Raw genomic sequence first — 72,089 nt, 5'->3', positions numbered from 1 at the left:
AATCCAGGGCTCTGTAGGGTGAAGGGTGCATATCAGGACTCTCCCCAGTGAGCGGTGTGGGGCCTCCTGTTTCTTACCTTTTCCTGATAAGTTTATGACCTGCGTGGAGCTAGGCCTAACTTGGTCTCTGTCTTGCACCGGCTGACCTGGTGGTAGGGCCTTCTGTTGGAGATCACACTCCCTGGTCTCTTGGGCCTCAGTGACTCCTGACCCTGGTATATCAGTCAGCTTTTGGTGTTCCTGGGACATGTAGTTCGCCAGGGGTTCCGGTTGTTTCTGCTGGTCCTAGAGATCCTTGCAGACACGGACCCGGTGTCCGGTAAATGGTTGTGGGGTGAGCTGGTTATGTAGCTCGCTTACTCCACTTGCCTTAGGCCTTGCTCGGGGCCCTCACTAGGCTTCACACTGGCAGTAGGCCTCGTTACTCTTCACTGCTCTTATGGCGTCGGCATGCCTTAGGCTCACTAACCTGAGCTCCCTGAGTCTGAGCTGGACTGACTTCCTCACAGACTTCATTCTCTGTGGACTCCAGACTAGAGATGAGCGTTGTTCGACTCGAACTGTTCGCCAATCTCAAATTCGAGCTGTTTTGGGCGGTGTTCGAGCCGTTCGGCGAACACGAACGATTTGAGAAAAATTCGGCTGTTCGAGGTTATGTTCGATAACTGTTCGTGCACCAAAATCATAACTGGATTTTTTCTCAGTAATGATGAAAATTAATGTTAATATGCAGTTTCAGTGTACAGCGGGGTGGGGGGAGGGGCAGGGGATGGATCTCTGCAGGAATAATGAAGATCTCCATTTTTTTTTCTCTTTCCCACATTTACAGTGGGGAGGTGCAATCTGTCAGCGTATCAGCAGCGCGCACACGGAGCGAAGTGCTTTTTTTTCACACAAGCAATAGCATGTGTCATTGGCAGTGTATATCACATGTCCTTGCCCTATAAGACCAAGCCATTTTCCCCATCGCCACCATTTTCTCACTGCCGCAGCTGCGTGTTAGACGGCACCGCTGTTGCTGTGTGCGCTATACCTTGTTAATTTCAAGCCAATTTTCTCACAAATCTACAGATAGCTTGGGAGTAGGGAATAGTTGTGATTGCAGTCCTTTTAAGGACTAGGTTACAGCATTTCCTACGACTTTTATCAGGCAGGTCTGTGCTCTTAAATAGATAGATTGTGGGAGTAAAGACTAATTGTAATTGCAGTCCTTTTCAGGACTAGGTTACATCAGTTCCTATCAGTTTTTGCCAGGCAGGTCTGTGCCAGTGCTGTGCAAGTTTTTTTCACAGCATTTGGCTGAATCTAGCAAAGCTAATCCTTTTTGGCCTATTGCAGAGTGTGTTAGTCAGTGGAGTAGCCTATCTGTGTTGCAAGATATACCACCTGTGTATAGAATACCAATTTTTTTACTGCACCTAGTGAAGTAAAATCTTTTGGGCATAGCATCATTCTATTAGTCCATCTATACTGACCTCCATCAGGTTGCAAATTGAATATAATTTTTTTCTGCATCTAGCTCTGAAAAAATATTTGGGCTTCTAGCAGTGTGTGGGACTTGTTCTATTAGTCCATCTATACTGACCTCCATCAGGTTGCAAACTGAATATAATTTTTTTCTGCATCTAGCTCTGAAAAAATATTTGGCCTTCTAGCAGTGTGTGGGACTTGTTCTATTAGTCCATCTATACTGACCTCCATCACGCTGCAAATTCAAAATAATTTTTTGTCTGCATCTAGCTCTGAAAAAATATTTGGCCTTCTAGCAGTGTGTGGGACTTTCTCTATTAGTCCATCTATACTGACCTCCATCAGGTTGCAAATTAAAAATAATTTTTATCTGCATCTACCTCTGAAAAAATATTTGGGCTTCTAGCTGTGTGTGGGACTTGTTCTATTAGTCCATCTATACTGACCTCCATCAGGTTGCAAACTGAATATAATTTTTTTCTGCATCTAGCTCTGAAAAAATATTTGGCCTTCTAGCAGTGTGTGGGACTTTCTCTATTAGTCCATCTATACTGACCTCCATCAGGTTGCAAATTAAAAATAATTTTTATCTGCATCTAGCTCTGAAAAAATATTTGGCCTTCTAGCAGTGTGTGGGACTTTCTCTATTAGTCCATCTATACTGACCTCCATCAGGTTGCAAATTAAAAATAATTTTTTGTCTGCATCTAGCTCTGAAAAAATATTTGGCCTTCTAGCAGTGTGTGGGACTTTCTCTATTAGTCCATCTATACTGACCTCCATCAGGTTGCAAATTCAAAATAATTTTTTGTCTGCATCTAGCTCTGAAATAATATTTGACCTTCTAGCAGTGTGTGGGACTTTCTCTATTAGTCCATCTATACTGACCTCCATCAGGCTGCAAATTAAAAATAATTTTTATCTGCATCTACCTCTGAAAAAATATTTGGCCTTCTAGCTGTGTGTGGGACTTGTTCTATTAGTCCATCTATACTGACCTCCATCAGGTTGCAAACTGAATATAATTTTTTTCTGCATCTAGCTCTGAAAAAATATTTGGCCTTCTAGCAGTGTGTGGGACTTTCTCTATTAGTCCATCTATACTGAGCTCCATCAGGTTGCAAATTAAAAATAATTTATATCTGCATCTAGCTCTGAAAAAATATTTGGCCTTCTAGCAGTGTGTGGGACTTTCGCTATTAGTCCATCTATACTGACCTCCATCAGGTTGCAAATTAAAAATAATTTTTTGTCTGCATCTAGCTCTGAAAAAATATTTGGCCTTCTAGCAGTGTGTGGGACTTTCTCTATTAGTCCATCTATACTGACCTCCATCGGGTTGCAAACTGAATATATTTTTTTTCTGCATCTACCTCTGAAAAAATATTGGGCTTCTAGCTGTGTGTGGGACTTGTTCTATTAATCCATCTATACAGACCTCCATCAGGTTGCAAACTGAATATAATTTTTTTCTGCATCTACCTCTGAAAAAATATTTGGGCTTCTAGCTGTGTGTGGGACTTGTTCTATTAGTCCATCTATACTGACCTCCATCAGGTTGCAAACTGAATATAATTTTTTTCTGCATCTAGCTCTGAAAAAATATTTGGCCTTCTAGCAGTGTGTGGGACTTTCTCTATTAGTCCATCTATACTGACCTCCATCAGGTTGCAAATTAAAAATAATTTATATCCGCATCTAGCTCTGAAAAAATATTTGGCCATCTAGCAGTGTGTGGGACTTTCTCTATTAGTCCATCTATACTGACCTCCATCAGGTTGCAAATTAAAAATAATTTTTTGTCTGCATCTAGCTCTGAAAAAATATTTGGCCTTCTAGCAGTGTGTGGGACTTTCTCTATTTGTTCATCTATACTGACCTCCATCAGGTTGCAAACTGAATATATTTTTTTTCTGCATCGACCTCTGAAAAAATATTTGGGCTTCTAGCTGTGTGTGGGACTTGTTCTATTAATCCATCTATACAGACCTCCATCAGGTTGCAAACTGAATATAATTTTTTTCTGCATCTACCTCTGAAAAAATATTTGGGCTTCTAGCAGTGTGTGGGACTTTCTCTATTAGTCCATCTATACTGACCTCCATCAGGTTGCAAACTGAATATATTTTTTTTCTGCATCTACCTCTGAAAAAATATTGGGCTTCTAGCTGTGTGTGGGACTTGTTCTATTAATCCATCTATACAGACCTCCATCAGGTTGCAAACTGAATATAATTTTTTTCTGCATCTACCTCTGAAAAAATATTTGGGCTTCTAGCTGTGTGTGGGACTTGTTATATTAATCCATCTATACAGACCTCCATCAGGTTGCAAACTGAATATAATTTTTTTCTGCATCTACCTCTGAAAAAATATTTGGGCTTCTAGCAGTGTGTGGGACTTTCTCTATTAGTCCATCTATACTGACCTCCATCAGGTTGCAAACTGAATATATATTTTTTCTGCATCTACCTCTGAAAAAATATTGGGCTTCTAGCTGTGTGTGGGACTTGTTCTATTAATCCATCTATACAGACCTCCATCAGGTTGCAAACTGAATATAATTTTTTTCTGCATCTACCTCTGAAAAAATATTTGGGCTTCTAGCTGTGTGTGGGACTTGTTCTATTAATCCATCTATACAGACCTCCATCAGGTTGCAAACTGAATATAATTTTTTTCTGCATCTACCGCTGAAAAAATATTTGGGCTTCTAGCTGTGTGTGGGACTTGTTCTATTAGTCCATCTATACTGACCTCCATCAGGTTGCAAACTGAATATAATTTTTTTCTGCATCTAGCTCTGAAAAAATATTTGGGCTTCTAGCAGTGTGTGGGACTTTCTCTATTAGTCCATCTATACTGACCTCCATCAGGTTGCAAATTAAAAATAATTTTTATCTGCATCTATCTCTGAAAAAATATTTGGCCTTCTAGCAGTGTGTGGGACTTTCTCTATTAGTCCATCTATACTGACCTCCATCAGGTTGCAAACTGAATATATTTTTTTTCTGCATCTACCTCTGAAAAAATATTGGGCTTCTAGCTGTGTGTGGGATTTGTTCTATTAATCCATCTATACAGACCTCCATCAGGTTGCAAACTGAATATAATTTTTTTCTGCATCTACCTCTGAAAAAATATTTGGGCTTCTAGCTGTGTGTGGGACTTGTTCTATTAATCCATCTATACAGACCTCCATCAGGTTGCAAACTGAATATAATTTTTTTCTGCATCTACCTCTGAAAAAATATTTGGGCTTCTAGCTGTGTGTGGGACCTGTTCTATTAGTCCATCTATACTAACCTCCATCAGGTTGCAAACTGAATCTAATTTTTTTCTGCATCTAGCTTTGAAAAAATATTTGGCCTTCTAGCAGTGTGTGGGACTTTCTCTATTAGTCCATCTATACTGACCTCCATCACGTTGCAAATTAAAAATAATTTTTATCTGCATCTATCTCTGAAAAAATATTTGGCCTTCTAGCAGTGTGTGGGACTTTCTCTATTAGTCCATCTATACTGACCTCCATCAGGTTGCAAACTGAATATATTTTTTTTCTGCATCTACCTCTGAAAAAATATTTGGGCTTCTAGCTGTGTGTGGGACTTGTTCTATTAGTCCATCTATACTGACCTCCATCAGGTTGCAAACTGAATATAATTTTTTTCTGCATCTAGCTCTGAAAAAATATTTGGCCTTCTAGCAGTGTGTGGGACTTTCTCTATTAGTCCATCTATACTGACCTCCATCAGGTTGCAAATTAAAAATAATTTTTTTCTGCATCTAGCTCTGAAAAAATATTTGGCCTTCTAGCAGTGTGTGGGCCTTTCTCTATTAGTCCATCTATACTGACCTCCATCAGGTTGCAAATTAAAAATAATTTTTTGTCTGCATCTAGCTCTGAAAAAATATTTGGCCTTCTAGCAGTGTGTGGGACTTTCTCTATTAGTCCATCTATACTGACCTCCATCAGGTTGCAAATTCAAAATTATTTTTTTCTGCATCTAGCTCTGAAAAAATATTTGGCCTTCTAGCAGTGTGTGGGACTTTCTCTATTAGTCCATCTATACTGACCTCCATCAGGTTGCAAATTAAAAATAATTTATATCTGCATCTAGCTCTGAAAAAATATTTGGCCTTCTAGCAGTGTGTGGGACTTTCTCTATTAGTCCATCTATACTGACCTCCATCAGGTTGCAAACTGAATATATATTTTTTCTGCATCTACCTCTGAAAAAATATTGGGCTTCTAGCTGTGTGTGGGACTTGTTCTATTAATCCATCTATACAGACCTCCATCAGGTTGCAAACTGAATATAATTTTTTTCTGCATCTACCTCTGAAAAAATATTTGGGCTTCTAGCTGTGTGTGGGACTTGTTCTATTAATCCATCTATACAGACCTCCATCAGGTTGCAAACTGAATATAATTTTTTTCTGCATCTACCGCTGAAAAAATATTTGGGCTTCTAGCTGTGTGTGGGACTTGTTCTATTAGTCCATCTATACTGACCTCCATCAGGTTGCAAACTGAATATAATTTTTTTCTGCATCTAGCTCTGAAAAAATATTTGGGCTTCTAGCAGTGTGTGGGACTTTCTCTATTAGTCCATCTATACTGACCTCCATCAGGTTGCAAATTAAAAATAATTTTTATCTGCATCTATCTCTGAAAAAATATTTGGCCTTCTAGCAGTGTGTGGGACTTTCTCTATTAGTCCATCTATACTGACCTCCATCAGGTTGCAAACTGAATATATTTTTTTTCTGAATCTACCTCTGAAAAAATATTGGGCTTCTAGCAGTGTGTGGGACTTTCTCTATTAGTCCATCTATACTGACCTCCATCAGGTTGCAAATTAAAAATAATTTTTTGTCTGCATCTAGCTCTGAAAAAATATTTGGCCTTCTAGCAGTGTGTGGGACTTTCTCTATTAGTCCATCTATACTGACCTCCATCAGGTTGCAAATTCAAAATTATTTTTTTCTGCATCTAGCTCTGAAAAAATATTTGGCCTTCTAGCAGTGTGTGGGACTTTCTCTATTAGTCCATCTATACTGACCTCCATCAGGCTGCAAATTAAAAATAATTTTTATCTGCATCTACCTCTGAAAAAATATTTGGCCTTCTAGCTGTGTGTGGGACTTGTTCTATTAGTCCATCTATACTGAACTCCATCAGGTTGCAAACTGAATATAATTTTTTTCTGCATCTAGCTCTGAAAAAATATTTGGCCTTCTAGCAGTGTGTGGGACTTTCTCTATTAGTCCATCTATACTGACCTCCATCAGGTTGCAAATTAAAAATAATTTATATCTGCATCTAGCTCTGAAAAAATATTTGGCCTTCTAGCAGTGTGTGGGACTTTCTCTATTAGTCCATCTATACTGACCTCCATCATGTTGCAAATTAAAAATAATTTTTTGTCTGCATCTAGCTCTGAAAAAATATTTGGCCTTCTAGCAGTGTGTGGGACTTTCTCTATTAGTCCATCTATACTGACCTCCATCAGGTTGTAAACTGAATATATTTTTTTTCTGCATCTACCTCTGAAAAAATATTGGGCTTCTAGCTGTGTGTGGGACTTGTTCTATTAATCCATCTATACAGACCTCCATCAGGTTGCAAATTGAATATATTTTTTTTCTGCATCTAACCCAGCCAATAGTTTTGGCCTAATGCCACAGTTTGGCCACTCAGCTCTGCTCGGTTCCCATCCATTGTTTTTTTGTGCAAACAACTCCAGAGTTGTGAATTAGTTAATCACCAAAATGAGTGGAAAAAGGCCTGCTGCTGGTGGAAAGGGGAATAGGCGTGTTGGGAAGGGGAAAAAAGGTTGTGTCCGTGGGGTAGGTGTTAAAGCAACAGTAACATCTGCAGAAGAAAGACCATCTTCCAGCCAAACTAAAATGTCTACTTGTTTTAGCGGACAATGTGATAAGATCCCTTTCTTACGGCCACGCCAATCGCTACAAATTCCAGATGAGGCACAAAAACAGCAAGTGCTTCAACGGATATCAAGTGCTCCTTTAAGTGGGCTCTCCTCCACATCAACTTCAACATCACAAATACTCCAGTCCTCAAAGGTGTCACCCCAATCGCACTTGCTTCCTCACAGCTCCCAAATCTCCAGCTGCCCGTCTGAGTATGAGGTAGAACAGATGGTTGAGTCTGCAGAGCTGTTTACTCATACTATAGCCTGGGAATCAGAGGTCGACTCCAGCGCTTCTGTGAATCCAGACGAGGAAATGATCTGCACTGATGCCCAGAATCTTTATGAGTCGGATCCAGGACCAGACGCAGAAGGTTCTGACCATAATGTAGACCCTCATTCCCAAACTGTAACTCCTGTTGGTGGAGACAATGAGGAAGACGATGATAAGACTCAAATACCTGATTGGAGCGACAACTTTAGTTTTTTGTCAGGGCAGGAACAGGTTGGCTCTGAGGACGACGGGTGTGATAACGCACAGGGTGATGATGATGAGGTCGGAGATCCCACTTACTGTCAACCCACAGTCAGCCAAGAGATGAGGTCAGCAGAGGAGGTGGAGGAAGATGCTAGTGACGACGAGGTCAGGTTGCGCCTTCCTGGACAGAGACGTAGTACTGGAAGCACGTCAACAACTGCATCCTCAAACACAACTCTGCCTCTCACCACAAGTCGTGGTGGCTCTTCAGGTCGCATGGGTGCTAAGCCTTGCATAGCCTGGGCATTTTTTCAGATCGATAAAGATGACCCAGCTTGTGTTATCTGTAACATTTGTCAGCAAAAGCTAAGTAGAGGCCAAAAAATACATAGTTTGAGTACTTCATGCATGAACCGGCACATGGACATGAAGCATAAGTTGCAGTGGGAAGCTCAGTGTGCTACAATGCGGCCTAGCCGGCCGGGCCAACCACCGTCTGCCATATCTTGTGCATCCGCGGCCTCTTCATCCTCTGTGACTGGGGGGACAGCAGTCACACCTGTTTTGGGGCGCAGACCTGCCACCTCTTTACCCGCAACAGAAAGCGTGATTGGCAGGTCATCATTTTCTTTGGAGGTGGTAACACCAGCTGGTGTTGAGCGCTGTCCGACATTGATAGCACCACCTTTGGATCAAGGCAACCTAACATGTCCGCCTGCATCTTCCTCACAGACCGGCAGTTTGCCGGGGACACCCTTATCAACCCCGTCTAAGCACAATAGCCAGCCCTCGGTCCCTCAGATGTGGACAAGTAAAAGACCATTTCCTCCTAGCCATGAGAAAGCTAAGAGGTTGAATTTCACCATCTGCAAGCTCTTGGATACAGAAATACTGCCTTTCCGCCTGGTGGACACAGAGGATTTTCGAGACCTTATGTCCGTCGCAGTGCCCCAGTACCAGATGCCCAGTCGGCACTACTTCTCAAAGAAAGGTGTGCCTGCGCTCCACCAGCATGTCGCACACAACATCACCGCTTCTTTGAGAAACTCTGTGTGTGACAGGGTGCATTTCACCACAGACACTTGGACGAGTAGGCATGGACAGGGGCGTTACATGTCGCTGACTGGGCACTGGGTAACTATGGTGACAGCAGGACAAGGGGCTGCTGTCCAAGTCTTGCCGTCCCCACGAGTTGTGCGTCAATCCTCTTTATGTCAAAGTTCCTCCACTGCTTCTGCCTCCTCAACCTCCTCTCGGTCTTCCACCTGCACCCAAAGCCTGTCTGGTCATGCCACAAGCTTTCTAACTGCGCAGAAGGGATCCTGCACACCTCCTTACTATGCTGGCAGTAGGGCTCAACGTCATCAGGCGGTTTTTACTTTGAAATGTCTGGGAAATGTGAGTCACACAGCTGAGGAGTTGTGGTCAGCTCTGGAGAACCAATTTCATGAATGGTTGTCTCCACTGGACCTGAAACCAGGGAAGGCCGTGTGCGACAATGCTGCAAACCTGGGTGCGGCCCTTCGCCGGGGCAATGTCACACACGTGCCTTGTATGGCTCACGTGTTGAACCTGGTTGTCCAGCAATTTTTAGCCCACTATCCCAGACTAGATGGCCTTCTGCAGAGGGCACAGTGGCTGTGTGCTCACTTCCGCCGTTCGCATCCCGCAGCTCAGCGACTTACATCTCTACAGAAGTCGTTGGGCCTGCCACTTCACCGGCTAAAATGCGATGTGCCTACCCGGTGGAATTCAACTCTGCACATGTTGCAGCGACTGTGGCAGCACCGACAAGCCCTGGTGCAATACGTTCTGCCGTATAGCCTGGGCCAACGAGATCCAGAGGTGGGGCAAATCACGCTGGAGGAGTGGTCTCAGATCAGGGACCTATGCACCCTTCTGCACAGTTTTGAAATGGCGACGAAGATGTTTAGTGCTGACGATGCCATTATCAGCATGACTATTCCGGTGATTTACATGCTGGAGCACATGTTAAACAGAATTCGGAGTCAGGTGGTGGCACAAGAGGAGGTGGAGGAAGTAGAGGAGGAGGAGTTGTATGCGGAAGGGCTAACATCTGCAAGGTCCAGACGGTCGGCAGCACCAAGGCGGCAGGCATGTGAGGGTGGGGGAGATGGTTTTACCAGGGCGCATGGTAGCAGCCAAACTAGTGAGGAAGGTGCAGGAGCCCAGGAAGAAGTGGAGGACGAACTGATGGAAGACTCATCAGATGAGGGAGACCTTGATCACATTTCTGTTGTGCGAGGTTGGGGGGAGAGGACAGAGGAAGGAAGCATGATTGTTACCTCGCCACCAACAAAACAGGGACTTGGTGCTCCTGGATGCGCAACACACATGAGTGCCTTCTTGCTGCACTACCTGCAACATGACCCTCGAATTGTGAGAATTAGAAATAATCCTGATTACTGGGTTGCCACACTGTTAGATCCCCGGTACAAAAGTAAATTTGCAGAAATTATTCCTGCCATAGAAAGGGATGCACGCATGCAGGAGTATCAGCAGAGACTGTTGCAGAATCTTACATGTGCTTTTCCACAAAACACCAGTGGTGCACGTAGTGAATCTCACAGTTCCAACTTGCCAACCGTGGGACCGTCAAGTGTTCAGCACTCAAACCGTAACAGAACCACAGTATCTGCTGGTAACATCAATTTTGCGGAATCATTTCACCACTTTTTTAGCCCATCCTTTGCAAGGCCCCAGGAGACAAGAAGTCTGACACATAGTCAACGCCTAGAGACGATGGTACAGGAGTATCTCCAAGTAAACATTGAAGCCATGACTGTGTCACTGGACCCTTGCTCTTTTTGGGCTTCCAATCTGGAGAAATGGCCGGAGCTAGCCACTTACGCCTTGGAGATCTTGTCATGCCCCGCAGCCAGCGTTCTGTCTGAACGTGTGTTCAGCGCTGCTGGTGGTGTGCTGACAGATAAGCGCACGCGGCTCTCCACTGATAATGTAGACAGACTCACGTTCATAAAGATGAACAAATCATGGATCCGAAACGACTTTTCTACCCCTGTGTCATCCTGGGGAGAGTAAAAGCTTGATGATTGGTTAAAATCACCCTACCAACCGTTTTAAGCTTTCAAATTACTAATCATGTTTATCTGTATCTTGGCTGGAAAATAATTTGGGCTTTGTAGCAGTGTGCAGCACTGATTCTATTAGGCCATCTATAATAAGCTCCACCAGATTTAAAATTAGTAATCATGTTTATCTGTATCTTGACTGGAAAATAATTTGGGCTTTGTAGCAGTGTGCAGCACTGATCCTATTAGGCCATCTATACTAAGCTCCACCAGATTTAAAATTAATAATAATTTTTAGCTGCATCTAGCCCGGAAAATAATTTTGGTGCTCCGAGATGCGCAAGACACATACGTGCCTTCTTGCTGCACTATCTGCAACATGACCCTCATATTGTCAGAATTCGAAGTAATCATGACTACTGGGTTGCCACACTCTTAGATCCCCCAAACTTTTCGATCAACCTTTTCATTTTAATAAAGACCAAAAAAATTGTCATTTTTGAAATTATAAGCATTAGCAGGTTATTAGAAACTGAAATCAAACAGTTTTCAACTCAAAACTTTATTCTAGGTGATGTTACATTTTCACATAGGACCCCTTGTTCGAAAGGAGCTTCTGAACTCTCTCGTCCATTGAATTTGTCAGGTTTTGGATGGTTTCTGCTTCAATTGTTTTGCATGAGGACAGAATACCCTCCCAGAGCTGTTGCTTAGATGTGAACTGCCTCCCGCCATCATAGACACTCCTTTTGATGATGCTCCAGAGGTTCTGAATGGGGTAGAGGTCAGGGGAGCATGGGGGTCACACCATAAGTTTGTCCCCTTTTATGCCCATATCAGCCAGAGATGCAGATGTTTTATGTGCAGCATGAGATGGTGCATTATCATGCAAAAAAATGATCTTGCTGTGAAATACACGGTTCTTCTTCTTGAACCATGGCAGGAAGTGCTGTTTGAGAAAATCCACATACATTATGGAGTTCATCTTTAGCGCCTTCAGGGATCCTAAAGGGGCCGACAATCTCTCTCCCCATGATTCCAGCCCAAAACATTACTCCACCTCCTCCTTGTTGGCGCTGTAGCCATGTTTGCATGGGGTGTCCATCAACCAGCCATCCTCCACTCCATCCATCTGGACCATCGAGCGCTGCACGACACTCATCCGTGAACAAAACAGTTTTGAAATCAGTCTTCATGTAATGTTTGGCCCACTGGAGCCGTTTCTGCTTGTGTGAAGTGGATAGAGGAGGTCGACAGGATGGCGTATGCACAGCTGCAAACCTCTGAAGGACCCTGCATCTTGTTGTTCGGGGGACGTTGGAGGCAGCAGCAGCTTCAAAAACTTGTCTGCTGCTATGACAAGGCTTTTTTGCCGCTGCTCTTTTAACCTGACGTAATTGCCTGTAGGAAAGAGTCCTCAATTTGCCCTTATCAGCACGCACACGTGTGTACTGTGAATCAGCTACAGTACAGACCAAAAGTTTGGACACACCTTCTCATTTAAAGATTTTTCTGTATTTTCATAACTATGAAAATTGTACATTCACACTGAGACATCAAAACTATGAATTAACACATTTGGAATTATATACTTAACAAAAAAGTGTGAAACAACTGAAAATATGTCTTATATTCTAGGTTCTTCAAAGTAGCCACCTTTAGCTTTGATGACTGCTTTGCACACTCTTGGCATTCTCTTTATGAGCTTCAAGAGGTAGTCACCGGAAATGGTTTTCACTTCACAGGTGTGCCCTGTCAGGTTTAATAAGTGGGATTTCTTGCCTCATAAATGGGGTTGGGACCATCAGTTGTCTTGTGCAGAAGTCAGGTGGATACACAGCTGATAGTCCTACTGAATAGACTGTTAGAATTTGTATTATGGCAAGAAAAAAGCAGCTAAATAAAGAAAAACGAGTGGCCATCATTACTTTAAGAAATGAAGGTCAGTCAGTGCAAAAAATTGGGAAAACTTTGAAAGTGTCCCCAAGTGCAGTTGCAAAAACCATCAAGCGCTACAAAGAAACTGGCTCACATGAGGACCGCCCCAGGAAAGGAAGACCAAGAGTCACCTCTGCTTCTGAGGATAAGTTTATCCGGGTCACCAGTAGAGATGAGCATTGTTCTACTCGAACTGTTCGCCAATCTCAAATTCGAGCTGTTTTGGGCGGTGTTCGAGCCGTTCGGCGAACACGAACAATTTGAGAAAAATTCGGCTGTTCGAGGTTATGTTCGATAACTGTTCGTGCACCAAAATCATAACTGGATTTTTTCTCAGTAATGATGAAAATTAATGTTAATACGCAGTTTGAGTGTACAGCGGGGTGGGGGGAGGGGCAGGGGATGGATCTCTGCAGGAACAATGAAGATCTCCATTTTTTTTTCTCTTTACCGCATTTGCAGTGGGGAGGTGCAATCTGTCAGCCTATCAGCAGCGCACACACGGAGCGAAGTGCTTTTTTTCACACAAGCAAGGGCATGTGTCATTGGCAGTGTATGTCACATGTCCTTGCCCTATAAGACCAAGCCATTTTCCCCGTCGCCACCATTTTCTCACTGCTGCAGCTGCGTGTTAGACGGCACCGCTGTTGCTGTGTGCGCTATACCTTGTTAATTTCAAGCCAATTTTCGCACAAATATACAGATAGCTTGGGAGTAGGGAATAGTTGTGATTGCAGTCCTTTTAAGGACTAGGTTACAGCATTTCCTACGACTTTTATCAAGCAGGTCTGTGCTCTTAAATAGATAGGTTGTGGGAGTAAAGACTAATTGTAATTGGAGTCCTTTTCAGGACTAGGTTACATGAGTTCCTATCAGTTTTTGCCAGGCAGGTCTGTGCCAGTGCTGTGCAAGTTTTTTTCACAGCATTTGGCTGAATCTAGCAAAGCTAATCCTTTTTGGCCTATTGCAGAGTGTGTTAGTCAGTGGAGTAGCCTATCTGTGTTGCAAGATATAACACCTGTGTATAGAATACCAATTTTTTTACTGCACCTAGTGAAGTAAAATCTTTTGGGCATAGCATCATTCTATTAGTCCATCTATACTGACCTCCATCAGGTTGCAAACTGAATATAATTTTTTTCTGCATCTAGCTCTGAAAAAATATTTGGGCTTCTAGCGGTGTGTGGGACTTGGTCTATTAGTCCATCTATACTGACCTCCATCAGGTTGCAAATTAAAAATAATTTTTTTCTGCATCTAGCTCTGAAAAAATATTTGGGCTTCTAGCGGTGTGTGGGACTTGGTTTATTAGTCCATCTATACTGACCTCCATCAGGTTGCAAATTAAAAATAATTTTTTTCTGCATCTAGCTCTGAAAAAATATTTGGGCTTCTAGCAGTGTGTGGGACTTGGTCTATTAGTCCATCTATACTGACCTCCATCAGGTTGCAAATTAAAAATAATTTTTTTCTGCATCTAGCTCTGAAAAAATATTTGGGCTTCTAGCGGTGTGTGGAACTTGGTCTATTAGTCCATCTATACTGACCTCCATCAGGTTGCAAATTAAAAATAATTTTTTTCTGCATCTAGCTCTGAAAAAATATTTGGGCTTCTAGCAGTGTGTGGGACTTGGTCTATTAGTCCATCTATACTGACCTCCATCAGGTTGCAAATTAAAAATAATTTTTTTCTGCATCTAGCTCTGAAAAAATATTTGGGCTTCTAGCAGTGTGTGGGACTTGGTCTATTAGTCCATCTATACTGACCTCCATCAGGTTGCAAATTAAAAATATTTTTTTTCTGCATCTAGCTCTGAAAAAATATTTGGGCTTCTAGCAGTGTGTGGGACTTGGTCTATTAGTCCATCTATACTGACCTCCATCAGGTTGCAAATTAAAAATAATTTTTTTCTTCATTTAGCTCTGAAAAAATATTTGGGCTTCTAGCAGTGTGTGGGACTTGTTCTATTAGTCCTTCTATACTGACCTCCAGCAGGTTGCAAATTGAATATAATTTTTTTCTGCATCTAGCTCTGAAAAAATAGTTGGGCTTCTAGCGGTGTGTGGGACTTGGTCTATTAGTCCATCTATACTGACCTCCATCAGGTTGCAAATTAAAAATAATTTTTTTCTGCATCTAGCTCTGAAAAAATATTTGGGCTTCTAGCAGTGTGTGGGACTTGGTCTATTGGTCCATCTATACTGACCTCCATCAGGTTGCAAATTAAAAATAATTTTTTTCTGCATCTAGCTCTGAAAAAATATTTGGGCTTCTAGCAGTGTGTGGGACTTGGTCTATTAGTCCATCTATACTGACCTCCATCAGGTTGCAAATTAAAAATATTTTTTTTCTGCATCTAGCTCTGAAAAAATATTTGGGCTTCTAGCAGTGTGTGGGACTTGGTCTATTAGTCCATCTATACTGACCTCCATCAGGTTGCAAATTAAAAATAATTTTTTTCTGCATCTAGCTCTGAAAAAATATTTGGGCTTCTAGCGGTGTGTGGGACTTGGTCTATTAGTCCATCTATACTGACCTCCATCAGGTTGCAAATTAAAAATAATTTTTTTCTGCATCTAGCTCTGAAAAAATATTTGGGCTTCTAGCAGTGTGTGGGACTTGGTCTATTAGTCCATCTATACTGACCTCCATCAGGTTGCAAATTAAAAATAATTTTTTTCTTCATTTAGCTCTGAAAAAATATTTGGGCTTCTAGCAGTGTGTGGGACTTGTTCTATTAGTCCTTCTATACTGACCTCCAGCAGGTTGCAAATTGAATATAATTTTTTTCTGCATCTAGCTCTGAAAAAATAGTTGGGCTTCTAGCGGTGTGTGGGACTTGGACTATTAGTCCTTCTATACTGACCTCCATCAGGTTGCAAATTAAAAATAATTTTTTTCTGCATCTAGCTCTGAAAAAATATTTGGGCTTCTAGCAGTGTGTGGGACTTGGTCTATTAGTCCATCTATACTGACCTCCATCAGGTTGCAAATTAAAAATAATTTTTATCTGCATCTACAGTACCTCTGAAAAAATATTTGGGCTTCTAGCAGTGTGTGGGACTATTTGTATTAGTCCATCTATACTGACCTCCATCAGGTTGCAAATTCAAAATAATTTTTTTCTGCATCTAACCCAGCCAATAGTTTTGGCCTAATACCACAGTTTGGCCACTCAGCTCTGCTCGGTTACCATCCATTGTTTTTTTGTGCAAACAACTCCAGAGTTGTGAATTAGTTAACCACCAAAATGAGTGGAAAAAGGCCTGCTGCTGGTGGAAAGGGGAATAGGCGTGTTGGGAAGGGGAAAAAAGGTTGTGTCCGTGGGGTAGGTGTTAAAGCAACAGTAACATCTGCAGAAGAAAGACCATCTTCCAGCCAAACTAAAATGTCTACTTGTTTTAGCGGACAATGTGATAAGATCCCTTTCTTACGGCCACGCCAATCACTACAAATTCCAGATGAGGCACAAAAACAGCAGGTGCTTCAACGGATATCAAGTGCTCCTTTAAGTGGGCTCTCCTCCACATCAACTTCAACATCACAAATACTCCAGTCCTCAAAGGTGTCACCCAAATCGCACTTGCTTCCTCACAGCTCCCAAATCTCCAGCTGCCCGTCTGAGTATGAGGTAGAACAGATGGTTGAGTCTGCAGAGCTGTTTACTCATACTATAGCCTGGGAATCAGAGGTCGACTCCAGCGCTTCTGTGAATCCAGACGAGGAAATGATCTGCACTGATGCCCAGAATCTTTATGAGTCGGATCCAGGACCAGACGCAGAAGGTTCTGACCATAATGTAGACCCTCATTCCCAAACTGTAACTCCTGTTGGTGGAGACAATGAGGAAGACGATGATAAGACTCAAATACCTGATTGGAGCGACAACTTTAGTTTTTTGTCTGGGCAGGAACAGGTTGGCTCTGAGGACGACGGGTGTGATAACGCACAGGGTGATGATGATGAGGTCGGAGATCCCACTTACTGTCAACCCACAGTCAGCCAAGAGATGAGGTCAGCAGAGGAGGTGGAGGAAGATGCTAGTGACGACGAGGTCAGGTTGCGCCTTCCTGGACAGAGACGTAGTACTGGAAGCACGTCAACAACTGCATCCTCAAACACAACTCTGCCTCTCACCACAAGTCGTGGTGGCTCTTCAGGTCGCATGGGTGCTAAGCCTTGCATAGCCTGGGCATTTTTTCAGATCGATAAAGATGACCCAACTCGTGTTATCTGTAACATTTGTCAGCAAAAGCTAAGTAGAGGCCAAAAAATACATAGTTTGAGTACTTCATGCATGAACCGGCACATGGACATGAAGCATAAGTTGCAGTGGGAAGCTCAGTGTGCTACAATGCGGCCTAGCCGGCCGGGCCAATCACCGTCTGCCATATCTTGTGCATCCGCGGCCTCTTCATCCTCTGTGACTGGGGGGACAGCAGTCACACCTGTTTTGGGGCGCAGACCTGCCACCTCTTTACCCGCAACAGCCAGCGTGATTGGCAGGTCATCATTTTCTTTGGAGGTGGTAACACCAGCTGGTGTTGAGCGCTGTCCGACATCGATAGCACCACCTTTGGATCAAGGCAACCTAACATGTCCGCCTGCATCTTCCTCACAGACCGGCAGTTTGCCGGGGACACCCTTATCAACCCCGTCTAAGCACAATAGCCAGCCCTCGGTCCCTCAGATGTGGACAAGTAAAAGACCATTTCCTCCTAGCCATGAGAAAGCTAAGAGGTTGAATTTCACCATCTGCAAGCTCTTGGCTACAGAAATGCTGCCTTTCCGCCTGGTGGACACAGAGGATTTTCGAGACCTTATGTCCGTCGCAGTGCCCCAGTACCAGATGCCCAGTCGGCACTACTTCTCAAAGAAAGGTGTGCCTGCGCTCCACCAGCATGTCGCACACAACATCACCGCTTCTTTGAGAAACTCTGTGTGTGACAGGGTGCATTTCACCACAGACACTTGGACGAGTAGGCATGGACAGGGGCGTTACATGTCGCTGACTGGGCACTGGGTAACTATGGGGACAGCAGGACAAGGGGCTGCTGTCCAAGTCTTGCCGTCCCCACGAGTTGTGCGTCAATCCTCTTTATGTCAAAGTTCCTCCACTGCTTCTGCCTCCTCAACCTCCTCTCGGTCTTCCACCTGCACCCAAAGCCTGTCTGGTCATGCCACAAGCTTTCTAACTGCGCAGAAGGGATCCTGCACACCTCCTTACTATGCTGGCAGTAGGGCTCAACGTCATCAGGCGGTTTTTACATTGAAATGTCTGGGAAATGTGAGTCACACAGCTGAGGAGTTGTGGTCAGCTCTGGAGAACCAATTTCATGAATGGTTGTCTCCACTGGACCTGAAACCAGGGAAGGCCAATGCTGCAAACCTGGGTGCGGCCCTTCGCCGGGGCAATGTCACACACGTGCCTTGTATGGCTCACGTGTTGAACCTGGTTGTCCAGCAATTTTTAGCCCACTATCCCAGACTAGATGGCCTTCTGCAGAGGGCACGGTCGCTGTGTGCTCACTTCCGCCGTTCGCATCCCGCAGCTCAGCGACTTACATCTCTACAGAAGTCGTTGGGCCTGCCACTTCACCGGCTAAAATGCGATGTGCCTACCCGGTGGAATTCAACTCTGCACATGTTGCAGCGACTGTGGCAGCACCGACAAGCCCTGGTGCAATACGTTCTGACGTATAGCCTGGGCCAACGAGATTCAGAGGTGGGGCAAATCACGCTGGAGGAGTGGTCTCAGATCAGGGACCTATGCACCCTTCTGCACAGTTTTGAAATGGCGACGAAGATGTTTAGTGCTGACGATGCCATTATCAGCATGACTATTCCGGTGATTTACATGCTGGAGCACATGTTAAACAGAATTCGGAGTCAGGTGGTGGCACAAGAGGAGGTGGAGGAAGTAGAGGAGGAGGAGTTGTATGCGGAAGGGCTAACATCTGCAAGGTCCAGACAGTCGGCAGCACCAAGGCGGCAGGCATGTGAGGGTGGGGGAGATGGTTTTACCAGGGCGCATGGTAGCAGCCAAACTAGTGAGGAAGGTGCAGGAGCCCAGGAAGAAGTGGAGGACGAACTGATGGAAGACTCATCAGATGAGGGAGACCTTGATCACATTTCTGTTGTGCGAGGTTGGGGGGAGAGGACAGAGGAAGGAAGCATGATTGTTACCTCGCCACCAACACAACAGGGACTTGGTGCTCCTGGATGCGCAACACACATGAGTGCCTTCTTGCTGCACTACCTGCAACATGACCCTCGAATTGTGAGAATTAGAAATAATCCTGACTACTGGGTTGCCACACTGTTAGATCCCCGGTACAAAAGTAAATTTGCAGAAATTATTCCTGCCATAGAAAGGGATGCACGCATGCAGGAGTATCAGCAGAGACTGTTGCAGAATCTTACATGTGCTTTTCCACAAAATACCAGTGGTGCACGTAGTGAATCTCACAGTTCCAACTTGCCAACCGTGGGACCGTCAAGTGTTCAGCACTCAAACCGTAACAGAACCACAGTATCTGCTGGTAACATCAATTTTGCGGAATCATTTCACCACTTTTTTAGCCCATCCTTTGCAAGGCCACAGGAGACAAGAAGTCTGACACATAGTCAACGCCTAGAGATGATGGTACAGGAGTATCTCCAAGTAAACATTGAAGCCACGACTGTGTCACTGGACCCTTGCTCTTTTTGGGCTTCCAATCTGGATAAATGGCCGGAGCTAGCCACTTACGCCTTGGAGATCTTGTCATGCCCCGCAGCCAGCGTTCTGTCTGAACGTGTGTTCAGCGCTGCTGGTGGTGTGCTGACAGATAAGCGCACGCGGCTCTCCACTGATAATGTAGACAGACTTACGTTCATAAAGATGAACAAATCATGGATCCGAAACGACTTTTCTACCCCTGTGTCATCCTGGGGAGAGTAAAAGCTTGATGCTTGGTTAAAATCACCCTACCAACCGTTTTAAGCTTTCAAATTACTAATCATGTTTATCTGTATCTTGACTGGAAAATAATTTGGGCTTTGTAGCAGTGTGCAGCACTGATCCTATTAGGCCATCTATACTAAAGCTTCACCAGATTTAAAATTAAAAATAATTTTTAGCTGCATCTAACCCGGAAAATAATTTTGGGGCTCCGAGATGCGCAAGGCACATAAGTGCCTTCTTGCTGCACTACCTGCAGCATGACCCTCATATTGTCAGAATTCGAAGTAATCATGACTACTGGGTTGCCACACTCTTAGATCCCCCAAACTTTTCGATCAACCTTTTCATTTTAATAAAGACCAAAAAAATGGTCATTTTTGAAATTATAAGCATTAGCAGGTTGTTAGAAACTGAAATCAAACAGTTTTCAACTCAAAACTTTATTCTAGGTGATGTTACATTTTCACATAGGACCCCTTGTTCGAAAGGAGCTTCTGAACTCTCTCGTCCATTGAATTTGTCAGGTTTTGGATGGTTTCTGCTTCAATTGTTTTGCATGAGGACAGAATACCCTCCCAGAGCTGTTGCTTAGATGTGAACTGCCTCCCGCCATCATAGACACTCCTTTTAATGATGCTCCAAAGGTTCTGAATGGGGTAGAGGTCAGGGGAGCATGGGGGTCACACCATAAGTTTGTCCCCTTTTATGCCCATATCAGCCAGAGATGCAGATGTTTTATGTGCAGCATGAGATGGTGCATTATCATGCAGAAAAATGATCTTGCTGTGAAATACACGGTTCTTCTTCTTGAACCATGGCAGGAAGTGCTGTTTGAGAAAATCCACATACATTATGGAGTTCATCTTTAGCGCCTTCAGGGATCCTAAAGGGGCCGACAATCTCTCTCCCCATGATTCCAGCCCAAAACATTACTCCACCTCCTCCTTGTTGGCGCTGTAGCCGTGTTTGCGTGGGGTGTCCATCAACCAGCCATCCTCCACTCCATCCATCTGGACCATCGAGCGCTGCACGGCACTCATCCGTGAACAAAACAGTTTTGAAATCAGTCTTCATGTAATGTTTGGCCCACTGGAGCCGTTTCTGCTTGTGTGAAGTGGATAGAGGAGGTCGACAGGATGGCGCATGCACAGCTGCAAACCTCTGAAGGACCCTGCATCTTGTTGTTCGGGGGACGTTGGAGGCACAAGCAGCTTCAAAAACTTGTCTGCTGCTATGACAAGGCTTTTTTGCCGCTGCTCTTTCAACCTGACGTAATTGCCTGTAGGAAAGAGTCCTCAATATGCCCTTATCAGCACGCACACGTGTGTACTGTGAATCAGCTACATACTTCTTGATTGCCAAGACACTTCATCCTGATCATCGCACAATGTTGATTGTAGTCATGCCTTCACCTAAACACTCCACAATTTGTTGCTTCTCAGCAGCCGACACATCCTTTTTCTTTCCCATTTTGGCAGAAAATGTAGGCTGCTTAATAATGTGAGACAGCCTTCTTAAGTAGTCTTGCCTTTCATTGGACACACCTGCCAAACTAATTAGCACAGGTGTCTGCAATTGCTTACAGTGATATAAAGAGCACTGACACACATCACCATCAATGAGTTTAACTGACAAACAAACAAATTCTTCCCTTATCACTCCTAAACACTTTTTGCATAATAATTTGGAACACAGTGTACATGTGCTTTTCCACAAAACACCAGTGGTTCACGTAGTGAATCTTACAGTTCTAACTTGCCAACCGTGGTCTGTATGGAGTTGTTCAAGAAAGGGCCCAAAATTAAGATAAAATAGATGGGAGAGGTCTCTATGAATAGGAATTCCTAAGTATTTGATACCCTGTGAGGGTCAGGCAAAGGGAAAGTTGGACTGGATGGAATCCTATATGGATTTGGGGAGGGAGACATCGAGGGCCTCAGACTTCGCTGCATTGATTTTAAAATTTGACCATGTAACAAAGTGATCTATTTCAGCCATAACAGCATGGATGGATATATGTGATTGAGTGATATATACTAGGACATCATCAGCAAATAGAGAGCACTTGTACTCGGTGCCTCCCACCTCAATCCACCTAATATTGGGGTTATGGCGAATTGATGAGAGCAGGTGCTCCGTCACTAGGATGTATAAGAGAGGGGACAGAGGACATCCCTGCCTTGTCCCATTGGTGATTGTGAAAGGTGATGAAAATGTTCTGATGCACCCCCTGGGCCTTGGGACACCCGGAGCCGGACCCTTTTTGGTGGATGCTGGTGGTTGTAGTCTTCGTGGCGGCGACCCGGTTCCGTGGCTCAGGGTGGTCAAACCAGTGGCGGAACTATTTATGTGGTTTTGATGTTTAAATGTCCGACTACGCCACCCGTGGATTGCGGTCAGAGTGAACCGCCGCTGCAGGACAGATCGCTGAGGCTGGTGTTGTGGGTGCAGCAGAGCGTAGCATAACTCCCCACGGGAGGAGTATAGCCTCAGGGCAGTGTATGTGGAGGATGGGGGTGATGGTGCAGGGCAGCAGCAGTAACGACACGGAGTCAGTGATGCAGTCCAGGGCCTTTACTCACAGTTCTTATTATCCAGACCACGTCTGCAGGTAACGGCTTCCCACGTCGTACTGTGCTCACCAGGTGAGGGGCTCAGACAACTCCCAGATAACTTTGGAGCGCTTCACAGGACCCCCTTTGTGTGTCCTTTGTCTGGCCTTTCTTACCAACCCTTCTGTCCGGCTGCCTCGGGCCTCCTCTTGGTAAACTTGGCGCCAGTTTCCCTGACCCTATGTGGTGCCTTCCTAGCGGGTGTAGCGAGTTGCTGCGCCACATAAAATGTCACAGCCTCCGGTTTCTAGCTGAGGGTCGTTTCCTGCCTCCACTAGTTTCGGGGACCGGTCTCCCCCTTTGGCCTGACCCCTCCACGCAGGTGGATTCGGGCGTGCGGTGGCGACTCGCCCGTCCGCACCCCTGGGATCCCTTCATTCCTCGTTCCTGGAGCCTTCTCCGCTCCTCTTCCTTCCTTCTCCCTCTTCCAGGCCGGGGCCTCTGTTAGTAGGCCCGCCTCCGGAGCAGAGCTCATGCAGAGCCCCTGCTCCCTGCCACTTCTGCTCAGACTTCTCTGCACTGAACTAAGATGGTGCCTACCTTTTATACTCCCTTCTCAATGCACCCAGGAACTGCTTCCTCCCTGCTCCTGCACTACAGGGTTCCCCTTCCTCAGTGTTCCCTCCCCCCACTCCAGCCAGGGACAGGGACTGTCGTGCCCATCTCAGAGGCATATTGGTCGCCCTGCCCCACGGCAATGTGGTGTAATGCATGCAGGTGTCGGGTCCTGATCCACACTCCATCCTTACCTGAGAGTGAGATATCACACCTCTGGGTGAGGTGCAATACGTCTGTAGCAACCGAGCCCTCAGGGTGCTACAGTTCCATTTATCTTCAGCCTAGGTGACGTATTGTGATACAGGGCCGTGATTTTGGCTATAAAAGGGTCCCCTAGACCCCTACCCCAAGCTTTTTAAGAGAATCATATATGGCGTGCCAGGAGACTCTATGGAATGCTTTCTCAGCATCCAACGAGAGTATCTAATTACAAATTTTTAACTGCATCTAGCCCAGGAAATACTTTGTGCCTAGTAGCAGTGTCTGCTAGTGAGCGGATTATCCCGGCTGTTAAGCAAGCTACACCACCTGTAGTTTGGACACTTAATTTTTTCAAAGGAAATGCTTCGGGACCACGGGATACTCAGTGAAGAGCATCAGGAGGCACCCCAAGGCATAGGGGCTGGAACTGGCAGTAGGATGCCTTGCGGTGGACAGCCGAGCTCGATCCTTATAAAAGCTTTTTAACTGCAGCAGCTTTAGTGGACGCTACTGGAGCTGGAATTACGCGGCTGCTGGCATGAGACTTGTCCTCCAATAGATCCTTGTAAATGGATTTAAAGTGTATTCATTCAAATTAGAGAGACAATTTAAATTAAAAAGCTTAGAGCTGCCTCCACCACAGGGGGGCTCGCTCGACCCATCAGCGGACAGGCACCAGTATTGGGAGAGGGGGGCTGGCCGTCAGGGTTCACCGCGGCTCTGGCACAAACCCGGCGACACGGAGGTGGCACGGGCAGGAGCGGACTGAACGTGTCGGCTTCTCACTTTTTGGATTTTAGAAGGGCATGACCTGTCTATATCTGTGTCTCCCCCTCCTTTTACTCCTCCATCTCTTTTCTTTTCGCATGACTATATGTACTTGTCACTTTTCCATGTGTTAGTTGTGTCTTCTGAGCAGTTTGTCAGCTTTTGGACACCTTTGAAGGTGTTTTCTATGTGTTTCTATGTGTTTTTGTTTGCCTGCCATTGGTTTTAACGGTGTTCGAAGGTGTTCGACGAACAGTTCGACGAACAGTTCGGCGAACACACGGGTGTTCGACGAACCGAACCGAACTCGAACACTACGGGGGTGGCTCAACACTACTCCAGACTAGACTGAACTGCCTAGCTCCACCTTCCCTATTTATATCCCTAACGGGCTCCCTCTGGTGGTCTGAGGTGGAAGGTAGAGGTGTGTGAATGCTACAAGGGCCTCTTGTGGAGGAATCCATCCATGCACCTCTCTTGGATCTGTGGCACCAATGCGCAGCAGGGCGCCACATAGCGAATATTCATGAGCTTAATAGCGGGCACACTGACCGCAGAGCGGCAGCAGGAGCCACGCTGCGGCTCCAGTGTTCCAGCTATTAAAAGAAATGAATATTCATTGCTCTCCATGCCCATGGGCATGGGGAGCAGGGAATATTTATTTTCTTTAGTAGCGGGCACAGCGTAGGCTGCATCAGGCGGCTGCTGCCTCCTGTGCCCCGCTGATCCCCCGCAGCCGCTCCCCCACGCCCATCACGCACAGCCATGTATATAGTATTCGGACTATAAGACGCACCCCCCACTTTCCTCCAAAATTTTGGAGGAAAGAAGTGCGTCTTATAGTCCGAAAAATACGGTAAGTGTGATTACGGCAATACTAAACTTTCGTACTTTTTTTTAAATGAAAACATTTTTTTTTTGTTTGTGTCTCCATTTTTTGGGAACCATAATATTTTATTTTCCTTTCATGGAACTGCATGAGTGCTTGTTTTCTGCGTGGTGGGCTGATGTTTATACAGATACGAATTTGTGGTACGGATGTTTTGATCACTTTTTATTGGACTTTTTAAGGAAAGGGAGGTGATAAAAATTGCAATTCTGCAATTTATTCTTTTTTTCCTCTTTACCGTATGGGTTAATTACTTTTATATTTTGATCATTTTGATGGACCAGATTTTTATGGATGCAGTGATGCCTTTATTTTTAACAACGTAAAAAAGGGGTGATTCTATTTCTTAATTATTAATAAAAACTTTTTACAATTTTTAGTCCCTTTAGGGGACTTGAACCTGCGATCGTACGATCGCTTAGACTGTATACTGCAATTCTAGTGTATTGCAGTATATAAGACAAATCACAATCTTCAATGAAACTCAGCCCGTGGCACAGGAAAGCCAAAAGGGCAGTAATGGGGGCCTTCAAATAGAAAGGTTTAATGTTTCTAACATAAATACAGAAACAGTAAGCCTTAACTTGTCAGACAGCACAATACTTTACAAACATAGCCACGTAGCACATTATATGATAAGTTATGGATTGCTTATTAGCCTACAAAAAAATAACAATCTGAATATACTGTCATGGCTGAATGTGTTGGCACCCTTGAGATTGTTCCAGAAAATGAATTGTTTCTCCTAGAAAATTATTGCAGTTACATATTTTGTTATACACATGTTTATTTCCTTTGTGTCTATTGGAACAACACAAAATACAGAGAAAAAAAAGCAAATTGGACATAATTTCACACAAAACCTCAAAAATGAACAGGAAAAAAATTGTTGGCACCTTTACAAAATTGTGGGTAAACAACTATGTTTCAAGCATGTGATGCTCATTCAAACTCACCTGTGGCAAGTAACAGGTGCGGGTAATATGAAAATCACACCTGAAAGCAGATAAAAAGGGGAAAAGTTGACTCAATCATTGCATTGTGTGTCTGTGTGTGCCACAGTAAGCATGGAGAACAAAAAGTGGAGAAGAAAACTGTCTGAGGACCTGAAAACCAAAATTGGTGAAAAATATCAACAATCTCAAGGTTACAAGTCCATCTCCAGAGATCTTGATGTTCCTTTGTCCACAGTACGCAGCATAATCAAAAATTTACAACCGATGGCACTGTAGATAATCTCCCTGGGTGTGGACGACAGAGAAAAATTGATGAAAGGTTGCAATTCAGGATAGTCCGGATGGTGGATAAGCAGCCCCAATCAAGTTCCAAAGAAATTTAAGCTGTCCTGCAGGCTCAGGGTGCATCAGTGTAGGAGCAAACTATCCATCAATATTTGAATGAAATGAAATGCAATGGCAGGAGACCTAGGAGGACCCCACTGCTGACACAGAGACATAAAAAAGCTAGCCTGCAGTTTGCCAAAATGTACGTGAGTAAATCAAAATCCTTCTGGGAAAGCGTCTTGTGAACACATGAGACGAAGATAGAGCTTTTTGGTAAAGCACATCATTCTACAGCTTACAGAAAACAAAATGAGGCCTTCAGAGAAAAACACACCATACCACTAGTCAAATATGGTGGAGGTTCAAAGATGTTTTGGGGTTGTTTTTCTGCCTCGGGCACTGGGTGCCTTGACTGTGTGCAAGGCATCATGAAATCTGAATTTTACCAAAGGATTTTGTGTCACAATGTAGTGCCCAGTGTCAGAAAGCTAGGTTTGCATCCTAGATAATGGGTCTTCCAGCAAGATAATGACCCAAAATATACTTCAAGAAGCACCCAGAAAGTGCTGGAGAGTTCTGAAGTGGCCAGCAATAAGTCCAAATTTAAATGCCATTGAACAGCTGTGGAGAGATCTTAAAATTGCTGTTGAGAGAAGTCACCCTTCAAATATGAGAGACCTGGAGCAATTTACAAGAGAAGAGTGGTGCAAAATTCCAGTTAGAGGTGTAAGAAGCTTGTTGATGGTTATGGAAAGTGATTGATTGCAGATATTTATTCCAAATGGTGTGCAACCAAATATTAAGTTAAGGGTGCCAACAATTTTGCCCAGTCCATTTTTGGGGTTTGTGTGAAATGATGTAAAATTTGCCTTTTTTCCACAGGTTTTTTTTTGTGTTATTCCAATACACACAAAAGAAATACACATATGTATAACAAAACATGTGTAATTGCAATAATTTTCTGGGAGAAATACTGTATTTTCAAGACAATTTAAAGGGTGCCAACTTTTTCGGCCATTACTGTATGTTGTTAGAGGATAGCCAAAGAATAAAACTTATAAACACTAGTATAACCACTACCGATGAATATAAATATAGTTTTATTAAATATAAATATATATTTAATAAAAATACAGAAAAAGTCATAAAAACCGTTGGGGAGCTACACAAAAGATTATTATGAGAATTACATCAGATATGGGGCCAGATCTAAAGGCAGGTCAGCAACATTTGATATAGCGATAAACATAGAAAAAAAGAGTGCTCAGCATGCAGTGGAGTATAACCAAGGTATTTACTTAATGTGAATTGTGTCTAAAAATACATCCTGTGAAGCAGTGAGGGGAATTATATGCGAGGGACTGTATGTATTCCCCAGGATGTGCATAGAGGCATATTGACCCCGCTGCAGTGCATTACAGTCACAGGCTCAGCTGTGGTTGCAGTGTAAAATAAAAGTACGTTTGAACTTGGTCAAGCTATTTGACTATGTCGGATTAAGAAAACCGACATGGGCTTTTATTTTTGGAGCGATATACAGGATGGAAGTGGGGCAGATAGCTCCCTCCAGCCGGGTCTTGCAAGTGGCTCATGTCCACAGTTTTCATTTAAAAACCTGCAGCAAAGGTTTGGGTTGTCAGTGGTTTGTTTGCTAGCTGCAGAGCAGGAGGCTCTGTGCACTGCAAACCTGTGTGAAGACATAATACAGGCCTGTGAAGGCAACGTAACTGGCACACCTCAGAGCAAAACGGCGCTGCCATTGCCCACGGCAACCAGTTTATGCAGACTGTTTTAGACCACCCGGCTGCAATCCATATCACATTATTTGCATTTAAATTGTGAGTTTTTGCAAATAAAGACATTTAAGTTGAACTTTCCTTGCGCCACTGCATCATTACTGCACAGTGTGAACACCGCCGCACTACAATCTCAATCATAACAAGTTAAGAAACCGGTAAATACACCAAAAAGAAATAACAATGTTAGTGAGAAGATATTACAAACATGGTTGTACCTACTCCTTAGGTTCCTCTTCTTGTTAGGTCCCTGAGATTATTTCCTGGTTGAACTGATGGAAGCCATTACTCACGCACACCAGCAGAAAAGCGTTTTAAAGGGGTTGTCCAGTACTTATTATTACCCCCCCCCCCACTGTATTCCCCCGGGGCCCCTAAGGGTTTTTGTAAATACCTTCTGTTGCAGTTATTGCCTGTGAGTGGCGCTATCTCTGAGCACTCACAGGCATCACGTGACCCCCGGCTGCAGCTGACTCTGACATCCGCTGATGTCATGTCATGGTTCCGGATGTAGCCGGGGGTCCCTCTTCTGCGTTCCACAGGTGGATGCTGGGTTGTGGGCAGGGTTACCCCGCACCTCACAGCCGGCATCCACCGTGTGCTCTCCCTCTCCCCATTCATTGGGAAAGTGCGCGGTGGATGCTGTGTGTGACGCGGGGGTAACCCTGCCCACAGCCCAGCATCCACCGCGGTGACGGCGTCACTGATGTCACGCCTCACTTGACGGGGCATCAGTGGCGGGTCACTTGATGCCTGTGAGCGGCCAACGATAGCGCCGCTCACAGGCAGTAACTGCAACATAAGGTAATTACAAAAAACCCTTAGGGGCCCAGGGGGGGATACATTGGGAGGTAATAAAAAGTAGTGACCAATTTCTTTAAATGTCGTTGTCAGTGGTTTACAGCAGCATCTAAATGGTTAAACAGCATTGATCGGTGAAGGATGATGTTAGAAGCATGTGCCAGCAGTGTAACACAGCTTGCATCTGTGTCGAATAAATGCACAAGCTCCATACATTTTCACAAGATATGTGCAGTCTCATTACCGCAAATGTCAGGAAGGGGTTAAAGGAAAACTGTCAGGACAATTTTACTATTGAAACTACTGCTTTGTCTATGTAATACTAATACAACAATAAAAATGTCAAAACTATAAAAATAAGGCTGTATTGTATTAATCCGGTGTGCCAGTGCTGAAAAATCATGCTACAAGTGCACGCAGGGAGAGTCCTGTCACTCCAGGGCAGCAGCCAAGAAGAAGCCACTGGAGGATTGCACTGTGTTTTTCTTTGAAACATCGCAGCATTTCAGAATTAAAAATATATGGCTGAAATCATGCAGCCGGTATCTGATACACTCTGCCTGTGGATCTATACTGCCATAGCATTGGTTACAGTGGTAAAATCCCTCTGACAAGTTCCCTTCAAGTGCATTATGTTTTGATTGGAATATGACAATTTTAAAGGTGACCGCCACTAATTTTATGCTGCCTTAAGCTAGGGCTACATGACGATATGTGTTACACAAGCAATTTTCAGGTAAGTTGTACAACCAAAAACATTTAGCAATTTTTCTTGAAAAAAAAGTTAGACGTCACAATTGTATGCAATTTGCACTTAGGTTCATGGCAAGCGACCAGTGCCCGTAAACAAGCACATTTGGAAACATTTGCGATTGTGTTGCAGTCGCGGTAGGTTACAGACATCATAGGAAATCATTAGATGCAATGTCATAATTCAACATAACGATCTTAATGTCACCAAATACATGTCGCCATAAAGTAGAATGCCTTATTTTAGGACATCATGAGTTATTAACATAGAGCTCTACTTACGGCTTTGGTTACAAAAGTTGCCGGGCGGTGCACTATACTCTTAACCTAGTGAACTCCATTTATTTGCACACTTTGTCCGTTCATACACTTGTATATTAGAATGGTGATGATTGCGACATCTGTAAAAATACTCAACAGGCTGCAATTAAAGTCACAACCTCTGTGTTGCCACATATATTTCCACATACAGGATAAACCTTTCCCAACAGAGTACCGCAAAATCGTGTTTTGTTTTTTTCAAAGCTGCAACTTATCTCTGAATACGTCAAGCCAAGAGGAAAGGCAAGAAAAGACACATCTGTACCTTACACACTGAGTCATGATCTATGCACTGTGCTAAGCTGGTGGACGTGTCTGATGGTCACCTTCCCTGGCTTTGCTTAGTATAATTGACCACAAATGGGTTTTCCAAATGTACTTCTGGTGGTGCTGTGTTAAGCTTACCCATTTTTTCTACTTTCGAAACATCAACTCCAAGAACTGACTGTTGAACATGATATAGTGACAGATGCTACTAGCGTGAGATAATCAATGTTATACCCTTCACCATTCAGTAGTTTTCTTGTTATGGCTGATTTTTTTTAGTATATCATTAGTGTTTACTGTAAAGGTCATGTTCACACTATCATTATTTGGTCAGTATTTTACATCAGCATTTGTAAGTCAAAATCAAGAGTGGAACAATCAGAGGTAAAGTATAATAGAAACACTTCACCACTTCTGTATTTATCACCCATACCTCATTTTGGCTCACAAATAATTATATTAAATACTGAACGTGGCCTTAGGGTATGTTCACACACCGTGTTTTACTGTCCCAGCAAAATGAATGAGATTTCTGATCTCATGCTGCTTATTACTTCATTGCAGATTTGAAGCAGTTTTAAATTTGCAGCATTTATTTTATTTATTTATTTTACTCACTTATATAGCGCCATTAATTCCACAGCGCTTTACATGCATTATTTTAATTGCTGTCCGACAATCTAGATTCCCTATCAGTATGTCATTGGAGTGTGGGAAGAAACTGGAGGACCCGGAGGAAACCCACACAAACATGGGGAGAACATACAAACTCCTTCCAGATGTCCTTGGTGGGATGTGAACCCAAGACCCCAGCGCTGCAAGGCTGCAGTGCTAACCACTGAGTCACCGTGCTACCCCAGTATGATAATTCTTTCAGAGTTTTTGCAGTGCTTTTACCCATTCTATTGAATAGGAAAAAAGTATTAAAAAATGCAAACAAAAATGTCACAAAAATGAACGTTTTTTTAAGCAGCATTTTTCTTTCTAGGCGCAGACGACACATTTTTGATGCAGAAATGTCTGCAGCAAATACTTAATGTGTGCACATACCCTAATAGTGAAGTCGCCAAGGGTTAAATGTTTTGTTTTGTTCATTATTCCTTTCTAAAGGTTTTTGGAAATTTCTTCTTGGATGTTAGCACTTATCTGTGTAAAATGTCCCACCTTGTCACAATGATTAGTGCAGTCAAGTGACATGATAAAAGCAAATGTCTTGGCACTCGTGGAGTCTGTTGGGGAAACCGTTTGCCCAGCACATAACGAATGTGTCGCATGATATTTTGGAACATCGCGGTCAATAGAAATCTAAAAGCTTTTGTATGAATCTAAATTATTGAGAATGAAAAATATGACCAAGAAAAGTGTAAATTTATTTTGCACGTTTAGGAAGGAAGAGGTTTAAGTGACTAACATGAAGATTAAAGACTGCTCATTTTTTGCTTGGATCGACTCTTGATCTTATGTATGAATGGTGATATCCCAACAATCCTTTAGCAGCAGATGTCATAGGAAAGAAGGTTCAAAAATGTTGGATTTTGACATGATTTAACTTTGTATTCATACAAAAAGAGGAGTCATTGCCCGGGAAGGAGGGGGCTGGAGTCGGGCGTAGCTAGAGGGAAGCCCCCCATGACTGGGATTGGCCGGGAGGATTTCGAGTTTGGAAGATGCGGGGGTTTAGGATTGGGTGAGGAAGTATGGGGGCGGGCATTATAAGAGTTGAGGGGTGGTTTATGGGGAATAGTGTGGGAAGGGCCATTCTCCTGTAGGACTCGGTACAGGGAAGACCCACCCACCCACCCTCTTCTTTACTGCGTTATTTATATGTTCTGTAATGCAGGGAATAGGGCTAGTTGGTATAAGGACGTTTTAGATGGGCGGTGATGCTTAGTGACTGTCACAGTGGCTGGATTGGCGGGGGGTGGGGTTCTTAGAGTTGGTACGGATTTGTTGGTACAAGGAATTTGCGATAATTCCGGGTAATTTGAAGTTACATTGGGGTGGTCTGGCAATTTTTGGTCAGGGCTCTGGACGGGGTTTTTACCCTGGGAGCTCTTAGGTGATTAATCTTTCATGTATTGTGGAAGTATGGTGCCCTCGAGCTAGTGGTGCACGGCTGAGGGCAAGATGGCGGTTGGATTTCTTTCGTGTTATAAAAGGCAGACTTATTAGCTCCAAGAACCCTCCCCTCTTAATTTATCTGGTATTATTATTGTTAATATGTTAATGTTTGTTAATAAAATGACCGCTGTGGCCAAATTTATCCAAAGAATCCAGTGTTGAAGTGTTTTTATTCGTGGGGGGTAAGGTGTAGCGTTGGAGAAGGTGGAACGAGGAAAATAAGGTAAGAAAGCCGTACTGGCCGTACACGGTCATGTCTTTCCTCATACAAGTAAACATTCATGTTCTTCAGAATGAAGTGTGTTTGTTCGAAAAACAGACATCGAAAAGAGGTCTAACTTATATATCAAAAACTTTTCAGCAACTATAGAGACGGTAATGAAGAACATAACTTGGTGGACTTCTCGACAAGACTCTGGTCTGTCACCTCTCACAATGTGTCACCTCTAATTTTTCTTATTATACACTTTCTAATTTTAGTCAGATAATCATAAAAGGTCAAAAAAGAGAATTGCAAAATTCATGAGACAATTGATTCCTGCAGTGAAGAATGACAGATTATAATGTGTCACTGGCAAAATTACTGACAAGGATACCTGGTCCATCAAAAGAATGTCTCATCTAATTATGAAGACCGTAAGTAAAAAGAAACGGACTGTAAATACGTAGAGACTTACAGGAAAGTGTATCCATCATATCTTTATTACCTTTACTCAACAGCTACTAATGAATGACATAGAATTGACATGCTCCACACAGCAGCCGACCTTTGCTATGTTTGCTGACAATATACAGTATGTTGTTCGAGGCCTTGTTGTAACATTAAGGTTTTTTTTCAACATTATAAATGGTTGAAATTGCAAAGTGCTTAAAAAGCAACCAACTTTGCAATTTCTTATTAAAAATCCTCCCACTGCCTCTGCTTGCAGTATGGGAGAATGCATATTTCGGTACCAGAACTTGAACCAGAAACTGAACCCAATGGGGACCCGAACTTTTGAGCCAGAAAAGGAAAATTCTCTCTCTCTCTTTTCCTGGAACTCCAAACATTTCAACAGACTTCTGGGTGAAGTCCGTGCTCGTTGTTTAGCACCGGACACTAACTGTCCGGTACGAACCCCCAACTATTAAGTTCAGGTTCACTCATCTCTACTCAGGAGCTCATGGCCCATCAGCAAGCGGGTAGTGGCTCATTTTTCAAGTGATATGTTAAGAAAACCCTTTAATGGTTTGGCAATGTCATGATGTACCGAGAGCCTGTATTTGGTTTGAACAGTCATTCTGTGCTGAAAGAGTTCTATTAATGGCAATCGGGGTACTTTTGACTCAAATTAAATACATTTAATGCAAATTGAATTTCCCAGACATAGTTGAACGAATCTACGGGACTTAAATTTCAGAAGTCATGCTCATCTCTAATTACAACATCCGATTGCTCTCTACATGGATTTGCACATACAGGAAGCCAAGAGGTTGGACAAGGCTCTGAGACTGAGCAGGATTGGTCACTCCCTGTTTCTACAGAAGGTCACTCTGCTACTGTGCACTGATGAGAAACAGGATGACTGAAATTATTTGGCCTAGGATTGTCCAGCCAGTTCTATTTCTACTACGCTCACATGGATCATTAACGTAACTTACATTCCAAGCATGCAGTGTGCCACAGGCGGACGATGGAACTCCAATTGTTCCCAACTCCAGTTATAGATGTTTTAGTGTTTGTCTTTTAAATACTTTCATCCTTCTTGATTTTCACTGTCTTCTCCAGTTTCATTGTTTCCATTTTTTTTTTCTGAGGTTTTCCCTGATCCCCTCATCTGACATAGTTTGTCTTCTAATGTTGGTCCCTGGTGTTTGATTTGACGACAGTTCACGTTTTCTCTAGATTGCACTTTTCATTTGGATCTTGCACATAAGATAGTAATCCATTTGATGTCTTCTACAATTTGCTCCGGGCTATGTCTTTGCTAATAATATTAAGCTTGTTCATCACAGCATGGATAATACAATCAGTCAGTTTTGATGAACTTCATCTATTACTTTAAAGTTGTAAAAAGGCTGATTGACTTGCTTCACAAATGTATTTACCGAGGTAGATTACTCAATCTGCTTCACTATTTATTCTCAGACCATGTTGTCTATTGTCTAATATTAGTTTTTCATTTTCTACTCTAGTCTGTCTGGTTCACATCTTGAGTGCAGGCCTTATTAGCAGCAACCTGGCATTGAGCACAAACTTATTCAGTTTTTTCTTCATCTAGACCAGCTGTAAGGGCATGAGCGATCACTTACATTATGAAAATGTAATTAATCTCAGGTGATCAATAACAGCACTGTATTCAATTAAATTCATGCCACTTTACAGACTATTTAAAGTGCAAGAGGAAACAGAGTTTGTTGGTAAAAAACTTCATTATATTTATTAAACATTATTAAAAACTTATTCCATAAGTACCAAAAATAGGTTGTATTAAAAGCAGATAAATGAAATTCCAGCCATAATACATACAAAGCCACCTGATTTATAGTATAGTTAATGTATGGCAAGTGCAATATAGGCAAGGCAGAACCCCTCCCCAAAAAAAGCTGAATAGACCATGTCCAATCTTATGAATTTCAAATCATGGTAAAAATACAATAGGAGACAGCTAGAGGCAGATAGGGCTTACCAGAATAGAGATGTAAATATAGACTGGCAGGTGAGGTGGATGGAAGCAGACCCGATTTTGCCTGTTTGATTACCGCTTTCTCATGGGGCTGTATATCTATGGTATCTGACAGGACCTTTAAGTAGCCTAAGTGATAGATCACTTGTTCTGTCACGTGACTGGAAGTGCCATACTACCGCGGGATGAGGGTGCTCTGTGCGGCGCGCGTGCCGTGTAACTGCCGTGTCACTCGCACGTGCCCGGGCCATCAGGACAGCCGCACATGAGCGGGGGCGCAAAGGACATTGAGGCCCCCAGTCATGTGCAGATGGCCAAGAGACGACCGGGCACGCATGGGACGTCAGCACTGCACCATGCACGCACACCGAACTCTCATCAATATGAATTACGTAAAATATTAAGTGGATACAGGACCAGTTTTAAATAATGTTTAATAAATATGATGAAGTTTTATACCAACAAACTCCGTTTTTTTCTGCTCTTTAAATGTTTCATTTTGAGTTGGTTTCCTTAGGTGATCCATGGCGCCTACATTGGTGCAGCGCCTCACCATTATTTTATAATGCAATTGGCTATTTGTTTGTTCACTTTACTGACTATGAAGTTTTAACCATTGTACTTCATTGGGGTCCGACTGTCTAAGGCTAGGGTCACAGGACCATTTTTCTCTCATCGAATGCATCTCATTATGCTAATCACACTCTGATCAGACTCTGATCCGAGAGTCATTCGATTTTCTCAGATGAGAACATTTTGTTTTCTCTTCTCCACTCAGTCTGTTGATGAAAATAGGACCGCACTCGGATGTTATCCGAATGTAGTCCGATTTTTTTTCATGGACTCATAGACTCGGTCTGAGGGAAAAATTGGACTTGTGCACGGCCCCATAGAATAACATGGGGATGAGTGCTATTCATTAAAATAACAGATAGCACTTGTCAGATTTTTATGGTTGTGTGCACGAGCCCTTAGAATGAGAGACAGCAATGTAGCCCCTTCACTGTTTGTACTACACAGCCGATTGCCACTGTGAAAATGTTGAGGCACATTTATAAATCAGTGCGAAACTCCCCTCTGTTCCCAGGAACAATGTTAGTTCAAGAGGTCGGATTCCCTCCAATCAAAAAATAATTCAAACAATATGCCATCACTTAGTAAGATGTAAAAGTCCTAAGAGTTTATTGTTTGAGTAAAATAAAAATGTCATTCATCTGTCTAATTTCTTGGCAATCTCTATAGAAACACCTTGAGTTTTTGATGTTTTTAACTAGAGATGAGGGAATCTTTCGAAGGTCAAACTTGTCCGCTTTTCAAAATTTTCTCTACAAATTTAATTTGCAGTAAATAAATCCACCATTAATCTCATTGCTGCACAGCATCTAATAGCCTGGAAATTATGTGTATTACCCTGACGTCTCCTAGGACTGTACTGAACCCCTTTAATGCAAATACAATTTAGTTATGACCAAGTGACCTCAACTTATCTGGCTCTGAGGAAATGGAAGGTAACCGATGGTAAGAGACTATTTAACAACGCGCTAAAATATCAGACTTTTTAGACTACCTAAATTGTAAAAACGGCCCAAAAATTATCCCTTTTGGGGACAGATTCCAGCTTTGCTGTTGGCATGGGAAAGTATATTATTGGACTATTATAAATAGGAAGTGTGCGAAAAAAAAAAAAATATTTTGTCCATTTAAAAATAGAAAATATAGCTTGACCACCTCACAATACAGGAAGCACATACTCTGATATACAAGCCTTGGTATTAGGATTTTACCTATGTTCCAAATTTAAGACAGAAGGATATTAAACTGCCCTCCTTGTTTGCAGTGTGTGAAGAATAAATTATTTTTTTGAAGTACCATCCCAGCGTTTGTTTTTTTATTTAATTGCTGGAGTGGTGTCACTAATCTAAGTTCCCTTCACTTAGTCTTTTACTTACCAGCTGCAATCTTTATTTGTTATCAGCGCTGCTCTGGTACGATCTTCTGCAAGGTGTGATCTGCCGGCTAGTAAGTATAACCCTAAGGTTAGGAAATTTAGATTAGTTGCACCACTCCAGAGCTGAAAAAAAATAAAAAAGTGTGGGAACGGTGCTTTAAGGTCCTGTGACTGCATTATATCACAGATCAATTAATTCACAATCACACTGACTCTACAGGTCCAGCACCTCCCTATATCACTTGAATCTTTTGATTATATTTCACAGACTGAGACAACCACTCATGTTTTTAATCTGCGTCATCACTGCAGTTGTACCCCACAATCAGATTGAGGTCTTTTTCTATTCCTATGAGCTGTGCACTCTGACCTCTTAGCCCCATGCTGTAAAAGCCTAAAGTACTGTAGCACTGAATGGCCAGTAGCTCAGCACTCATCTTTTATTCCTGCTGTGATTGGCTGCGCTAGACCATGTGATGTGATAGACACAAGACATTATATTATGGGCAAGTATGCATGGCAGTGCCTGAATTCATTTGCCCTTTCTCTGCTGCAATCTTCCGGTACAGGCAGACTTTTTTTGCAATCCTCACAATCAAATTGCAACTTGTTTGAGTTTGTGGGGTCCTAAGAATTTTAGGAAATTCAACACAAGTTGATTCACAGCGGATCAACAAGCTCATCTCTTACTTTAACATATGGGTACAAAATTTCATAATATTTTATTCATGTCTACTAGAGATCTAGAGATGAGCAAATAAATTTGAGTGAAATTGAATTCTATTAGAATTTTTTAAAAACATGTGCATTCACGAAACTGCAGTTTTTTTTTCACTTCGCCACTTGGCCGCTATTTTTCTGAACCATAAAGGATCATCAAAAGGCTAAAAAAATACATACTCATCTGAATATTCACCTGTCCGGCTCCTCTGCTCCTCACCATCACCAGTCCGGTCCTCGTGGCATCTTATAATCCCTGCTGCTCACTCAGAAAGCTCCTAGCCTTTTAACCGTCACCTTGTGACGTCATGACCTCTCGCATGCTTTCACAGAACCATTCCTGCTTAATGTGAGAGGACCCGGGATTTCAGCGTGAGCAGCGAGGATCTGGAGATGCAACAAGGATCAGATGGGTGAGGGTGAAGAGTGGATTGGCTGGAGGGGTGAGCTGTGAGTATAACCTTTTATTATGTTCTGGGGTCTGGAGAGACTCCAGAGCATAATAAAAGATATTAAAATTTGCGGAGAATCCACACAAAGAGGCATATTCAAATTTTGCCTGATTCGCTCATTTGTAATGACAATAGATGCAAGTCTTTCAAAATTCGCTTTGGGGTCAAATCAACCAACAAGTTCAATTTGGTCAAATAAAATTCAGCCTGAATCGAGTCGGTCCAGAAAAGACGTTCTGTATGATCTAAAACATAATATACAGAGGCCTGTGATGAGGTTAAAAAATAATAAAGTCATATACTCGCCTGTCCTAGGCCTGACCTTTACCTGTATTGTCCCCACAGCTCTTTGCACATTGCTCCACTCCCTTCGGACTAGTCTTTGAATGGATATTCGCTCTCTAGCCTTTGGTCAAAAAACCCAGTCCCAGTCTTCATTTGAAAAATCACAGAAAAAACATCCTTACCAACTCCAGGTCAGATTACCAATGCACTAGCAAAATGCAGGAGACCCCAATGATAAAAGCGGGGGCAGCACAGGTGCAAAATACTGATGGAACAACCACTCACAAACATATCAATTCATGGAAGGTGGCTGGCTAGTATTAAAAATGCACACAGATGAGGCTTGCATAGGGCGACAGTCACTCAGGTACATGTGATGCACAGTGCCTGGCCTACAGCCTATTGATGACGCCCATACTATTAAATCAGGTGTGCTGCCCAACACAATATAAGTACACCACACAAGACAGACACTCCAATTCATCAAACCAACACTAATGGGCCTGGCTGCATCCTGCATAAAAATAGAAAAGTGTGCAATAAAAAGATGAAAAATTCTGTATAAAATTCTTGAGGTATTGGTCGATATTTTTTCCAAAATTCGCAAGCTCGCAACCCACATTGAGGGTCCTCATACTTGCGAATTCAAAATTTTTTTAATTCTACTGAATCTGAATTGTTTGGGAAATTCACATCAAATTTGATTAATTACAAATTAATTCTCTCATCTCTATTTATAACATGCTAATGAACCATGATTCTGTTTTCTGTAGTTTGTTTATTTTTTTTAATGCCATGTGATGCGCATATCATTAATTGGTGCATTTTTTTCATGACTATATCGTTTTTATAATATGGCTGCAAATTGTTAAAGAGATTGTCCAGTTAAAAAAATATCCTACAATGTGCATAAGGCCCCCTTCATACATCAGTATGTCTGGTATGTGTCGTGACAATTTTCACACTTACCGAAGACACTTACACACGAAGACCCATTAAAATCTATGAGGCTGCACATATGTCCTTGTGTCTGTGTGACCCACACGTGGACATGTCCTTTTTTTCCGGCAGCACACCTGTCAATACACACACGTTAATATGGATGACATAAAGTGTGACATCCATGTGATGTCCATGTGACAGGTACTGGAATAGAATGCAGAATAGAAATACAGATCTTTAGGTGTTAGATGTGCAAAAATCAAGATACATGGATAGATTGAAAGATAGATATTCATGAGAGATATAATTAGTGTCTTGCATATGTATTTTACTGTACTTGTATTACGCTAATAAATAAATATTTAAAAAAATGACTTGGGGCATCCCTTCTTTTTGATAACCAGCACAGCTAAAGCAGACATCTGCGGGCTTATATTATCAAACTATTAAAAATACCAACCCGCAGTCGCCCCAGAATTGGCACATCCCATTAGATGTGCCAATTCTAGCGCTTTGCCAGCTCTTCCCGATTGCCCTGGTGCATTGGCAATCAGGGTAATATTTTTGGGGGCTGATGTCAGCTGGCATCAAGCACAGAGGTTAGTAATGGAGAGGCATCTAGCAGACACCCCCATTACTAACCCTACTGTTAATAGGAAAAAAAGCACACAAAAATATATTAAAAAAAAGTCCCCGACTCCCCTCGTTCATCAATTTATTAATAAAAAATCAATAATAATAATAATAATAAAAAAAAGCCATGCAGGTCAAAAGTAGTCCAAGGATTCCGACATAGTCCACAAATATGCAATCTGTAATGCAGGTACCGGAATGCAACGCACAGAGACACAAGGCGAGAACAGTCAGAGATGATTGTAAACAGTTTTATACAACAGGTATACTGAAACAAGGGATTAGCAACAAGGATAATGAACAGTGGTTTGAAACATCAGAAAAATACGAAATTTCTCAAAGTAAGGCGCAGTCTCTTAAAATAAGGCGCAGTCTCTTAAAATAAGGCGCAGTCTCTTAAAGTAAGGTGATGCCCTCAAGCATGAGAAGCACCACACAAGTTCTTTAACCGTGAATTTGGCCCTAGCGGGGGTCACCGGTTATTCCCGCTAGGCCGTGAGTCTCTTTCCGGATGAATTCAATGAAATCACAATGTGCTACTTTAGCCCCAACCGTCCCCCTCCCAACCTGAGTACTTAAACCCAATTGTCCCCGGTACCGTGGGTGAGCAGTGGAAGTGACGGCCCTGCTCACGTATGCAGCTCCTCTCTGCTTGGCTGTTGGGGGCAGTCTCTCGAGCCTTGGATAGGGGGGTCCAGGCCTCACTCAGCACCGCGATCAGGTTCCTAGTATCCTCAGCAGGCACTGCACTAAAGTCACAACTGTGAGGGATCCGGAGCTCTTTAACCGGTGCCCGGCTGGAGCACCTCTCAGACCTCTGGATTTGGCCTGTCACGCGGGGTTTCTCAGGACGCCAAAGACCCCTCAGGTTTGGCGCGCTGGCCTCTTATCTCTCCGAACTCCTTCCTGGAAGTCACCTGATCGGGTCCAGCCTCTGAATCTGCCCTCCCTGCAACTTCCTTTGTATATTTTGGTTCTGCTTGACTGTCTCTGGCCAGTAGATGGCAGTCTCGCTCCATCCTTGAAACGTCATGTTGAAGTTCTTTTACAAGCTTTTTTGCTTGTTCTACATTCCTCCCTCCTTTTTGCTCGCCAGTCCTCGGGCGAGTGGACTCTTCGCAGAATTGATGTCTCCTTCCAGGTAATGCAAGCTCAGACAGGAGTTGGGCACACTGCTGCGTTTTCTGTTGGATTCGAGACCAGATAAACTCTTCCTGAGCATACCGGTTAGGAGGAATTCCGGCATTAGCCCGCTCAGTTCTGCGGGGCTCTTCTTGCGGAGGAGACTCCGGGAGATCCGAGGAATCAACTACTGGGGATTCTAAATCATTTCCTGACTCATTCTGACTTCCACTTGGGAGTGGCACCAACGGTTCTGACGGGCCCAACTGCATTGTGGCCCACCCTTCTTCATCCCCCAAGGTTCCTGTATGTGGCACTTCAGCCAACACGTCTGAGGGCCCAGCCCTGTTACAGACTTCTGCTTCAGAGGAGCAAGGTCGCAACATATTACGGTGCAACACCCTGGATGTCGCGGCGTCATCCCCTTCGGGCCTAACCTCATAGACGGGGTTGTCTGGGTGAACCTTCTTCACCACCCGATATGGTATTGCCTCCCAACGATGTTCCAGCTTACTCCCAAATCGTTTAGCCCTCACCAGCACTCGGTCTCCTGGCTGAAGCGATCCACCTGTGGTCGGGGGCCGAACTGCATGCTCTACTTCCTGAAACTTCTGAGCAACCAGTCTTCTCACGGTATGGAGTAGACGCTGGTGTTCTCGAATCCAGGTACTTGGGCTACTGCCCGGACCGGGGTCTTCTGAGTCTAGCTCAAGTTCGGTGTTTTCTCGGCCACTTCTTCCAAACAGCAACATGTAGGGGGTGTAGCCGGTGGTTGCATGAACTCGACTATTATACACCCACACCAGCTCGGACACGAAATTGGGCCACTTCATCTTTTTGTCCGCTTCCAGTGTTCGCAACATTTGCAACAGGGTTCGGTTAAAGCGCTCGCATGCACCGTTCCCTTGCGGGTGGTAGGGCGTTGTCCGGGAACGGTCGATCCCATAGATGCGGTATAGCTCATCCATCACTCGTCCTTGGAAGCAGGTCCCCTGGTCAGAATGTATTCACTTCGGGCACCCATAAATCCGGATGAAATCTTGACAGATGGCCTTGGCTGTGGCTTCTGCCGTCTGATCTTTAGTGGGCGTCACTACTGCAAACTTGGTGAAGTGATCAGTCATGACTAAACAGTGTCCATAACCGTTGTATGAAGTTCCTACCATCAAGTAGTCAATCATCAAGACTTCCAAGGGGGCAGAAGTTCGGATGGTCTGAATGGGAGCTCTTTGCTCCGGGGGCTTGTTCAACTCACACTGGCGACATGTTCGGCAGACCCCCTCGACTTCTTGTCGCAGTTGAGGCCAATACACCAGCCGTTGCAACCACCGGAAGGTCTTTTCTACTCCGAAGTGAGCACCTCTTCTATGAGCTTCTTGGGCTAGCTGTGTTACTAGCGCTCCTGGAACTACCACTTGCCAGGTAACATCAAACTCTCGAGGCAGCTGGATTCTTCGGCATAGCAAGCCGTCCTTCAGGAGGAGCCTCTCCCACTGGCCTAGGATTTGTAGGGTAGTTGGAAGTGAAGCGGCTCTGGTTTCCTGGTCGGGTCTCTGATTAAGGGCGACCCATTCTCTCAACTTTGCTAGCTCCGGGTCGGATTGCTGCAGATGTATCCATTCGTCTCTTGAACGGCCCAGAATCTGAGTGGGCCTCGTCTCCCCTCTGGTCTCTTGGGTGTCGACCACAGCAGCGGCGAACTGGCTGAAATCCGGGATCTCGTCGCCTTCGAGCTCCTCATCTCTGTCCTTCTTCGGCCCCGCCTGAGTGACCCAGGACAGGGCATCTGCATGTGTGTTCAGGGCCTTGGACCGATAGGCGATTTTATACTGGAATTTGGAGATGCTTGCGACCCACCGCTGTTCTAATGCGCCCAGTTTGGCGTTCTCCAAGTGGGCCAAAGGGTTGTTATCTGTCCGCACTTGCACTTCTGACCCTGACAGGTACTCAGCAAACTTCTCGGTCATGGCCCACACCAGTGCCAGTAGCTCCAGCTTAAACGAACTGTAGTTGTCCGGATTCTTCTCCGTATCTCGGAGTGACCTGCTGGCATACACGATCACTCGCTCTTTCCCTCCTTGTACTTGAGCCAGCACTGCTCCCAGCCCATGCAAGCTTCCATCAGTGTACAACATGAACGGCTGTGAAAAGTCAGCATAGGCCAGAATCGGGGCATCTTTTAGCGCCATTTTCAATGCTCGGAATGCCTCTTCTTGTCGTGGGCCCCACTGAATGGGCTGCCGCTTGGCTCCCCCGGCTGTTCCTCTCAGCAATTCATTGAGCGGGTTCGCAATCTTAGCGAAGTCTTTAATGAATCTGCGGTAGTATCCAGCGAGTCCCAGGAATGCCCTTAGTTCCCTTAGATTGGCGGGCGTGGGCCACTTCTGCACGGCAGCTACTTTCTCCGCAGTGGGGTGCACCCCTGCACTGGACACAGTGTGCCCCAGATATTCAATTTCTTGTTTGAAGAGACGACACTTACGAGGCTTAATTTTCAGGCCGTGCCTTTGTAGCCATTCTAACACTTGCTCCAATCGGTGGAGATGATCCTCAAACGTTGCGGAATAGATAATTATATCATCCAGATATATTAAAGTGGCTTCAAAGTTGAGGTCCCCCAAGCATCTCTCCATCAGCCGCTGGAAGGTTCCTGGCGCATTTGTTAGTCCGAACGGCATTCGATTGAACTCAAACAGGCCCATAGGGAGAACAAAAGCTGTCTTCAGATGATCCTTCTCAGCTACTGGGACCTGCCAATAGCCACTGGCCAGGTCGAGGTAGCAGAAGAATTTGGCGCTCCCTAGTGCAGATAGAGACTCTTCGATTCGGGGGAGTGGATAGGAGTCCCGTACTGTACAGACATTCAGCTTCCGATAGTCTACGCAGAATCTCAGGGTACCGTCCTTCTTTCGGACCAGCACGATCGGAGCGGCCCAGGGGCTCTGGCTTTCACGGATCACACCGTTCTGCAACATGTTGGCCAACAGCTCTTTCACCTCCTGGTACATTTGAGGCGGGATCTGCCGATATCTCTCTCGGATGGGAGCAGTATTTCCGGTGGGTATTTTGTGCTGAATGTCCCGAGTGCACCCGAAATCATCTTCATGCTGTGCAAACACTCCCTGATATCGCTGTAGAAGTTGTTCGATCTGCCTTACTTGTCCAGCAGAAAACTCAGTCAGGTTAGCTTCCATTTCTTCCAGGAGGTGGCGTCCAGCCAACGGTTCTCTTCCATGTTCCTGGCTATTGAGGGACACCTCTAGGGTCCATGGTTTTCCTTCCACAGGTGCCAGCCCTATAGCGTCAGCTCTAGTAAGGGCCTCCGGCATTACGCACACTCGCGCCACCTCTTGTCGGGGCAACAACTGTAAACTGGTGCCACTTAAATTGATGCAGCGCACGGGTACTCGACCGTGCCGCACGGTGGCCAGAGTTCGAGCAATCAGGAGTCCAGAGGGCGCTTCTTCTCCCTCCATTGGTTCAACTTGAATGTCCACGCCCTCTAAGGACACATGTGCCAGCACCGGCAAAGTGAGTACAGTCTGTCCCACCGGCAGTGTCATTGTGGCTTCGGGCGGTATCGATACCTTACCAAGGTACTGGGAGGTAGTGGGCAACTTTTGAATCTGACTTACCCGCACGAGGTGCTGGAACACTCTCTTGTTAGCTGGGTCTCGAGTGGCGCGGGTCCAGTTGTTTTTGCTACAGCCCTCAGCCAGGAACTGTCCGACTTCTTTCAGCACATTCATGCCCAGGGTTACAATGGGCCCATCGCCTCCGGGCCCGGTGGTCAGTACAATCCCTTTTCGACCGAGGTCCTTTCCACATGCCCGCACGGACATCCATACTACTCCCGCTACTGGGATAGGTAGTTGATTAGCCGCCACCAGTTTGACAGTGGGTTCCCGGCAGGAACGAGCGACTTCAGGAAAGTGACTTTGGAAGTAAGTCTCAGGCATAGTGGTCACTTGAGACCCGGTGTCCATCAAACAGCGGATCCGCTGCCCATTGAATTCAGCCCAGATAATGGGCCTCTTGGAGACAATGTCTTCAGAGCTCCCTCTTCTACTTTCTGAAGCTCGAGACCCCACGGTATGCTCCACAACCGTGGGGCATTTTAGTTTAACGGCTGTCCCCTCCTCCTCCTTTCTCGGTTGGGACAGTCTTTGGAGATATGCCCCCTACCTCCGCAGGTCCAGCACTCCGGTCCTCGTTCTGCCGATAGGTCGGGTACATGTCGTGCTGGGGCCGGATAGGAACGTCTTTCTCGTTCTGGTCTCCGTCCCCGTTGAGCAGTACGGTCCGTCGGCAAGGGGGCAGTAGGAGTCTTCCTTATAGAATTGAGCTCACCCCGAATGTCTCGAATTTCCTGACGTATTTCCCATACCCAATCAGGCTCTTGGTTGGTGAATCCAGGAGCAATTGCCTCATGACTTCTAACTGTGGCTTTGAGAACAGGAACTTCTCTCTCCAGGACTCTAGCTTCAGCCCCTACCTCCAGGAAGCCCATATCAGGGCTCAATCGCAGCCGCTCCTTCAGGATCTGCCTCAGGGAAGGGTCTTTCAAGCCAGCAATCAGTTGGTCACGCAACACCTCATCCAATGGTCCCAGTCCTCGGTTCCCATCTCGAGTTTTCTTAGTGATATGGGCCGTCACTTCCTGTAATGCATTAACATACTGATTTATTGTCTCATTTTCCCCTTGGACCCGCTGAAACAACCGTAAGCGCAAGTGTCCCAAATCTGTAGTGTCACCGTGCATGTCCTCTAGAATTTTTATCACTTTATCCACGGTGTCACGGTCCCCAGGTGGGCGGTACATCACAGTCTGTCGGGCCTCTCCATCAAGGGTTAGGAGGGCCAGCTCCGCCTGGGCTAGAGGGTCAAGGGGATACATACGTAGCATACTTCTCAGTCTTTCGGCCCAGTCCCAAAGTGACATGCCATCCCCTGTAAACTTGGGAAGATGGCTGAGCATAGCCCCCAGGGGTATATGGCTCCGGCCGGACCCAGCCACAGACTGATCCGCCATCTCTGCGTCTGAATGTTGCATCCTGCCGACTACGCCAAATGTAATGCAGGTACCGGAATGCAACGCACAGAGACACAAGGCGAGAACAGTCAGAGATGATTGTAAACAGTTTTATACAACAGGTATACTGAAACAAGGGATTAGCAACAAGGGTAATGAACAGTGGTTTGAAACATCAGAAAAATACGAAATTTCTCAAAGTAAGGCGCAGTCTCTTAAAATAAGGCGCAGTCTCTTAAAATAAGGCGCAGTCTCTTAAAGTAAGGTGATTCCCTCAAGCATGAGAAGCACCACACAAGTTCTTTAACCGTGAATTTGGCCCTAGCGGGGGTCACCGGTTATTCCCGCTAGGCCGTGAGTCTCTTTCCGGATGAATTCAATGAAATCACGTTGTGCTACTTTAGCCCCAACCATCCCCCTCCCAACCTGAGTACTTAAACCCAATTGTCCCCGGTACCGTGGGTGAGCAGTGGAAGTGACGGCCCTGCTCACGTATGCAGCTCCTCTCTGCTTGGCTGTTGGGGGCAGTCTCTCGAGCCTTGGATAGGGGGGTCCAGGCCTCGTCTGTCGGCGGCCGACGTCGGGTTCTGCGAACTCACTCAGCACCGCGATCAGGTTCCTAGTATCCTCAGCAGGCACAGCACTCGAGTCACAACTGTGAGGGATCCGGAGCTCTTTTACCGGTGCCCGGCTGGAGCACCTCTCAGGCCTCTGGATTTGGCCTGTCATGCGGGGTTTCTCAGGACGCAGGGAGCACGTCTGCTCCTGACTCGCCCCCTGGGCCGTGGGGCACTCAGATCCGGACAATAGGGGAAAACGATGGGAGTAGTAGTGGCAACCCGGTTCCGTGGCTCAGGGTGGTCAGGCCAGTGGTAGTCCGTTATATTGATTATGTCCGACTATGCCACCCGTGGATTGCGGTTAATAGGAACCGCCGCTGCATGCAGACCGCTGGGGCTGATGAGGTGTGCAGCTATGGTAGTGTGACTCCCCACGGGAAAAGTGCGGCCCCAGGGCAGTATAGTGGATGGTGGGAGTGATGGTAGTGCTGGAGGAGCAAGGAGCACACAGACAACAGATTGCAGTCCAGGGTCTTTACTAAACAGGTAAACTGACCCACAAACAGTCCCAGCTAGGAGGGGACCTGGATGTCTGAGAGCAACGGGGAAATTGGCCCTGGTCAGGGTGAGGGTGTAGGCCTACCGTGCTTTCTGCACTCCTTCTGGCTATCTCCTCTTTATAGGGTAACAGCCCACGTTTCCAAGCTTTCCGTGTATTCTCGCCTGTATGGCCCGCGACGTGGGTTCCTTTCTGCTCCCAGCCTGGTACGGCTTTACTGGTCCCTTCGGTTGTGGCAGGGCCTCCAGGCTTCTTAGGCCAAGGAAAGTACAGTCCCTTGTGAACTGGTTCTCTGCTGGGGGATGTGGAATCCTTCCAGCCTCAGACACCAAAGTCTGGTAAAATTAAGTCTTTTCTCTGCCAAGACAGGCTCTCTTCGCCTCTTGTCTCTGGCTGGTGGCTCTCTCCTACTGCCACACTTCCTCTTAGGTGCAATCAACTTTCTGTCCCTGCTCCACTCTGGGACACGTCTCAAAGCTGAGACAGGCAATCCAGTTCTCTCTCACCCTGTCCCCAGTACCAGCTTTTATAGGGGCAGCCTGCTCCCCCTACTGGCCTGAGACAGGAGGCATTGCATGCTAATGTTCCCCTGGCCAGAGAACCTCCCCCTTGCTCTCAGACACAGCTTTAATTACACTTGTGGCATCCAGGTAGGGTGACACATTCCCCCCTAGTGAAATTTAGTACTCCGGGACTAAACAATAAACAAAGACAATATGCACAACAATAACACATTAATAGACAGACGACGCACAAATTGAGTTCTTAAGGTCACAGTGTGGCCTGTGACCGGGTGTCCATATCACCAAAACAACGGGGAGCCTTAACCAGGTGGGGGTCTGTCCTACCCCAAGTCCTTCACAGTCTTAGTTCATTCCTGGGTTAGGCTCCGAATGAAGTCCACACAAGGTCCCGGTTATAAAAAGTCCATAACCTGTGAGTCCTTACGGTAGCTGCAAGAAACTGAAACACACTATTAATAAACATGCAGGTAACTCTGGCAAAAATTTCAACACTTGGTCAACAGGGTTATTTACAATCTTAGTACACTCTATATTCTCCAGCGAGCGGGTATCTGCCCCTTTGTGCTCCTGGTTGACCTACGTAGCCCACTGTCTGGTGGTGGACCAACCTGGTTTTCCCCACTAGCGTTTGGGGTACAGCTACCAGCTGGGTGTACAGGTAAGGCAGGCAGCTGTCTGCGGGTCTTTTGGCTTACCGCAGGCATGGCAGGCTCACTGTCAGCAGAGGGTTGACTCTCCTGGGCTGCTGGAACAGGCTCTTCTGCCTCTGGAACCGCTTGCTCCTCTTCACCTTCCGGCTCTGGTGTTGGTTGTTGCTGTGCCGGTTGCAGGAAATGCAGGACAGGTACCACTATGGCATCATTTATGCGAGTCCAGGACTGAGGGAACTCTCCGAGAACGGTGCTGATCATTTCTTCCTTGTCCTCTGCGGGTTCAAGGTCACTCTGATCCTCTTCTGCACTACGGAGTTGCTCGGGGCACCTTTTGAGGTGGTCTCTGGAGACGACACTAGTGGTTTCTCCTCCGTCCTTGGTGATCACGCACACCTTTGGGTTGTCGTGGTCAGACTGCAGTACGGTGTAGGGTTCCCTTTCCCACTGGTCGTCCAACTTATGTAGCCTTCTTTTTCGCTTTAGGACTTGCTCACCAGGTTCTAGGGGACTAGCAGGGGCGTGTTGATTGAAGAGTCTTTCTTGCTTCTCTCTCACCTGGGCCAGGCTCTTCTCCACACTCTCCTGTACCTTCTTGTACTGCAGTTGCCTTTCCGTATCCCAGTCCGCATCCGGGGAGGTGTCCTCAGGTACTAGGACTCCCATCTCCAGGTCTACGGGCAGCTTACCTGGTCTAGCTCGCATCAGGTAAGCCGGGGTGCAGTTTGTAGCATTCACCGGGATATTGTTGTACATGTCTACCAGGTCCGGCAGTTTTTCTGGCCACAGGCTGCGTTCCTCTAGGGGCAACGTCTTCAGGAGATCAATGACTATATTATTCATCTTCTCACACATCCCGTTGGTTTGGGGGTGGTAAGGCGTCGTCCGAATCTTCTTACAGCCATAGAGGTTGCAGAACTCCTGGAAGATTTCAGCCTCGAACGCTGGACCCTGGTCTGTCAGGACCTGTTCCGGATACCCGTGTGGACGGCAGAAGTATTGCTGGAAGGCTCTGGCCGCTGTTTGGGCTGTCAAGTCCTTTACCGGGACCACCACGAGAAAACGGGAATAGTGGTCCACGATTGTCAGGGCGTAGATGTATCCGGACCGGCTTGGAGCCAATTTGACGTGGTCCAGAGCTACCAGCTCAAGAGGCTGCGTGGTGACGATGGGCCTCAAGGGTGTCTTCTGGCTGGTGCGGTCCTTCCTCCTCAGGTGACAAGGGCCACAGTCTCTGCACCACTTTTCTACAGCTCCTCTCATGCCGACCCAAAAGAACCTTCCTCTTAGTAGGAACTCCAGTTTCTTCCAACCGAAGTGTCCCGCTCTGTCATGGTAAGCTCCCAGGACCATAGCTGCATCTCGCCTTGGGACCACGACTTGCCAGGTCAGCTCGTGCGTCCGGTGGTTGACAATCCTTCTGCACAACTTGCCTTCGTAGAGGAACAGCTTACTCTTCTCCTTCCATAGCTGCTTGGCTTCCTCTGGGGCATCTGGATCTAGGCGGGCGTCTTCCCGGGTCAGCAGATCTTTCACCAGGCGGACCGCAGGGTCACTATCTTGGGTCTCGGCCCAGCTGTGGTGAGGTAGGGGATTCATCATCACAGTTGTTAGATCCTCCTCCTTCACGCGGTGAGAGTGTTGAGCGGCTCCATACCGGTGAAACGCGGGGAGTTCTACCTCTTCCAGCTCTTCTGGGTCTTCGTCACCTTCAGGTAAGTGAGGCATTCTTGATAGGGCGTCCGCGTTGGCGTTGGTTTTGCCTGCCCGGTACTTGATCACGAAGTCATAGTTGGAGAGACGGGCCATCCACCGCTGTTCCAGGGCACCCAGTCTTGCATTGTCCAGGTGTGTCAACGGGTTGTTGTCCGTGTACACGGTGAACTTGGCGGAGGCCAGGTAATGCTTGAAGCGTTCCGTCACGGCCCACACCACCGCCAAGAATTCTAGCTTGAAGGAGCTGTAATTCTCCGGGTTCCTCTCGGTGGGCCTCAGCTTCCGGATGGCGTATGCGATCACCCGTTCTCTGCCCTGTTGGTTTTGGGACAGTACGGCTCCCAGTCCCACATTACTGGCATCTGTGTGGAGAATGAAAGACTGGCCGTAATCAGGGTAGGCCAGGACCTCATCCCCAGTGAGGGCCAACTTTAGCTGGCGGAAGGACTCCTCTTCCGGTTTATCCCACTTGAAGGGTGGCTTTTGACTTCTGGACTTGGACTGTCCGATCAGGAGGTCCTGCATAGGAGCTGCCATCTTGGTGAACCCGGGGATGAACCTTCGGTAGTAGCCTACCAACCCGAGAAACTGTCTCACCTCTTTGATGTTCGAGGGGCTTGGCCAGCTCTTGATTGCCGTGACCTTGTCAGGGTCGGGGGCCACTCCTTCCGCACTTACCACGTGCCCTAGGTACTGGACCTTTGGTTTCAGCAGGTGGCACTTCGATGGTTTCACCTTCAGGCCATAGCCTGCCAGGGCTTCGAACACCTCAGCCAGGTGCTTTAGGTGGTCCTCGTAGGTCTTCGAATAGACGATCACGTCGTCCAGGTAAAGGAGGACCGTCTCGAAGTTTCGGTGCCCTAGACAGCATTCCATCAGCCGCTGGAAGGTCCCTGGTGCGTTGCAGAGCCCGAAAGGCATGCAGTTGAATTCGCTCAGTCCCATCGGGGTGGTGAAGGCGGTCTTCTCCTTGTCAGCCTCTGCCACAGGAACCTGCCAGTACCCGCTAGTAAGGTCCAAAGTAGAAAAGAAGTTAGCTGATTTTAGTGCGGCTAAAGACTCCTCTATTCTAGGCAGCGGATATGCGTCTTTGTGGGTGATACGGTTGATTTGTCTATAGTCCACGCACATTCTCATGGTGCCGTCTTTCTTTTTGACCAGAACCAAGGGGGCTGCCCAGGGGCTACAGCTGTCTCTAATGACCCCAGCTTCTTTCATCTCCCTTAGCATACCCTTGGCGTTCTGATAATGTGCAGGGGGTACAGGTCTGTGCCTCTCTTTTATTGGTGGGTGGCTCCCTGTGGGGATGTGGTGTTCTATCCCTTTTACTCTGCCGAAGTCTAGCGGGTGCTTACTAAAGACTCTCTCGTACTCCCGCACCACCCGGTAGACTCCTTGTTTTTGGTGCAGGGGAGTGGAGTCAGCACCCACGTGGAGTTTCTGGCACCAGTCCTCCTTTTGTTTCTGGGAGCCATTACCCTCCGCCTGAGGAGATCGAGGCAAGGGTTCCACGGCCCTGATAGCTTGGTGTTCGACAACAAACAGTTTGGCGAGTGTAGCGTACCTGGGTAAGTGTACTTCCCTCTCCTCAATGTTGAGGATGCGGACGGGCACCCTCCCATGTCGGACATCAACCACCCCCCGGGCTGTCAAAATGGTGGGCCTGCTGTCTGAGTACACGGGTTCTACCATGGCTTGGTAGTCTCTACCTCTCAACCCGATTGCAGTCCGACACCAGATCATCATTTCACTTTTGGGAGGCATGGAAATGGGGAATGGATCACTGAGTCTTACGCTACCGATCTCACCACCAGACAGTTCTACCTGCTGCCGTCTCATCAGGGCTTTTATCTCCTTGTTGAGGACTCTTTTTTGGCTGGAACTAGCATTCACCGCCACCTGTTGTAGAATTACAATTACTTCTGAAAGACAATTTTCAATGATGTTAGTACCCATAGTTATTTTAGGGTGACTTTCATGACGGTCAATGTCCACAATAATCACTCCCTGTGCCGGCAGTTCAACTTTACCAATTTTAATGGTCATCTCCTTGAACCCCATCTGCGGCACGGGTAAGCCATTACTGGCGATGATGCTCAAGTTACTGTCTGGATACCGTGTGATATCAGCATCAGTCCAATACTGCTTAAAAAGTACATAAGGGATTGTGGTTACTTGCGACCCAGTATCCAGCAAGGCGCTCATGGGGATACCGTCCAGCACCACGGGTAAAACCGGGCGCCCCCCAACGTACTTATCACGCCAATAATAAGGGCCTGGTGATCTTATGCCTGGGGGTCGGCCCTCTGCCCCAGGTTGGACCCGTTTAAATTACAGTACCTGGAAATGTGTCCGGGATGGTTGCATCGACGGCAAATGGGCTGTCCATCCTCTGCGTAGCGGTCTGTGGGCCTCCCTCGGAACGACGGGATCCTCCTCTGTCGACGCCACGGGACATCCTCCGGACTTGAAGCCAGCTTGATGGGTCTTGACGGGTCCACTTGCAACGCCTGGACGGTCCTGGTCAACGCCGCGACGCTCCTGGTCAGCTCCTGGACTTGGTGGTGCAGGCCTTTCGACGGGGCTTGGTTCAGGGCCTGTGCATCAGCCTCCACGGAGTCCATAGAGGAGGGCGCCGCCTCCTGGTGGTAGGTGATAGCAGGGCGCCGGGGGTTTATAGCGCCACTGGTTGCAGATTCACGGAGCACCCTTATGGCCCTGTCCTTAAATTGGGCAAAGGTCAGGTCGAGGTTCTGGAAGAACATGAGGCGCAGCTGGGCCCTGTGGGCGCTGGACAGCAGACCCTCTATGAATTGCTCTGTTAGCAGCTTATCGGTTTCCTGCACACTGCCAGGGTCAGTTTGTTGAATAGCCCTCAAGGCTTCCTGCAGATTTAGGGCATAGTCTCTGATGCTGTCCTGTGCCCGCTGCTTACATCCATAGAACCTCATTTTAATTTCAGCGGAGGTACGTGTATCAAAGGTACCCCGCAGCCGGGCCAGAATACCCTTCACAGTCCCTTTCTCCTCAATGGGCCATGATTTTACCTCCCTTTGGGCTGCGCCAGTTAACTGCCCTGTCAATATGCTGACCTTCTGTTCCTCTGTCAGGGGGTAAACTTGGAACAAACTATACAGTCTTTCCTTGAAGTCAGTTAGGGCATGGGGCTCCCCTGAGTATTTGGGCAGCCAGGCCGCTCCAGGGATGTAGGGCAAGGAAAAGGGCATCACCGCTGCTGCAGCTGCGTTGGTGGTAGTGGGCGCCTCTGTGTCCGACATCTTCCTCCCCCCCTAGTGAAGTGTGGCCTACCTTCCGACGATCCTCTTCTGTAGGCCGCGGCTCCGCTGCTGCTCTGGACGAGGACCTGGCGTCGCACTCCGATGACGTCAGCGTCGCTCTCTCTCCCTTCCAGGACCTTGCGCAGCGTCGGTGCGTGGGGCGGAGCTTCGGATCTCGCGCGGTTTTGACGTCCACGCCCCTCTTCTTCCCGCGCGGCATCCTGAAGATGGCGTCCGATGGCGGGAAGACGGCAGAAGACGGCATGAAACGGTCCAAGATGGCGTCTGATGGCGGGAATTGGCTCCGGATGGCGGGAAACGACTCCGGACGGCGGGAAACGGTCCGAGATGGCGTCTGATGGCGGGAAACTTCTCCACAGGTAAGTTTACAACAGTCTTTTTCAGGCACGCAGTACCCGGTGGTTGCGGGCACGAAATCCTGCCCACTACGCCAAAGCTGACTCGCCCCCTGGGCCGTGGGGCACTCAGATCCGGGCAATAGGGGGAAACGATGGGAGTAGTAGTGGCAACCCGGTTCCGTGGCTCAGGGTGGTCAGGCCAGTGGTAGTCCGTTATATTGATTATGTCCGACTACGCCACCCGTGGATTGCGGTTAATAGGAACCGCCGCTGCATGCAGACCGCTGGGGCTGATGAGGTGTGCAGCTATGGTAGTGTGACTCCCCACGGGAAGAGTGCGGCCCCAGGGCAGTATAGTGGATGGTGGGAGTGATGGTAGTGCTGGAGGAGCAAGGAGCACACAGACAACAGATTGCAGTCCAGGGTCTTTACTAAACAGGTAAACTGACCCACAAACAGTCCCAGCTAGGAGGGGACCTGGATGTCTGAGAGCAACGGGGAAATTGGCCCTGGTCAGGGTGAGGGTGTAGGCCTACCGTGCTTTCTGCGCTCCTTCTGGCTATCTCCTCTTTATAGGGTAACAGCCCACGTTTCCAGGCTTTCCGTGTATTCTCGCCTGTATGGCCCGCGACGTGGGTTCCTTTCTGCTCCCAGCCTGGTACGGCTTTACTGGTCCCTTCGGTTGTGGCAGGGCCTCCAGGCTTCTTAGGCCAAGGAAAGTACAGTCCCTTGCGAACTGGTTCTCTGCTGGGGGATCCTTCCAGCCTCAGACACCAAAGTCTGGTAAAATTAAGTCTTTTCTCTGCCAAGACAGGCTCTCTTCGCCTCTTGTCTCTGGCTGGTGGCTCTCTCCTACTGCCACACTTCCTCTTAGGTGCAATCAACTTTCTGTCCCTGCTCCACTCTGGGACACGTCTCAAAGCTGAGACAGGCAATCCAGTTCTCTCTCACCCTGTCCCCAGTACCAGCTTTTATAGGGGCAGCCTGCTCCCCCTACTGGCCTGAGACAGGAGGCATTGCATGCTAATGTTCCCCTGGCCAGAGAACCTCCCCCTTGCTCTCAGACACAGCTTTAATTACACTTGTGGCATCCAGGTAGGGTGACACATTCCTCTCTGCTACTTGGCGCCAAAGACCCCTCAGGTTTGGCGCGCTGGCCTCTTATCTCTCTGAACTCCTTCCTGGAAGTCACCTGATCGGGTCCAGCCTCTGAATCTGCCCTCCCTGCAACTTCCTTTGTATATTTTGGTTCTGCTTGACTGTCTCTTGCCAGTAGATGGCAGTCTCGCTCCATCCTTGAAACGTCATGTTGAAGTTCTTTTACAAGCTTTTTTGCTCGTTCTACAAATCTGAAATACATAAAAAGAGAGAATTAAATAAATAAAGACAAGAGACAGTCCCTCATGCACCAATTTATTAGATTCATAAAAACCCCGTAGCTCCAAAGTATTCTAAGACGATCCCATGACTCCCACCGATTCTGTATTAAAATCTATGGAGCTTCATTCTGACAACGAAGCTTCATAGGTCACTCCTGGTCAGGCTGTGCTCTGCGAGAGACATGATGACATCATTAATATGTTACACACAGGACAGCTTGATCGGGAGTGACCCATGAAGCAAGAGTGGTTTTGTCAGTAACGTTACTGTCATCATCACCATTCTCGCTCCATGGATCACTCCTGGTCAGGCTGTCCTGTGTGTGATCAGAGAGAGCAGTGATGTCAGTAACATTACTGATGTCATCACCGCTCTCGCCGGGTCTTTCAGCCTGACCAGGAGTGACCTATGGAGCTTCTTTCCCAGAACAAGGCTCCATAGGTTTTAACACAGATTCGCTGGACGCCGTGGGATTGCCTTGGATTATGCCGGAGCTGCAGGGTTTTTTATGGATCTAATAAATTGGTGAAAGAGGGATTGTCTCTTGTCTTTATTTAATTCTCTCCTTTTATGTCTTTCAGGTTGCCATTTGTGGACTGCGTGGGAATCCTTGGACTACTTCGGACCAGCCTGGCTTTTTTTTTTAATTGTTAGATTGTTGAACCAGGGAGTTGGGGATTTTTTTTTAAATAAAATAATTTTGTGTGTGTTTTTTTTTCCCTTTTAACTTACTGGGTTAGTTTTGGGAGTGTCTGATAGATTCCTTCCCATTACTAACCCCTGGGCTTGATGCCAGCTGACATCAACCCAAAAAATATTACGCCCTGGTGCTTTGGCAAGAAGAGTTGGGCAAAGTGCCCGATTTGGCGCATCTAATGTGATGCGTGAATTCTGGGGCAGCTACGGGCTGGTATTATTAGTAGTGTTGAGCCACCCCCGTAGTGTTCGAGTTCGGTTCGGTTCGTCGAACACCCGTGTGTTCGCCGAACTGTTCGTCGAACTGTTCGTCGAACACCTTCGAACACCGTTAAAACCAATGGCAGGCAAACAAAAACACATAGAAACACATAGAAAACACCTTCAAAGGTGTCCAAAAGCTGACAAACTGTTCAGAAGACACAACTAACACATGGAAAAGTGACAAGTACATATAGTCATGCGAAAAGAAAAGAGGTGGAGGAGTAAAAGGAGGGGGAGACACAAATATAGGCATGTCATGCCCTTCTAAAATCCAAAAAGTGAGAAGCCGTTCAGTCCGCTCCTGCCCGTGCCACCTCCGTGTCGCCGGGTTTGTGCCAGACGGCCAGCCCCCCTCTCCCAATACTGGTGCCTGTCCGCTGGTGGGTCGAGCGAGCCCCCCAGTGGTGGAGGCAGCTCTAAGCTTTTTAATTTAAATTGTCTCTCTAATTTGAATGAATACACTTTAAATCCATTTACAAGGATCTATTGGAGGACAAGTCTCATGCCAGCAGCCGCGTAATTCCAGCTCCAGTAGCGTCCACTAAAGCTGCTGCAGTTAAAAAGCTTTTATAAGGATCGAGCTCGGCTGTCCACCGCAAGGCATCCTACTGCCAGTCCCAGCCCCTATGCCTTGGGGTGCCTCCTGATGCTCTTCACTGAGTATCCCGTGGTCCCGAAGCATTTCCTTTGAAAAAATTAAGTGTCCAAACTACAGGTGGTGTAGCTTGCTTAACAGCCGGGATAATCCGCTGACTAGCAGACACTGCTACTAGGCACAAAGTATTTCCTGGGCTAGATGCAGTTAAAAATTTGTAATTAGATACTCTCGTTGGATGCTGAGAAAGTATTCCATAGAGTCTCCTGGCACGCCATATATGATTCTCTTAAAAAGCTTGGGGTAGGGGTCTAGGGGACCCTTTCATAGCCAAAATCACGGCCCTGTATCACAATGCGTCACCTAGGCTGAAGATAAATGGTTCAAGAAGAAGAACCGTGTATTTCACAGCAAGATCATTTTTTTGCATGATAATGCACCATCTCATGCTGCACATAAAACATCTGCATCTCTGGCTGATATGGGCATAAAAGGGGACAAACTTATGGTGTGAACCCCATGCTCCCCTGACCTCTACCCCATTCAGAACCTCTGGAGCATCATCAAAAGGAGTGTCTATGATGGCGGGAGGCAGTTCACATCTAAGCAACACCTCTGGGAGGGTATTCTGTCATCATGCAAAACAATTGAAGCAGAAACCATCCAAAACCTGACAAATTCAATGGACGAGAGAGTTCAGAAGCTCCTTTCGAACAAGGGGTCCTATGTGAAAATGTAACATCACCTAGAATAAAGTTTTGAGTTGAAAACTGTTTGATTTCAGTTTCTAATAACCTGCTAATGCTTATAATTTCAAAAATGACCATTTTTTTTGTCTTTATTAAAATGAAAAGGTTGATCGAAAAGTTTGGGGGATCTAAGAGTGTGGCAACCCAGCAGTCATGATTACTTCGAATTCTGACAATATGAGGGTCATGTTGCAGGTAGTGCAGCAAGAAGGCACTTATGTGTCTTGCGCATCTCGGAGCCCCAAAATTATTTTCCGGGCTAGATGCAGCTAAAAATTATTATTAATTTTAAATCTGGTGGAGCTTAGTATAGATGGCCTAATAGGATCAGTGTTGCACACTGCTACAAAGCCCAAATTATTTTCCAGCCAAGATACAGATAAACATGATTAGTAATTTTAAATCTGGTGGAGCTTATTATAGATGGCCTAATAGAATCAGTGCTGCACACTGCTACAAAGCCCAAATTATTTTCCAGCCAAGATACAGATAAACATGATTAGTAATTTGAAAGCTTAAAACGGTTGGTAGGGTGATTTTAACCAATCATCAAGCTTTTACTCTCCCCAAGATGACACAGGGGTAGAAAAGTCGTTTCGGATCCATGATTTGTTCATCTTTATGAACGTGAGTCTGTCTACATTATGAGTGGAGAGCCGCGTGCGCTTATCTGTCAGCACACCACCAGCAGCGCTGAACACACGTTCAGACAGAACGCTGGCTGTGGGGCATGACAAGATCTCCAAGGCGTAAGTGGCTAGCTCCGGCCATTTATCCAGATTGGAAGCCCAAAAAGAGCAAGGGTCCAGTGACACAGTCATGGCTTCAATGTTTACTTGGAGATACTCCTGTACCATCGTCTCTAGGCGTTGACTATGTGTCAGACTTCTTGTCTCCTGTGGCCTTGCAAAGGATGGGCTAAAAAAGTGGTGAAATGATTCCGCAAAATTGATGTTACCAGCAGATACTGTGGTTCTGTTACGGTTTGAGTGCTGAACACTTGACGGTCCCACAGTTGGCAAGTTGGAACTGTGAGATTCACTACGTGCACCACTGGTGTTTTGTGGAAAAGCACATGTAAGATTCTGCAACAGTCTCTGCTGATACTCCTGCATGCGTGCATCCCTTTCTATGGCAGGAATAATTTCGGCAAATTTACTTTTGTACCGGGGATCTAACAGTGTGGCAACCCAGTAGTCAGGATTATTTCTAATTCTCACAATTCGAGGGTCATGTTGCAGGTAGTGCAGCAAGAAGGCACTCATGTGTGTTGCGCATCCAGGAGCACCAAGTCCCTGTTGTGTTGGTGGCGAGGTAACAATCATGCTTCCTTCCTCTGTCCTCTCCCCCCAACCTCGCACAACAGAAATGTGATCAAGGTCTCCCTCATCTGATGAGTCTTCCATCAGTCCTCCACTTCTTCCTGGGCTCCTGCACCTTCCTCACTAGTTTGGCTGCTACCATGCGCCCTGGTAAAACCATATCCCCCACCCTCACATGCCTGCCGCCTTGGTGCTGCCGACCGTCTGGACCTTGCAGATGTTAGCCCTTCCGCATACAACTCCTCCTCCTCTACTTCCTCCACCTCCTCTTGTGCCACCACCTGACTCCGAATTCTGTTTAACATGTGCTCCAGCATGTAAATCACCGGAATAGTCATGCTGATAATGGCATCGTCAGCACTAAACATCTTCGTCGCCATTTCAAAATTGTGCAGAAGGGTGCATAGGTCCCTGATCTGAGACCACTCCTCCAGCGTGATTTGCCCCACCTCTGGATCTCGTTGGCCCAGGCTATACGTCAGAACGTATTGCACCAGGGCTTGTCGGTGCTGCCACAGTCGCTGCAACATGTGCAGAGTTGAATTCCACCGGGTAGGCACATCGCATTTTAGCCGGTGAAGTGGCAGGCCCAACGACTTCTGTAGAGATGTAAGTCGCTGAGCTGCGGGATGCGAACGGCGGAAGTGAGCACACAGCGACCGTGCCCTCTGCAGAAGGCCATCTAGTCTGGGATAGTGGGCTAAAAATTGCTGGACAACCAGGTTCAACACGTGAGCCATACAAGGCACGTGTGTGACATTGCCTCAGCGAAGGGCCGCACCCAGGTTTGCAGCATTGTCGCACACGGCCTTCCCTGGTTTCAGGTCCAGTGGAGACAACCATTCATGAAATTGGTTCTCCAGAGCTGACCACAACTCCTCAGCTGTGTGACTCACATTTCCCAGACATTTCAAAGTAAAAACCGCCTGATGACGTTGAGCCCTACTGCCAGCATAGTAAGGAGGTGTGCAGGATCCCTTCTGCGCAGTTAGAAAGCTTGTGGCATGACCAGACAGGCTTTGGGTGCAGGTGGAAGACCGAGAGGAGGTTGAGGAGGCAGAAGTGTAGCACCCTGAGGACTCGGCTGCTACAGGGGTATTGCACCTCAAACCAGAGGTGTGGTATTCCACTCCCGGGTAAGGATGGAGTGTGGGACTGAGCTCAGTAGGCTGCATGCACTACATACATCCCATTTCCGGGGGATAGAACTACGGTACTCCCACCAAGTAGATGTGCAGGTACGACAGCGTCTGTCCCTGGCTGGAGTGGGAGGGGGGGTGGAACATCCCAGTAGTGTAGGGGCAGATAGGGGAGGGGCTCTGGGCATAGAGATAGGAGCCCATTGGGTGCTGGTCACCTGGGCTCACACATAGAGGGAGTATATATGGTGGGCACCATCTTAGGACAGGGTCGAGTTCAGTCTGAGGAGAAGCAGAGCAGAGGAGCTCAGCCAGGAGGGCTGACAGGGAGCTGTGGCTCCGGCTGGGCCCAGCTCCAGGGCCAGGCTTGTAGTGGAGAGGAAGAAGGAAGGCCCAGAGACGCAGAAAAGAGGGAACCCTAAGATCCCAGAAGCAAACCAAAAAGGGTGAAGGGTTGGCAGAAGAGGGCACCGGATCCCAAGCTGGCGGAGGCAAAAGTAACCCTTAACCAGGAACCGGAGGTCATGGGCAAGCTTTGCCACGACCCTCACCACATCCACCAGGAAGGTACACCAAGAGTAGGGTCAGGAAAGCCAGAGAAGGTTTTACCATAGAAGGCCCAAGGGAACCGGACAAAGGTGGATCCCTGGTGGGGACGGCCAGGAGAAAGAGAGAGAGAGGGAAGCTCAGGACCACGCTCCGGAACTCAAGGCCAGAGTGACTGAAGGAACACCTGTGAGTAAAAACCCTGAAACTGCATCTCCTGACTCTGACTCTTCTTACTGCACCGTCACAACCCCCATCATCATCACCTGCTGCCTTGAGTCCATACCCCTCCCGTTGGGGGTTATAACATCATCGCTGCACCCATACCACCGGCCTCAGCGGACTGTTCTGCAGCGGCGGCTGCAAAGCCGCACTCAACGGGTGGCGTAGTCGACATCCAAGTTAACATCTACTGCCATAGACTGCCACTTAGTTTGACACCCTGGGCACGGACCGGGTCACCGCCACGAGACTACAACCCTCAACAGATCCGACTCCGGGTAAGCTCCCGCATGCGCAACGCAGCGCGACACAGGCCCAGGGGCGCGTCAACTTTTGGCGTAGTCGGCAGGATAACGTGCCCGCAACCACCGGGTACTGCGTGCCTGAAGAAAAGTTCATATTTACCGTAAAAAGAAGTCTCCCGCCAATTCCGGAGGGTCCCCGCCATCGGATGCCATCTCGGATCGTTTCCCGCCATTGGGAAGCGGTTCCCGCCATCTGAGAAGATTTCCCGCCCTGGCAGAGCGGACGCCATTATGGGCGTGCCAGAGGGTGGCAAGAGGCCACCTCCCATCGTGGGCCAGGACCAAGAATGGCGCCAAAAACGGAGACCGCCCCCACCAGCAGAGACTGCAATGATTGAGATGTCCATCAGCGTGGGGGGTCTGCCCCTGGAACTGACAATCACCAAGTTGCCCCAGGACCGCCCTCAATGGGGCGGATACAGAACAAAACAGAGAAGATGGGTGCAGCCTGGAGGAGTCTGGAGAAGCCGTACCCGGCGATGGAGGGAGAGTCAGGCAGCACCGACCCTGTGGTCAGGAGCCTGTTGCAAGCTACCACTCCACAAGACCTGGTGGAGATCCTGGCACAGCTCCCCCGAGACCGGGAGCGTGCACAGACCGCGCTGGAGGGCCTCGCACGGAGGATGGCCCAGGTGCAGCGAGAAACGCTGACGGAGTGGAGCAGGGAGATGGCCCAGCAGGCTGGAACCTGCCAGCGAAGCACACCACCCGCAACGAGGAGCACGCCTGCCCCTGAAGAGGATGCAGAAGGGACGGAGGCCGGAGACGACGCCGCAGAGGGAGCTGAAGAGACGGAGGCAAGTAAAGGGGACGTCACTACCCCAAGCCCGGCCACCGTAAGCCTACCCCCGCTCCCCGTCGCAGAGCCCGAAATCCCACCGATCGTGCCCGTTGCCGCACCGCTACCGCTCCAGACTAGGCCTCAAGCAGGAGCCGCGGCCACGCCTCTTGTGACGTCACGCGCCTCAACCCTGAGCGCGGCCAAGCAGGAGACGCCACCGGCCTGGTCGCAAAGTCAAGTACACCCGGGCGCCGCCGTCTTCACGGTGCCCTTCACCTTCAGGGTTCCCCAAGGCCTGGTCGCAAAGGCCTGGTGAACCCGGGCGCCGCTACCACCACCGCGCCCTCAACCTCCACAGTGCCGCACCTGGGTGAAGACTTGTTAGCCCAACATATTTGCCCGGATGGGCAGCCCTTTGAGTGGTCACCGGAGTACTACCATCCCCGACTCCGGAAAGAAAGACCCCTGGATGAGCCCCTGATCCCAGCTCCGGCGCCCGCCAAGATCACCCCACTCTCGTTGGAGGAAGCGCAGTTTGCGTGGGACCCCACTGGAGGAGACCTCATCGGGTTCACTCAAGAGACCCGGGCGGCCGCAGCCCAGCGAGCAGAGTGCTGCCGGCAGCAATTAGAGGTTTTCGACCGGGAACGACGAGAGAGGCGGGTCCGCGAGGAGAGGCTGCAAGTGCAAAGTGCAGAACAGAAGAGCCGGACCCGACGGAACCCCCGTGCAGCCCACGGTCCCCGTGCCACCGGGACTGTAATTAAATTCCAACTGCAGCATGGTTGGGGCTTCATCCGGGATCACCGCACCCCCGGCGACGTCTTCGTGACCCGCAGGGATGTCGAGTCCCACCTGCCGGAGGGACACAGAGGTCGTGACCTATACCTGGGTGATGAGGTCACCTTTACCCGGCACCAATGTGCCAAAGGACCCTATGCCCTTCATGTACACCGGTTGACGGAGGAAGAGCTGAGGTGTCAGGAGGAGCAAGAGGACCCGGACGGGTCTAAAGAATACAGGGAGGAAGCATCAGGAGGACGCCGTTATTAGAGTACGGTAAAAAAAAAAAAAAAAAGAACTGTACATAGTTACCCGTAAGGGTATAAGAACTGCTGCTAATTTAAATATGTTCCCCGTTGGGACAAGTGTGAACTTAAACCCGTGTGTCCCCTATCCCTTAACAGGCTGAGGACTGTGAACAGCCATTCCTTTTCCCCACTGGCCGAGGACTGAGAGCGGCCACCTCCCCTTGTATATAGTTGCGCTTTCTAAGGCGCCCCCTACTGGTTTTATAGGAAACTGTTGTACTTGAACTGACTGTTGCACTTCTACCTGGTCACAAGCGCACAGTGGCCAGTAACTCAAAGAACATTATTATGAAAGAGTTTTATATGAAAGAAAAAGTTTATCTTGTTTAAATCTGATAATGTTTAATGTTTGATATGTTCTTGTATGTTTTGAAAAAAAAAATTGTATGTTTTTGGATATTTTATTCTTTTACAGCCCGAGGACGTGCTGTGATTTACCAGGGGGGAATGTAGCACCCTGAGGACTCGGCTGCTACAGGGGTATTGCACCTCAAACCAGAGGTGTGGTATTCCACTCCCGGGTAAGGATGGAGTGTGGGACTGAGCTCAGTAGGCTGCATGCACTACATACATCCCATTTCCGGGGGACAGAACTACGGTACTCCCACCAAGTAGATGTGCAGGTACGACAGCGTCTGTCCCTGGCTGGAGTGGGAGGGGGGGTGGAACATCCCAGTAGTGTAGGGGCAGATAGGGGAGGGGCTCTGGGCATAGAGATAGGAGCCCATTGGGTGCTGGTCACCTGGGCTCACACATAGAGGGAGTATATATGGTGGGCACCATCTTAGGACAGGGTCGAGTTCAGTCTGAGGAGAAGCAGAGCAGAGGAGCTCAGCCAGGAGGGCTGACAGGGAGCTGTGGCTCTGGCTGGGCCCAGCTCCAGGGCCAGGCTTGTAGTGGAGAGGAAGAAGGAAGGCCCAGAGACGCAGAAAAGAGGGAACCCTAAGATCCCAGAAGCAAACCAAAAAGGGTGAAGGGTTGGCAGAAGAGGGCACCGGATCCCAAGCTGGCGGAGGCAAAAGTAACCCTTAACCAGGAACCGGAGGTCGTGGGCAAGCTTTGCCACGACCCTCACCACATCCACCAGGAAGGTACACCAAGAGTAGGGTCAGGAAAGCCAGAGAAGGTTTTACCATAGAAGGCCCAAGGGAACCGGACAAAGGTGGATCCCTGGTGGGGACGGCCAGGAGAAAGAGAGAGAGAGGGAAGCTCAGGACCACGCTCCGGAACTGCCTGGGGGTTGGCCGAGTCCAGCACCTGGTGGATGCAGCACGGCTCGGGTGGTCACTCAAGGCCAGAGTGACTGAAGGAACACCTGTGAGTAAAAACCCTGAAACTGCATCTCCTGACTCTGACTCTTCTTACTGCACCGTCACAACCCCCATCATCATCACCTGCTGCCTTGAGGCCATACCCCTCCCGTTGGGGGTTATAACATCATCGCTGCACCCATACCACCGGCCTCAGCGGACTGTTCTGCAGCGGCGGCTGCAAAGCCGCACTCAACGGGTGGCGTAGTCGACATCCAAGTTAACATCTACTGCCATAGACTGCCACTTAGTTTGACACCCTGGGCACGGACCGGGTCACCGCCACGAGACTACAACCCTCAACAGATCCGGCTCCGGGTAAGCTCCCGCGTGCGCAACGCAGCGCGACACAGGCCCAGGGGCGCGTCAGAAGCAGTGGAGGAACTTTGACATAAAGAGGATTGACGCACAACTCGTGGGGACGGCAAGACTTGGACAGCAGCCCCTTGTCCTGCTGTCACCATAGTTACCCAGTGCCCAGTCAGCGACATGTAACGCCCCTGTCCATGCCTACTCGTCCAAGTGTCTGTGGTGAAATGCACCCTGTCACACACAGAGTTTCTCAAAGAAGTGGTGATGTTGTGTGCGACATGCTGGTGGAGCGCAGGCACACCTTTCTTTGAGAAGTAGTGCCGACTGGGCATCTGGTACTGGGGCACTGCGACGGACATAAGGTCTCGAAAATCCTCTGTGTCCACCAGGCGGAAAGGCAGCATTTCTGTAGCCAAGAGCTTGCAGATGGTGAAATTCAACCTCTTAGCTTTCTCATGGCTAGGAGGAAATGGTCTTTTACTTGTCCACATCTGAGGGACCGAGGGCTGGCTATTGTGCTTAGACGGGGTTGATAAGGGTGTCCCCGGCAAACTGCCGGTCTGTGAGGAACATGCAGGCGGGCATGTTAGGTTGCCTTGATCCAAAGGTGGTGCTATCGATGTCGGACAGCGCTCAACACCAGCTGGTGTTACCACCTCCAAAGAAAATGATGACCTGCCAATCACGCTGGCTGTTGCGGGTAAAGAGGTGGCAGGTCTGCGCCCCAAAACAGGTGTGACTGCTGTCCCCCCAGTCACAGAGGATGAAGATGCCGCGGATGCACAAGATATGGCAGACGGTGGTTGGCCCGGCCGGCTAGGCCGCATTGTAGCACACTGAGCTTCCCACTGCAACTTATGCTTCATGTCCATGTGCCGGTTCATGCATGAAGTACTCAAACTATGTATTTTTTGGCCTCTACTTAGCTTTTGCTGACAAATGTTACAGATAACACGAGTTGGGTCATCTTTATCGATCTGAAAAAATGCCCAGGCTATGCAAGGCTTAGCACCCATGCGACCTGAAGAGCCACCACGACTTGTGGTGAGAGGCAGAGTTGTGTTTGAGGATGCAGTTGTTGACGTGCTTCCAGTACTACGTCTCTGTCCAGGAAGGCACAACCTGACCTCGTCGTCACTAGCATCTTCCTCCACCTCCTCTGCTGACCTCATCTCTTGGCTGACTGTGGGTTGACAGTAAGTGGGATCTCCAACCTCATCATCATCACCCTGTGCGTTATCACACCCGTCGTCCTCAGAGCCAACCTGTTCCTGCCCTGACAAAAAACTAAAGTTGTCGCTCCAATCAGGTATTTGAGTCTCATCATCGTCTTCCTCATTGTCTCCACCAACAGGAGTTACAGTTTGGGAATGAGGGTCTACCTTATGGTCAGAACCTTCTGCTTCTGGTCCTGGATCCGACTCATAAAGATTCTGGGCATCAGTGCAGATCATTTCCTCGTCTGGATTCACAGAAGCGCTGGAGTCGACCTCTGATTCCCAGGCTATAGTATGAGTAAACAGCTCTGCAGACTCAACCATCTGTTCTACCTCATACTCAGACGGGCAGCTGGAGATTTGGGAGCTGTGAGGAAGCAAGTGCGATTGGGGTGACACCTTTGAGGACTGGAGTATTTGTGATGTTGAAGTTGATGTGGAGGAGAGCCCACTTAAAGGAGCACTTGATATCCGTTGAAGCACCTGCTGTTTTTGTGCCTCATCTGGAATTTGTAGCGATTGGCGTGGCCGTAAGAAAGGGATCTTATCACATTGTCCGCTAAAAGAAGTAGACATTTTAGTTTGGCTGGAAGATGGTCTTTCTTCTGCAGATGTTACTGTTGCTTTAACACCTACCCCACGGACACAACCTTTTTTCCCCTTCCCAACACGCCTATTCCCCTTTCCACCAGCAGCAGGCCTTTTTCCACTCATTTTGGTGGTTAACTAATTCACAACTCTGGAGTTGTTTGCACAAAAAAACAATGAATGGGAACCGAGCAGAGCTGAGTGGCCAAACTGTGGTATTAGGCCAAAACTATTGGCTGGGTTAGATGGAGAAAAAAATTATATTAGATTTGCAACCTGATGGAGGTCAGTATAGATGGACTAATAGAACAAGTCCCACACACTGCTAGAAGGCCAAATATTTTTTCAGAGCTAGATGCAGACAAAAAATTATTTTGAATTTGCAACCTGATGGAGGTCAGTATAGATGGACTAATAGAGAAAGTCCCACACACTGCTAGAAGGCCAAATATTTTTTCAGAGCTAGATGCAGAAAAAAATTATATTCAGTTTGCAACCTGATGGAGGTCAGTATAGATAGACTAATAGAACAAGTCCCACACACTGCTAGAAGCCCAAATATTTTTTCAGAGGTAGATGCAGAAAAAAATTATATTCAGTTTGCAACCTGATGGAGGTCTGTATAGATGGATTAATAGAACAAGTCCCACACACAGCTAGAAGCCCAATATTTTTTCAGAGGTAGATGCAGAAAAAAAAATATTTTTAATTTGCAACCTGATGGGGGTCAGTATAGATGGACTAATAGAGAAAGTCCCACACACTGCTAGAAGGCCAAATATTTTTTCAGAGCTAGATGCAGATAAAAATTATTTTTAATTTGCAACCTGATGGAGGTCAGTATAGATGGACTAATAGAGAAAGTCCCACACACTGCTAGAAGGCCAACTATTTTTTCAGAGCTAGATGCAGAAAAAAATTATATTCAGTTTGCAACCTGATGGAGGTCTGTATAGATGGATTAATAGAACAAGTCCCACACACAGCTAGAAGTCCAATATTTTTTCAGAGGTAGATGCAGAAAAAAAAAATATTCAGTTTGCAACCTGATGGAAGTCTGTATAGATGGATTAATAGAACAAGTCCCACACACAGCTAGAAGCCCAATATTTTTTCAGAGGTAGATGCAGAAAAAAAATATATTCAGTTTGCAACCTGATGGAGGTCAGTATAGATGGACTAATAGAGAAAGTCCCACACACTGCTAGAAGGCCAAATATTTTTTCAGATCTAGATGCAGATAAAAATTATTTTTAATTTGCAACCTGATGGAGGTCAGTATAGATGGACTAATAGAGAAAGTCCCACACACTGCTAGAAGGCCAAATATTTTTTCAGAGCTAGATGCAGAAAAAAATTATATTCAGTTTGCAACCTGATGGAGGTCAGTATAGATGGACTAATAGAACAAGTCCCACACACTGCTAGAAGCCCAAATATTTTTTCAGAGCTAGATGCAGAAAAAAATGATATTCAATTTGCAACCTGATGGAGGTCAGTATAGATGGACTAATAGAATGATGCTATGCCCAAAAGATTTTACTTCACTAGGTGCAGTAAAAAAATTGGTATTCTATACACAGGTGGTATATCTTGCAACACAGATAGGCTACTCCACTGACTAACACACTCTGCAATAGGCCAAAAAGGATTAGCTTTGCTAGATTCAGCCAAATGCTGTGAAAAAAACTTGCACAGCACTGGCACAGACCTGCCTGGCAAAAACTGATAGGAACTGATGTAACCTAGTCCTGAAAAGGACTGCAATTACAATTAGTCTTTACTCCCACAATCTATCTATTTAAGAGCACAGACCTGCCTGATAAAAGTCATAGGAAATGCTGTAACCTAGTCCTTAAAAGGACTGCAATCACAACTATTCCCTACTCCCAAGCTATCTGTATATTTGTGCGAAAATTGGCTTGAAATTAACAAGGTATAGCGCACACAGCAACAGCGGTGCCGTCTAACACGCAGCTGCAGCAGTGAGAAAATGGTGGCGACGGGGAAAATGGCTTGGTCTTATAGGGCAAGGACATGTGACATACACTGCCAATGACATATGCCCTTGCTTGTGTGAAAAAAAGCACTTCGCTCCGTGTGTGCGCTGCTGATAGGCTGACAGATTGCACCTCCCCACTGTAAATGCGGGAAAGAGAAAAAAAAAATGGAGATCTTCATTGTTCCTGCAGAGATCCATCCCCTGCCCCTCCCCCCGCCCCGCTGTACACTCAAACTGCGTATTAACATTAATTTTCATCATTACTGAGAAAAAATCCAGTTATGATTTTGGTGCACGAACAGTTATCGAACATAACCTCGAACAGCCGAATTTTTCTCAAATCGTTCGTGTTCGCCGAACGGCTCGAACACCGCCCAAAACAGCTCGAATTTGAGATTGGCGAACAGTTCGAGTAGAACAACGCTCATCTCTAATTATTAGGCTAGGAAAGGTCCAATAACCATGGACCTTCCCAGCCTGATAATATAAGCCCGCAGCTGTCTGATTTACCTTTGCTGGTTATCAAAAATAAGGGGACGTCACATTATTTTTTCATTTATTTATTTATTAGCTAAATACAAGTACAGTAAGCTACACACACAAAGCACTAATTATAAATATAACATGGATATCTATCTATCTATGTATCCATCTCTATCTTTGCACATCTAGCACCTAAACATCTGTCATTTTTGTTCTGTATTCTATTCCAGTACTTGGATAATGCACATGGATTCCACACAGATTGTACACGGACACGGATAGCACTGGTACTGTTTTTTCCAGTACCTGATATATTAGGAAGTGTGAAGGAGGCCTAAAATAGTAAGATGTGAAACTCTCTAATAAATTTCAATTATCTCATTCACTGTTGGGTATACTTGACATCTTTTTTTTTCAGGTTAATACGATTTCAACTATAACAAATTTATAAAGTTTCCTTTTACGTTTTGCTACTTTTGCGCAAAAAATTACTTAAAAGAAATCTTATTATTTGGATTACCTTGTTTGATAAGGTTTGTTTTCTGTAGATGAAGTTATGTGAGCTCTTTTTTTAACGGGGCAAGCTGTAGTCTTTACTGGTACCATTTTTAGGTAGATGTGACTTTTTTGTTCACTTTTTGAATCTTTATTTTGTTAGGAAGTATGAAAAGAACAATAAATCTGAATTAGTTTTTTTTAATTTTAATTTGATGGAGTTCATCATGCAACATAATAGATGTGTTGACTTTATTCCCCTGGTCAACAATTTATATTATTTTATTGTTTTATTTTTCTGTCCAAATAAATAATTCTTTTTTAAAATTGTTTGTTTTTTGATTGTCATATTGTGATAGCACTAACTTTTTAATTTTTCTGAATAAAGAGCTGATTGGCAACTTTTTTTTGTGTATAAAGAGCGGTTGTTTTGTTGTGTCCATTTTGGGATGTACATGACTTTTTGATCACTTTTTACAATTTTTGTTGTGAGGCAAGACAAATAAAAATAGCAATTCTGGCATAATTTTTCATACTTGTTTTTACGGCATTCATCGTGCTGACTTGTTACGAGTGTGACAATACCAAATATGTGCCACCTTTTGTGGGAGTCCGGGGGTATTATTTTTTTTATAAATAAACAATATTTTTTTCATTAAAACTGGGATGTGTGATTATATGTATAAATGCATAATTTGTTTACACTTTTTCTTTTTCTAAATACTTACTGCTCCTACAAGGGGACAGGATCCTGTGATCTTTTGACTACATTGATAACACATTGTACTAAATATGTAATGTAGGACACTATCCATAGCTCCCAACTGTTCCCCCTAAAACTGAACAATCCCACTGTATCTGGAACTGTCTCCCTGTCCCAGGAGGTCAGGGCTGTGTCCCAACTTCCACTTGATCTGTGCAATGCCTTCTCTCCAGCCATCTTCATTGCTCTGTAGTTCCTCCTCTTTGGAAAAGCAGGGTGACATCTCTGCGATATTCATACTTACATTCAAATAAATATAGAATTTCTCTTGAGATCTGGACACAGCAGGATTCGAACCCCCTACCTGTATCATTGTAGGCAGTAGCAAAACCTACAGTCACAGGCTGCACTGATAAATGTGGGAGAATTCTCTGTGCATTGTAGGCTCTGAAATTACAGGCAGATTGTACTGATACATAGAGATACTTCGCTGTATATACCAGTTTATTTCTATGCATTCTAGAAGGATAATAAAAAAATATGTTTTTCTTCCTATAAAATTACTAAAAAATAATGAAAAGCAATTAGAAAAATGTTATTTTTAATGTGCTTTTTTAAAATAAAAAAATAAACATCACAAATCAGCAAATATCAGACATATTTGGTGTCCATGTAATTGTAACGACCCACACAACACAGAGATAAGATTATGTACAGTGATCAGTAAATAGCATGATTGATTTTTTTCTCCATTAAACCCATACAAAATGTAATAAAAATATAACTCTAAGGCCGTGTTCACACATAACGTAAATGTTGCATTTTTCAACTGCTGTTTTCTGCAGATGTCTGCACCACACGACAAAATAACATCTCTGATTATTGTGTTTTTGCTGCAGTTTTTTTATGCCTTTTCCCCCTTATTTAATTTATCTTTGGTGCAAATATGAAGCAGAGTTTTAATCCTTTTTTTAATCTACTATATAATTGTCTTATCCCGTCTGTCTGTCTGTCTGTCTGTCTATCTGTCTGTCCAGGAAATCCCGCGTCGCTCAGTGGTCCGGCAGCAGCCAATCAGCGCCGCAGGATTTCTGAAAAAAGATGACGGCCGTTAGCGGCTCATCTGCGGGACGGAGCTCAGCGGCGATGCAGCCGGGAGATGACCGGCGCGAGGCGCTCATCTCCCGGCCGGTACCAGCGGAAGGACCTCGACCGCCGGACCTATCTGCGGGACGGAGATGCAGCCAGAAGATGAGCGGCGCGAGGAAATAATCTCCCGGCCGGTAGCAGCGGAAGGACCGCCGGGGTCGGGATACTTCTGCTGCGAGCGCCCGCTCATGTCCCGGGTTCTCGCAGCGGAACTATCCGCACAGGCAGCGCCGCTGACATCCATGCGGAAGGGAGGACCGGGGAGCGGCGCTGACATCTATGCGGCTAGGGTGTGAAGGGAGGACCGGGGAGCGGCGCTGACATCCAATTGGTCGCGGCCGCTATTTTAAAGTGCCGCACAAATCGGTGATTGGTCGCGGTCTTGGCCCGCGACCAATCACTGATCTTGCCGCAAAACTTAAACACTACTGTGCGGATTGGTCACGGACGCTGCCCGCGACCAATCACCGATTTGGGCGCCACATCTAAATATCGGCCGCGACCAAGCACCGATCTTGGCTACACATTTAAACACCACTGTGCTGATTGGTCGCCGACGCTGGGCGCGACCAATCACCGATTTTGGCGCCACATTTAAATAGCATCCGCGACCAATCAGCACAGCGGTGTTTGAATGTGGAGCCAAGATACGTGATTGGTCGCGGCCGATATTTAAATGTGGCGCCCAAATCGGTGATTGCTCGCGGGCTGTGTCCGCGACCAATCAGCACAGTAGTGTTTAACTTTGGCGGTAAGATCAGTGATTGGTCGCGGGCCAAGACCGCGACCAATCACCGATTTGTGCGGCACTTTTAAATAGCGGCCGCGACCAATTGGATGTCAGCGCCGCTCCCCGGTCCTCCCTTCACACCCTAGCCGCATGTTTAAATGTGGAGCCAAGATCCGTGATTGGTCGCAGCCGATATTTAAATGTGGCGCCCAAATCGGTGATTGGTCGCGGGCAGCGCCAGCGACCAATCAGCGATTTTTAACAAAAATGTCAGGACCTTTGGAACACCATGCCGATACTGTGGGGACATCAGCGGGTAGGGTGTCAATGGAGGACCGGGGAGCGGCGCTGCGGGTCCAGATACTTCTGCTGCGA

This window comes from Phyllobates terribilis, unplaced genomic scaffold, assembly GCF_046119375.1.
Source record: "Phyllobates terribilis strain yellow unplaced genomic scaffold, ASM4611937v1 Scaffold_2__4_contigs__length_985480577, whole genome shotgun sequence".
In the NCBI taxonomy this organism is placed as follows: domain Eukaryota; kingdom Metazoa; phylum Chordata; class Amphibia; order Anura; family Dendrobatidae; genus Phyllobates; species Phyllobates terribilis.
The sequence above is the reverse complement of the archived record's forward strand: the minus strand, read 5'-3'. Positions refer to the sequence as shown.